We start from the raw sequence: 72,089 nt of genomic DNA on the forward strand, positions 1-72,089 counted from the left end.
AAGCTTGAATATAATCCACCGGAGCAGAAAAGAATGGAGAATGATGAACGAGTAGAGCATCTTCATGAGAAACACCGGGTAAGAACATCAAGCAAAAAGAATGGAGAGACTTCCCATCAATAAAAGGATACTCGATTAAGTGATCTGAGTCCTTGAAGAAAAAGGGGTTGGTGGGTGGGAAAACAAAGACAAATTGGGGGCGGATGAAACGAGCACCGTTGAGAGAACTTATAATTGAACTTGGAGGTGTTTAAATGATCGGATCCACTTGAAGGGAAAACACGCCGGTTGAAACGGATTGACATGACAATCTCGATTATCATGAAGGATTGGTATTCACATAGAAGTATGAGAACAATGCTTAGAAAAGGTATGGAATCAACACTTGACTTTGAAGCAACTTGAATACCACAATCAAAACAAAACAAAGATTGGCTTGCAGAATAAGCCGGAACAAACATATGATAGAGATTTCATCCAAAGTTTTCGTGGTGGGGCCCACACGGGCTCGATCGTACAACACCATCATGTACAAGGCAGTGCACATGACATACGAAGCGTCCCCGAGTCAGCATAGCCAAGGACTCTTTAAGACACAACGAGACCACTATAAAACCAACCGTGGATAGGCGGACCACTAGATGTCGAACCCCAATTTCATATCATACATCTGTCGGAAAGATATCCTAAGAGCTACTTGAATTCCCACTTATACACTCCCCAAACTTTGCAGTTGTGCAATTATGTTTTGGGGATACACGTGAAGCATAATATCTCACCCAAACTAACAATACCTATATCTAGCTGTATCCATCCTTCAACACATAACCAAAAAAACTTCGGAAATCGTGTACCTCAACCTTCGAAAAGCATCCGTTATACGAGTTATGGCAATACTCCCGAACTCGCGCCACAGTACTGGGTGGCCTCGAGGTTATCTCACCAACAACTACATAAAAGAGATTTTCTATGTCGGCCGAACTCAGGTATTCCAAAACTGAAACGATAAAATTGTGATGACAACACCTCAGAGCTCAACTCCCCGACACACTGCCACAACCCCTAAATGTCAGGAGGCACCAAGAACAATGTTCTCATGACAAAACCATCAGAACGATTCCAAGATACCTGCGTAATCCTAATTTTTTTAGTGAAATTTGAGAAGAGAAGAGTCAAAATTGTACGTCAGGAGGCCTCACCAGAGCGACAAAGGGACTGAGAAGTAAAAAGAATCCTACTCTCCGATAAATATAATCCTATAGAACTCAAAACATTTTTCCAGACTCAACAACTGTGACGCCCTCAATGCGGCTATATCTCCCACGTGTCGAAGCATGACTTAGAGGCATAACCGCATTGAAAGCAATGTCGCAAGTGAGGTAATCTTCACACAACCCATGTAATACATAAGGGAAAAAATACATAGTTGGCTTACAATCGTCACTTCACACAATACATGAATAAAGCATTACATCATCCAGATACAAACAAGGTCCGACTACGGAACCAAAATAAAATAAGACTACCCCAATGCTACACAGATCCCCGATCGACCCCAACTGGGCTCCACTACTAATCAACTAGAACGAAACAACACAAGGGACAAGATCTTCATCGAGCTCCTCCTTAAGCTTGGTTGCGTCATCTGCACGGTTCAACGGCACCTGCAAGCTGGTTTTCAAAGTATCTATGAGTCACAGGGACTTAGCAATCTCACACCCTTGCGATCAAGACTATTTAAGCTTATAGGAAGGGTAAAAGGTATGAGGTGGAGCTGCAGTAAGCGACTAGCATATTTGGTGGCTAACATACGCAAATGAGAGCGAGAAGAGAAGGCAAAATTACGATCGAACAACTATGATCAAGAAGTGATCCTAGGACAACCTACATCAAGCATTACTTCAACACCGTGTTCACTTCCCGGACTCCGCCGAGAAGAGACCATCACATTTACACACGCGGTTGATGTATTTTAATTAAGATCAACTTCAGGTTTTCTACAACCGGACATTAACAAATTCCCATCTGCCCATAACCGCGGGCACGACTTTCAAAAGTTCAAAACCCTGCAGGGGTGTCCCAACTTAGCCCATCACAAGCTCTCACGGTCAATGAAGGATATTCCTTCTAGCAGGAAGACCCGATCAGGCTCGGAATCCCAATTACAAGACATCCTCGACAATGGTAAAACAAGTCCATCAAGACCGCCCGATGCGCCGACATCCTGATAGGAGCTGCACATATCTTGTTCTCAGGGCAACACCGGATGAACACTACATACAGCTAAAACCAGCCCTCAAGTTTCCCCGAGGTGGCGCCGCAAGTGGCTCTAGTTCGGACCAACACTTAGACAAGCACTGGCCCGGGGGGGTTAAAATAAAGATGACCCTCGGGATGCGCGAATCCCAAGGGAAAAAGGCTAGGTGGCGAATGATAAAATGAAGGTTGGGCCTTGTTGGAGGAGTTTATTCAAGGCGAACTGTCAAGGGGTTCCCATTATAACCCAACCGCGTAAGGAACGCAAAATCCGGGAACATAACACCGATATGACGGAAACTAGGGCGGCAAGAGTGGAACAAAACACCAGGCATAAGGCCGAGCCTTCCACCCTTTACCAAGTATATAGATGCATTAATTAAATAAGAGATATTGTGATATCCCAACAAGTAAACATGTTCCAACAAGGAACAACATCTCCATGTTCCAAGAGGGAACAAACTTCAATCTTCACCTGCAACTAACAATGCTATAAGAGGGGCTGAGCAAGGCGGTAACATAGCCAAACAACGTTTTGCTAGGACAAGGTGGGTTAGAGGCTTGGGTTAACAATATGGGAGGCATGATAAGCAAGTGGTAGGTATCGCAACATAGGCATAGCAAAAGAGCGAGCAACTAGCAAGCAAAGATAGAAGTTATTTCGAGGGTATGGTCATCTTGCCCGAGATCCCGCAAGGAAGAATAACGAGTCCACAAAGAAGACAAACAGACGTAGTCGAACGGTTCCTCACAAACGCGACGTTATCGGAACGAACCCGAAGAAGCAACACCGGAAAGAAGCACACAACATAGTCAACAACCACTACAACAACATGGCATGATGCACAACAAGTATGATGCATGTCCGGTTTAAAGAAGCATGGCATGGCAAAGTGCACAAACAATCCTACAAATTAAGTGGAGCTCATTATGCAACGGAGTTGCATATTGACGAAACACCACATGACTAATTAGTTCTCTCTCGGTTATGTACCCAACAATATTAAATGTTGTTAAACATGGCAAGAAGGTGAAGCAAAGTAAAACTATCTATCTAGTCAAGTTTAAATGAGGCCGGAAGCAACGAACAACAATTCCGGTAAATCCCCATATGCATAAATTAGGTTTGGTACTGTTCTTCCCTAAACCATATTTTATAGTTATTAAACATGCAAGATGATGCCATCATGTTAAACTAGGCAAAATTCTGCCCCATTTACATATAAAGATTATTTAACACTGAGCTACGGTTAATTAGTTATGAATTTAAACATTTTAGCAAGTTATTTAAGCAAATTTAAACAAACAACATTTTAAACATTTCAAAGATAGATGAAAGTTGCATATTATTAAACTAGACAAAATTCTAAGCAACTTTCATATATAATTTATTTTAAACCGATGCACGGTTCGTGAGATAATAAATGCATGAACATGAGGTTCTTTTCTGCAAAACTGACGTTCTCTGGGAAAAATAGGAAAACATTCTATGTAGAAAAAACAGGATACGGGCCAGATCTGGTTGGCCCATCAGTGCACAGGAGGGGCTGGGAGGGGGTCTCTCACCATGGGCCTCGGCCCAGCTGGATGGAGCAGTGGTCAGCTGGTGCGCTGGGCCTTGGCGCCGAATGCGACCCAGGCACGCAGGAGGCAGGCTGCCTGGAGCTGGGCTCGTCTCGCTCCTCGATCCCGCCTGGATCGAGCGAGGGGGTGCGGGGGCCGCGGTCAACGCGCAGGGCGCGCTCGAGATGAACAGGGGGCAGTCGAGGCAGGGGCCGCGGGCGCAGGAACTTGGTGCTGCCGTGGATGCAGGCGAGGAGGACGACTGAGGGAGTCCTGGATTAGGGGGTGTTCGGGTAGCCGGACTATACCTTCAGCCGGACTCCTGGACTATGAAGATACGAGATTGAAGACTTCGTCCCGCGTCCGGATGGGACTTTCCTTGGCGTGGAAGGCAAGCTTGGCGATGCGGATATTCAAGATCTCCTACCATTGTAACCGACTCTGTGTAACCCTAACCCTATCCGGTGTCTATATAAACCGGAGGGTTGTAGTCCGTAGGACATCAACTCCATATACAACAATCATACCATAGGCTAGCTTCTAGGGTTTAGCCTCCTTGATCTCGTGGTAGATCTACTCTTGTACTACCCATATCATCAATATTAATCAAGCAGGAGTAGGGTATTACCTCCATCGAGAGGGCCCGAACCTGGGTAAAAAGATCGTGTCCCTTGTCTCCTGTTACCATCCGGCCTTGACGCACAGTTCGGGACCCCCTACCCGAGATCCGCCGGTTTTGACACCGACATTGGTGCTTTCATTGAGAGTTCCTCTGTGCCGTCGCAATGAGGAAGGATGCCTCCTCCCGTCTTTAAAGACGGCGCCGTTGCTAAGGGAGCCTTGGCTGTCGGCCAAACTCTCCGGCTAGGTGGTTTCCTCATGACCGCCTGTTCGGCTGTTGCACCGACGGTGACCTCTCGGGTCATCAAAAGCAACCTACATGTCAGCTCGGAGCTCGCCGAGCAGCTAGATCCAATGGAGCTCTCTTCCGTAAACGAGCTCTTGGATCGCATCGCCGCCCTGGGGGTCGCTACGGATTACGACTAGGTTGGTCTTGAACCCGATCTAAGAGAAATTAACTCTCCCCAAGTCACCCACCACGTTGCCGTGGTAGAGGCGTAGTGCGGCGACCCTTCATCTATTTTAAGGATTAGCTACGTCCGAATTCCCGACCCCTCCAAGATGGATACCTGCGGAGAGGAGGATGTAACTCAAGACCTAAGCTTAGGATCAGGCAACGGGCTAGATTCGTTGGACAACATCCAAGAATCCGAACTTCAGAGTTCGGAAACTCTTCGGCCTCCGAATCTTGGATTGGGTGAGGTTTCAGATTCAACGACACCCGCCCACCCGAACATAAGCGATCTCTCCCAAATCAGGCAGAGGCCCGAGGAAACAGTACATCATTACTGGGCCAGATTCCTCCTGGTTATGAACAGGATAAAGGATTGCCGCGAGGGAGACGCGATCTCAATTTTCTGCAGTAATTGCACGGATGAGGGAATCCTTAACGCCATAAGTCATCGTGATATTACACGCTTCGCTGACTTGGCGTCCATAGTACAAAAATACTGTGCGATGGAAAGCGCCTGGAAAACCGAAATAAAATTTTGGGATAATCCGGCCTCGAATAGTAATCCCGTCCGAACTAAGAGGGTGCATCATCATAGGACACCCGGGATAAACACCAAAAAGCCAAAACCCTCTACAGGGCATGGAACCGTACTGGAAAGGTGGCTTGATGGACCCTGTAGAATTCACAGTACAGAGGACACCACACCAACTCACAACCTTAGAGCATGTTGGATACTCCGGCAGGTGGCCAGAATTGGCGAGGACCTCTTAATTTTGGAGGCCGCAGAAAGCCAGCCCGAGGACACCAGTACCGTTCTCACTCACAGTCTTCGAGACTTTCGCATCAAACAATATGCGAAAAAGAACACTCTGCAGCCTCGCCGAAGTCTATCAAGTTGCAACAATAAATCCATGGAGCGACGCTGCTATTACCTTCAACGCAAGTGATGAACCTAGATTCCGAACAGCCCGAGCACCAGCCGCATTGGTCCTCAGTCCCATAGTGGACGGCTTTCGCCTCGCCAAGGTGCTCATGGATGGAGGCAGCGGACTGAACCTCATTTATGAGTTAACCCTTCAATAAATGGAAATAGACTGGAACCGCATCGAGCGAAGCAGCACAACCTTTAGAGGAATAATCCCCAGTCGGGAAGCGCGCTGCACAGGAAAAATCACACTAGATGTGGTGTTCGGCACGCCGGATAATTACAGGTCCGAAGAAGTCATGTTTTAGGTGGCCCAGTTCAAAAGAGGAGATCACGCTTTACTAGGGCGGGAAGCATTCACAATCTTCGAAGCAATACCCTATTACGGGTACATGAAGCTTAAGATGCCCGGGCCGAACGGAATTATCACTCTAGCTAGTGATCCGGACATAGCACTTCGCGCCGAAAACAAGACGGCCGCATTAGCCCTTGAGGCACTATCCGAAGCCTTAGCGGCCGAGGAACTGACTGCGCTGCGCTCCACGGTTAACAGGGATGATGTGATACTCGACAAGAGATCCAAATCCACATCCTTCAAGCCAGCTGACGAAATAGTCAAATTCCAGGTCCACCCAACGGACCCCAATAAAACAGCTTCCATCGGGGCACGACTGAACCATGATGTAGACGCCGCACTGTGAGAGTTCCTACGAGAGAACTGGGACATTTTCGCCTGGCACCCTTCAGACATGCCAGAGATCCCACGCAGGCTGGCCGAACACAGCTTAAATATCCTAAAAGGATTCAAACCTGTCAAACAAGCCCTTCGGCATTTTTCCGAACCCAAGAGACAGGCTATGGGAGAGGAGCTACCCAAGCTATTGGAGGCCAGATTCATTAGAGACATAAAACATCCGGACTGGCTAGCAAACCTGGTGATGGTACCAAAGAAGGACAAATCCTGGCGCCTGTGTGTTGATTTTAAAGACCTTAACAAGGCTTGCCCAAAGGATCCCTTCCCCCTCCCCCGTATCGATCAAATTATTGATGCCACCGCAGGACACGATTCGTTGTGTTTCCTCGACGCATACTCTGGTTACCATCAAATCAAGATGGCAGAATCAGACCAAGCCGCAACAGCATTCATCACACCATACGGCCCATTCTGCTTCAACACAATGCCCTTCGGGCTGAAAAACACTGGCGCAACATATCAGCGCATGATCTAGACATGTCTGGCAAACCAGATCGGCAAAACAGTGGAGGCCTATGTGGATGATGTTGTCGTCAAATCAAGACATGTCGAATCTCTAGTAGACGACTTGAGGCTTACATTCGATAACCTCCGAAAATATGACATCAAGCTCAACCCGGAAAAATGCGTCTTCGGCGTTCCAGCCGGAAAGCTCTTGGGCTTCATTGTATCCGGTAGAGGAATTGAAGCAAATCCAGCCAAGATCCGAGCCCTGTCACAATTGGATATCCCAAAGGACCTCAAACAAATACAAAAATTAACCGGATGTGTGGTGGCTTTAAGCCGCTTCATCTCCCACTTGGGAGAAAAGGCACTACCCCTCTATCACCTCCTTCGGTGCACCGAACACTTCGAGTGGACGGATGCCGCCACGGCCGGACTTGATGAAATAAAAGCCATATTGGCAACAAACCCAGTCCTGGCCGCGCCGAACACCGGCGAACCAATGTTATTGTACATTGCAGCAACACATCAAGTCGTCAGCGCAGTGCTCGTTGTCGAGCGGGAAACAGATGGACACAAATTCCCCCTTCAAAGGCCGGTCTACTACGTGTCCACTGTCCTCACTCCATGCAAATCACGGTACCCGCATTATCAAAAGATTGCATACGCGGTATTCATGGCATCCCGGAAGCCACGACACTACTTTCAAGAGTGTTCCATAAAGTAGCCTCGGAAGTACCACTCAATGATATTATCAACAACCATGATGCAACGGGCCAGATTGCAAAATGGGCCATCGAGCTCCTCCCGTTCGATATAACGTATAAGCCACGGCGAGCTATTAAATCGCAAGTTTTGGCCGACTTCATCGCAGAATGGACGGAGGCCGAGCTCCCTAAAGAGTACGGCACATATTCGAACTAGATTATGCATTTCGACGGCTCCAAAATGTTGGCCGGACTGGGGGCTGGCGTCGTCCTGACGTCCCCCACAGGAGACACAATCCAATATGTGCTCCAGATCATGTACATGGATTCCAACAATGCAGCCGAATATGAGGCCCTCCTACATGGTCTCCGGATAGCAGTATCCATGGGTATCCAACGCCTAGAGGTACGCGGGGATTCAAACCTCGCGATATCCCAAATAAATGGAGACTTCGACGCCAAGGACCCAAAAATGGCAGCTTACCGCAACGCCGTCCTAAAAATGTCAGCTCGGTTCGAAGGGCTGGAGTTTCACCATATAGCCCGAGAAAACAATCAAGCAGCGGACGTCCTGGCACGCATCGGAGCAAAATGTGATGCAGTCCCCCCAACATCTTTTTGGAAAGATTGTTCAAGCCATCCGTAGCATGGGAGGGGGAACCCGCAAATAACAGCCCGGACCCATCCGCACCACTCGACGCCGAACAATCTGACACAATTGGCGGCTCTGCCAATGAAATTACACCTTCAGCCCACGTAATAATGGCGGTTATCGCCCCATGGACAGAACCACTCCTAGCCTACCTTACTAGGCAGGAACTCCCGGAGGACCAAAACGAGGCCCGCTGCATAGTGCTGCGATCTAAAGCCTATAGAGTCCACGAGGGAGAGCTTTATAAGAAAAGCACTACCGGAGTCCTTCAAAGGTGCATCTCCGAAGAGGAAGGGCGGAACCTTCTGGCTGAAATTCATGCTGGACTCGGTGGTCACCACGCCGCTGATCGGTCCCTTGTTAGCAAGGCTTTCCGTACAGGCTTTTATTGGCCGACGGCCCGGGCAGACGCTCAGGGCCTAGTCCAACGATGCGCTGGTTGCCAACTCTTTGCCAACCAAAGCCATATGCCACCCACCGCACTCCAAACTATACCCATCACCTGGCCTTTTGCGGTCTGGGGGCTTGACATGGTCGGACCCCTTAAAGGTGGGACCGATAGGAAAAAATACTTACTGGTCATGGTGGATAAGTTCACCAAATGGATAGAAGCCAAACCTGTTAAAACGGCCGAATCCGGACCTGTGATAGACTTCATATCCGGGGTTGTACACAGTTATGGCGTCCCCCACAGCATCATAACCGATAACGGTACAAAATTTACCGCCGACGAGGTAAAACTCTGGTGCAAAAACATGGGCATCAAGCTCGATTATGCTTCCGTCTATCACCCACAAACCAACGGCCAGGTCGAACGTGCAAATGGTCTTATCATGAGCGGCATTAAACCCAAACTGGTGCGGTCCCTCAAGGAATCTAACACGCACTGGGTAGAGGAGCTCGACTCCGTGCTATGGGGGCTGCGGACCACGCCAAATCGCACCAGCGGATACACACCATTTTTCGTGGTGTACGGCACAGAGGCAGTTCTGCCCTGCGACATAATTCATGACTCACCTAGAGTGCGCATGTACGAAGAAAGAGAAGCTGAGCTCGATCGGCAGGACAACTTGGACGCCTTGGAGGAGGAGCGTGACGTGGCAAAAGCCCATTCTGCATTTTATCAACAGCAGGCCCGAAGATATCAAAGCAGAGAAGTACGGGCCAAAAATTACAATGTTGGCGAACTAGTTCTACGCCTGCCGGATAAGAAAAAGGACAAACTCAAGCCCATGTGGGAAGGTCCATTCATAATCGACCAAGTCCTGACTGGTGGGGCGTACCGCCTGCGAGATGCGTCGCATAACCGACTCGAGCCGAACCCGTGGAACGCCACCCGTCTCCGAAGATTCTATGCCTAGCACCGGATTTTGTGTTCGTCTCCTTCCTCTGTCCATTTTTTGCATTTTTCGGTCTTACATTTCTCTCCTTCCCCCCTTTTCTTTTATAGCCCTTAAAGGCTCATCTAGTGGCGCGCCACTCACGCTCATTAAACCAGGGGCTTCTTTAACAGAAGCTTATTTATACGGGCTTCACGCCCAACACATGCGTCAAACTTCCGCATGTACCTTTTTCTTCACCATTATATGCATCGATATGACTTAAGTTTTGGCCAAGCTGGGTTGCCTGGCTCCTGTGCTTACCCCTACGTTCCCGATTGTTCGGCTAGGCGGTAAAGGGAGCACCTCTGCGATTGTTACTGCCGGGTCAGCCGGATGTGTACCTCAGACTGGGTGAAGCCGAAAGCTAACGTTCTTAAGAGAATATTCGGTCGGTGAAATAAAAGATGATCTTTTTACTCATTTTATGCGCCCCCAGATGCTTTTTTCTGCGTCTTTTCACGCAGTCCGGAGATGCACTTTAGGGCATGCCTCCCAGCGAAAGGAACCCCTAACGGAACTATTCTCTCTAGAAGATGTTTCTTACTAACCATGTAATATAACATAACTAGTTGGGCACTTGTCTGATAAAGCACTAATGACCCCTACGCCTGGTCTCCATGCATACCCCGGTTCTTATATAACCGCTATGGTATTCGGACACACTCCGGACCGTCAGGTCCCGAGGTTGAAGCGAAAAGGTCGGCAACGACAAACGATCTACAATCCGGCTAGAAGGCATTACACATGTCAATTCAAAATTACATAGTCATTCTGACTGATTGTATTCCTCTTCTATACCATCTAACAGGCTGTCTAATTTATAGTCCTGCTGGGAATACTTCGCGGCCAACTCTACTTGGCCATATACTAAGCTTACAGGGATCTCCTTCCCGTCAGGCCCCACTGGTCCGACCTCGGCCATGTGGTTTAGGTCAGACTTCGTAAAACGGGTCTTCGCCATGGCCCAGGCCTCCCTAGCGCCTTGTCGGCATGCCGATATCTTCCACAACTGGAAGCACCGCCGAGCTCCCTTCAGCTTCTCCGCAAGCTCTCCAAGGCCCTCGGGCATGGAGTGGGCAGGCCATAAGGCTTGGGCAACGCTTCGCATCACCTGCCGAATTCGCTCGTGCAGTTGTGAGAGTTCGGGAAGAAGGTCACCCGTAGAACCGGGCATCTCCTCTGCAGGATGACCTGTGAGCATACCTACAGACATTACTCTGTTAGTCAACTTCCTCGCCGAACTCTTTTTTTCAAAGTTCGTTCAAGCACTTACTAAATATGTCGCGTCGAAGCCGCTGATTCTCCTTCGTGGAGTCCGACAGCTGGCCACGAACATCTTTAAGTTCGACGTCCAGCTTGGTGTTGGCATCCTGAAGATCATTCTTCTCTCGCCTCACCTTTGTCAACGTACTCTCACCGGCCTTTAGCCGGGGTAAGAGTTGTTGCTTTTCCGGATCAAGTCCGGCGCCATCTGCAATATGATTTGTCAGATTTGCACCCACACCGCACAATACTAATCTTTCGAAGTGTATCTTACCTGAGGGGGTCTCTTTGGGCTCCCCTGCTATGGCTAGTGCGGCCTCTAGTTGGGCCTTGCACTTTTCCATCTCCTGGGACAGTACGGTATTCTTCTCTGTAAGAACCTGCATTTTAAATGATCCTTAAATCAGTTGCTCTAACTGTTTCAAGTCTCGGGGGCTACTGGTATATATATATTTGACCAAAATTTTCTTACCCGTATGTCTTTTACATACTGCTCCGTGGCTCTGGCTAAACCATTTTGAGCGGCACAGAGGTACGCATCTCCCGAATTAAAGGCATCAAAGCCTCTTGGGAGAAACAAGCGTCGCGTAGAACTGTCCGGCGACGCCTGTGGTTCATGGCACTCTCCACTTCAGAATTTGTGGCAGACAGCCTGTCCGCATCCTCTGTCGGAGGAGCGTCCGGTGCGCGCCTTGTGCTCGCCTCCGCTTCCTGGCCAGACGTTGGAGCCTGGCTGGTGGAGGCGCGATTGGCAACCTCTCCGGATATAGTCCGGCGAGGTCTCTTCGTTCTGAAGATAACACGAACGTTAATACGCCCTGACAGAATAACACCAGGGAAACAGAGGGTGCGCTATACCTTTGCGCCGGCATCCCAGTCCGGACTACATTCCTTTTTTCCCCACGGGGCCCTGCGGCCCCTCGTTGGCTAGCCGCCGCAGGTTTGGCCTCCCGCCTCGGAAATCTCCCCTGCAAAACACGGTTGTCATCAGAAACACCGGAATACGTGAGAATGGAATCTCTCTCAAGGGAATGAGACTCCGGTTTCTGTCACCTGGGAGGCCGGGATTAACCCTGGGTAATCAGCCGTAATGGCTACCAAGGTATTGTCCTTGCTTAGTTGATGGAACACCCCGTCGATAAGCTCCACCGATATATCCGGATCCTCTTTGGAGTCCGGATCGAGGGACCGTTCTGGGTCCTCGGGCTGTGGAGGGCGGCTATTTATATCCTTTACCTCCTGTCGCAGTTCCTGCATTGAGGTCGTTAGACTACATATCTAACCGTGGGAGTATAAAACAAATGGGCAAGCGGAATTGTTCACTTACCCAACTTGGAGGATCGTACATAGTAAATCCGGCCCGCGGGTTGACGCGGAGGAATTCCTCCTTTTCTCCCTTGTACAAAGAGGATAAGATCTTTACTAGGGCAGCGGCAGAGGCCGGCCCCTTACGACCGTAATGGGTGGCGTCATCCTCCCCGTTGAAATCCCACATGGGGTGGCCTCTATATTGAAGCGGCTGCACCCCCGCATAATGCATGCGGCCATGACTCCAATCATGGTTAGTCTGGAATGAGCCAACAGTCTTATCCGGCCCATTAGGTAAAGGACGTCTCTGTCGCTTTCTCTCTGAGAGCTCCGCGAACGCCAGCTCAAGCGTTTCTTCAATGGAGCACTGTTGAACTCAGGGAGACCGACTCGGATAGGGTCCGGTAGCGAGACGTCATCTATGTAAAACCATTCCGAAGGCTAGTCCTCGGACGCCTTCTTTGGGGTTCCGGATAGGTATCCGGTCCCGGCGATGCGCCATACTTCGGCTCCGCGCACTTGGTATATAGACCCCTCTTGAGAACGGGGCACCAGGCAGAATAACCTCTTCCACAGCGCGAAATGAGCCTCAACGCCTAAAAATAGCTCGCAAAGGGCGACGAAACCCGCAATATGTAATACGGAGGCGGGCGTGAGATTGTGCAGCTGGTGGCCGTAGAACTCCAGAAGCCCGCGGAGAAATGGATGAATTGGAAATCCTAGTCCCCTTATTAGATAGGGGACGAGGCACACCCGCTCTCCTCTAGAAGGATTGGGAGTGCTCTCCGCTTGTTTTCCGCCATTGTAGGTGGCGAGACCGGCTCGGACCGGGACCATGTATGCCTGAGGGAGAAATCCCTTGGCCTGAAGCGACACTAACTCGCTATGCGGGATGGTGCAACTCTCCCAGTCCCCGGGTTTGGGACCGGAGGAGCGAGGGGAGGAACTGCGACGGCTGGCCATGTTGGAATGGACCTTTGCTGGAAGCGCTCTGATGATAACTCATGGAGAGGAGAAGATGTGGTTTGGACCTAAATCCCCATCCCGTTAAATAGGCGGATCGTTTATACGGCTAGGGGTGTGGATGTGAAAACGCCCCGGCTTTTCGCATTCGTTTGATGCGTGGAAGACGACCATTATTGGGTGTGGAAGCCGAGGAGCACTACATTACAAAAATCAGACATTATTCCTACAGGTACACAGGATTTGGAGAAGAACCCGCCTTGCAATGCCGAACAATCTACACGCCGGACTCGTCATCATTGAAGCCTAGTTCGAGGGCTACTGAGGGAGTCCTGGATTAGGGGGTGTTCGGGTAGCCGGACTATACCTTCAGCTAAAGATACAAGATTGAATACTTCATCCCGCGTCCGGATGGGACTTTCCTTGGCGTGGAAGGCAAGCTTGGCGATGCGGATATTCAAGATCTCCTACCATTGTAACCGACTCTGTGTAACCCTAACCCTATCTGTGTCTATATAAACCGGAGGGTTGTAGTCCGTAGGACATCAACTCCATATACAACAATCATACCATAGGCTAGCTTCTAGGGTTTAGCCTCCTTGATCTCGTGGTAGATCTACTCTTGTACTACCCATATCATCAATATTAATCAAGCAGGAGTAGGGTATTACCTCCATCGAGAGGGCCCGAACCTAGGTAAAAACATCGTGTCCCTTGTCTCCTGTTACCATCCGGCCTTGACGCATAGTTCGGGACCCCCTACCCGAGATCCGCCGGTTTTGACATCGACAACGACTCCGGCAGGGTCAACAGGGCGAGGACGACGGCGACCGGACGTGGGAGCGGGCGAGGGGATCAGTTGGGTTCGGATCCGGTGGCCGGCGCCTTGTTGTGAAGCAGAGGAAGCCATGGACTTGGTTTCTCTACTGATGCAGCGGCGACGGGGAGGCAGCAGCGGAGGACGACGGGGTCCTGACCAGGACGGAGTTTTCCGGCGACGACGAACTGCAGAAGGCGGACTTGATGCAGGAGAGAGGTGGAGGCGTGGATTCGGTGAGGCGGCGGAGTCCCTTCGACGGCCATGGCGCCTGGCATGCTCCCTGTTGCAGCAGTATAGAGAGAAAGAGAGAGATGTGAGAGGAGGGAGTAGACGGCAGGGAAGGGGAAGAAGGGGCGCATGAGGGGCTCGGGTTGGCCGGCCGATGATACCAAGGTGGGAGGAGGCTGCAGGCTTCGGTGGTTGGCTGGGCGAGGGGATCGAGGGAGATCGGGCGAGGGGATCCCGAGGAAGAGGACTTGGTGGAGAGTGCGGCGGCGGGTGAAGGGACAAGCCTCCTAATTTCTAGGGTTGGACAATATGTATACCCCAGGTGGATTAGGTTAGGGGCTACCTCATCCCTACGATCGTAATCGGACGGTCGCGAATAAAATAGATAGGGAGTCCAAACAAGAAAACGGTGACGTTTTGTAGATGTTTGGGGTTGATCCGGATCCAACGGTGACGACTGCTCGGGTCGGGTCCGGGACAATTTTTGGACGCGCGCGCGAGGAGGGCCGCGGGCTGACGAGAGAGGTTAGGTTGGCCTGGCGGTAGGTAGTGGGCTGTGTAGACAGTCTCGAGCTGAGAGAAGAGAAGAGAGGGAGGCCTGACGACTGTTTTCGGAGACTGAAAACGTCCGACGTTAGACCGGCTATACTGCCGCTATAGTTTAACGGTTGGGCTATGAAATAAACACTGAATGCGATGAAACTTGATAGGCGGTCTATCTACACTATAATAAGACCACACGCCAACTATCATCCCATTCTGAGAACATTCTTCGGCCACTTATAAAATACTATTTCGGACATGCCGTGGGCGCGTGCAAGTGTGTCTGGGCTCAGAACGGACAACGGAGAGAACCGGAAGACCCGGACGGATGCAGGTTTTGAAACATGATGATGCAATGCACATGATGACATGACAAGATGCAACACGCAAGCAAATGACATGGCAACGACGACGAATAACTGGAAGACACCTGGCACATCGATCTCGGGGCGTCACGACAATGCCAGCGATTCGATCAAGCAGGGGCTCCTAAGTCGGGGAAGGCTCTGATACCAACTTGTAACACCCATGATGCGGCTATATCTCCCATGTGTCGGAGCACAACTTAGAGGCATAACCGCATTGTAGGCAATGTCACAAGAGGGGTAATCTTTACACATCCCATGTACTGAATAAGAAAGAGGTACAGAGTTGGCTTACAATCGCCAGTTCACACAATACATAAATATAGCATTACATCATCCATATAGAGACAAGGTCGAACTATGGAACCAAAATAAAGACAACCCCAAATGCAATAGATCCCTGATCGCCCCGACTGGGCTCCACTACTAATCAACTAGAAACGAAAACAACACAACGAACACGATCTTCATCGAGCTCCTCCTTGAGCTCGGTTGCATCACCTGCACGGTATCACCGGCACCTGCAACTGGTTTTGGAAGTAATATGTGAGTCACGGGGACTCAGCAATCTCACACCCTCGCGATCAAGACTTTTAAGCTTATGGGTAGGATAAGGTATGAGGTGGAGCTGCAGCAAGCACTAGCATATATGGTGGCTAAATTACGCAAATGAGAGCGAGAAGAGAAGGCAAAGCACGGTCGTGAAATAGAAGTGATCAAGAAGTGATCCTGAAACTACTTACGTTCAAGCATAACTCCAACACCGTGTTCACTTCCCAGACCCCGCCAAGAAGAGACCATCACGGCTACACACGCGGTTTATGCATTTTAATTAAGTGTCAAGTTCTCTACAACCGGACATTAACAAATTCCCATCTGCCCATAACCGCGAGACGGCTTTCGAAAGTTCATAACCCTGCAGGGGTGTCCCAACTTAGCCCATCACAAGCTCTCATGGTCAACGAAGGATATTCCTTCTCCCAGGGTGACCCGATCAGACTCGGAATCCCGGTTACAAGACATTTCAACAATGGTAAAACAAGACCAGCAAAGCCGCCCGAATAGGAGCTGCACATATCTCGTTCTTAGGGCACACTGGATTGTCCAAGGTTCCGTTAGGCCAGCCCAGAGTTGCCCCTGGTGGCCGTCGGCAGCTGACAGGTTGGACCAACACTTAGAGGCGCACTGGCCCGGGGGGTTAAAATAAAGATGACCCTCGGGCTCCGGAAACCCAAGGGAAAAGAAAAGGGCTAGGTGGCAAGTGGTAAAACCAAGGTTGGGCCTTGCTGGAGGAGTTTTATTCAAGGCGAACTGTCAAGGGGTTCCCATTATAACCCAACTGCGTAAGGAATGCAAAATCAAGGAACATAACACTGGTATGACGGAAACTAGGGCGACAAGAGTGGAACAAAACACCAGGCATAAGGTCGAGCCTTGCACCCTTTACCAAGTGTATAGATGCATTAATTAAATAAGAGATATTGTGATATCCCAATAATAACCATGTTCCAACATGGAACAAACTCCAATCTTCACCTGCAACTAGCAACGCTATAAGAGGGGCTGAGCAAAGCGGTAACATAGCCAAACAATGGTTTGCTAGGACAAGGTGGGTTAGAGGCTTGGCTTAGCAATATGGGAGGCATGATATAACAAGTGTTAGGTATCGCAGCATAGGCATAGCAATAGAGCGAGCAACTAGCAAGCAAAGATAGAAGTGATTTCGAGGGTATGGTCATCTTGCCTGCAAAGTTCTCCGAGAAGACGAAAGCTTGATCCTCGAAAGCGTACTCAATGGGTCCTCGAACACGTACTCGTCTCCCAGCTCTACCCAAGGCAAGAACACAAGCAAAGGAAACCACAATCAACCATGGTGCAATGCGCAAGCAACATGATGCAAAACATGGCATGATATGCGGGATGTGATATGCAATGCATATGCATGCTCCGAAAGGAAAAGATTGAATCAGGCCTCAACTTGGCAAATCAAGTGCGCCGCTGGAAAGATGAGTTGATTTTGGTCGAAATCGATATAAAGATCACCGGAATCGGATGCACGGTTTGCAAATGGCAAGCAAAACAATAATGGCACTATTCTGCGATTAACAGCAGGATGCCATCTAGAATGCAACGAGAAACTAGGCTACTGCACTCCAACAAAGCAACAAAGCACACGGCAGTGATCTACTCAAGAAGCTTGACAAAATATGAACACTGAGCTACGGCTAAATCACACAATAGAAGGTTCAAACAATCATGGCAAAAGCGCAAAAGATAACAACATCTCAGACTTAGTGAAAATAACAACATGTTAGGAATTAACATCAGGAAGCAATGTTTAGAGCAAGATAACAACATGCTATAGGAACATATCATGGCAAAGCAAGGCATGGCATGAAGCTACTCAAAGCATATAAGAAAAGTCCCTTAATGACCATGAGCCAAAAAGGATCAGAAGATATGATGGCACCCATGTAAACATAGCAAGTTTCGTCAACAGATTCAGACTTACAGAAAACCGGGCATGGGATAAACAGAGTTACGTAAGCATGTTCGCGAAGTCGATGCACTCAACAAAAGGAATTGCATGACAATCTAAGCATACACCCGGCAAGAAGACATGATCAAGAAGCTATACATGGCAATAACAATCTCATAGCATGCAAGGATCAACTACAACAACCTTGGAAAAACTGATTAACATGTAAACAATCTGCCAGGAACATTTTATAGCAAAAGTAGAGCAAGCTTGAGTCATGCTAGGGTACTCCATAATTGCAAACAAAGGCATGGATGGATAGAACATAACAATATCTCAAAATCATCCTTACTGAACATCCTCAAAAGAGGCATGGATCACTCTGTAGCAACATGAATACATTGCATAAAAATAACACCAGGGAAATGACTTAGAAGAATTCCAAGTCTCTGAAATCAGCAACATCACGAGAGCTACTTTGCATGCTTGTGCTAGTCACCACATTGATCACAAAAATACATGGCATACACACCTGTACAGATGGCGTGGCATAGCCCAAAACACATGTAGAGGTCATGCTCATATGCAGCACACAATAATCATGGCAAAAATGACAAATGTTCATAAACTGATAAGAAATAGCACCTAACATTTCATAGCACTCTTGCAACAGCATTTAGGGCATCAAGATGGACTCAAACAAACATGGTGCAATGGAATGAAATGGAGAGGGCATCATGATGAACATTTTGATAACTCATGCACGCAAAACGGAGCAGCAAGCACAAAGTTATGGCATGATGAACAGGACAAAAAAATTACTCAGATACTCGGGAGTTGGTCGTTTTTTGGAAAAAACAGCTGGGCGCTGAATAGCGAAAGTGTGCACTGGGTGAAGAATAGAGGGGGGCCGCTCACCAGATGGGCTCGACACAGAGCGGAGGAAGCAGGTGGGCCGGGGAAGTCAGGCTGGGCCGGTCGCATGCGGGGCCCACGAGGCCAGGGGTGGAGCTCCTCGTCCTCCTCGTGCACCCGCACGAGCAGGGCGGTTACGGCTGCGCCAGGAGGAAGTCCGGCGAGGGGAGGTGTTGGCGGCGGGGCCTGGCGGGGATGGCGAGGTTGGAAATGAGTTGTCGGTGGCCAGATCCGGCAGTGGGCGGCCGGATAGGGGCACGGACGGCGCTCCGGCGAGCTAGCAAGCCGGCAAGGTCGAGAGAAAGCTCCGGCGACTGCGCCTGGAGCCGATGTCGCGCCTAGCGTCAGATCCGAGCCTGGGAGGCTCCGGTAGGGCGGCACGGGGTCACTGGCAGTGAGGAGAAAGGCGGCAGGGTCCGCAAGGCGACGGCGGCGCAGGCGGGCACTCTGGCGAGGAGGCGGAGGCCACCGGCGATGGAGGCACAGGCGCGCGAGAGACCGGCCGGGCGGCGGGCGTGGTCGGGCTCTGATGGGCTCGTGCGGGCCGCTTGCGGGCTCGGGCGGGCCGGCACGGTGGGAGGCACAGAGAGACGACGTGGCGTGTTGTGGTTGGCTGCGGAGGTGGAGGCGGACATGTCTGGCGAGGAGAAGTTGTCCGACGGCGCGAAGAGGAAGATGTCTAGGGTTTCATCCGCAAAATTTTCGGGGGTGGGGGCTTATATATAGCTAGAGGGAGCTAGGAGAGTCCAAATGAGGTGCGGTTTTCGGCCACGCAATCATGTTCAAACAACCGAGAGGATGGAGGGGGTTTGGATGGGTTTTAGGCCACTTTGGAGGGGTGTTGGGCTGCAACACACACGAGGCCTTTACGGTTCCCCGGTTAACCGTTGGAGTATCAAACGAAGTCCAAATGGCACGAAACTTGACAGGCGGTCTACCGGTAGTGAACCAAGGCCGCTTGGCAAATCTCGGTCCAATCCGAGAATGTTTAACACCCGCACATGAAAAGAGGCAAAAGGAGGGCGCCGGAGGACATAGGAGTGTCGAATTAAGAAACGGACAACAGGGAAAATGCTCGGATGCATGAGACGAACACGTATGCAAATGAGATGCACATGATGACATGATATGAAATGCATGACACGCAAACAAATGACAAGGCAACAACAATGAATAATTGGAAGACACCTGGCACATCTTTCTCGGGGCGTTACAACTCTCCACCACTACAAGAGGATCTCGTCCCGAGATCTAGAATGGCACCGGAGGGAAAATGGAAGAGAAAGAACAGAGGTAGGTTCTTTGACAAACGAGTGAAACCAAAGAACCTTGCGAGGTTGAAAAACTTCGAGAAAAGAATACAAGGGAGATGAACAAAATTGAAAACACTCTGTTAGAAAATTGGAAACAATGAAGAACAAATTCGGACAACACTCCGTTTTATAAGTGATATGAAACTTTAATGCGAAAAGAACTAGAGCAGATGACACAACACTCTGGTTAAATGGATAAGCATGAAAAGAACATGATCCTCACAATTCGAGATGATGAGAGGAGAGGGAAACAACACAATGCCTCCGGAAGAAATGAAAGAAAGGAATTAAAGGAACGGGGAAGAAAATAACATCTTCTACCTCCAATGAGCTTGCAAAGGCATCTTGAGGAGAAGGGTCGAACAGAGTTGTTGGAAAACCAACACCGAAAAGAGTAAGCTTGTTGTGGGCTTATGGAGAACATCTCAAAACTATGAGGTGGAATAAAAACTGCAACTAACGGAAAACAATGGGTTCGATTGATATGAACAAGGAGACGAGAAACTTATTTCACCAGGAGGATAAACGAAGAACTTGGGTCATTTATGAACACCATAAATAGAAACAACCCTTAGGAAAAAGCTTAAGGTTAAATATAAACCAAGATAACTCGAATGAAGAGATTGGTGGATTTAAAATATCTCATTCCTGACAACTTTTTAATCATGAAACATGAAGGGAAATTGTCAAGAAAGACATAACACCATCTCAAAAGATAAGTTAGAAAGAATTGCACTCCGGATTGCAAGATGAAGAATGCTTGAGCTCCCTTGATAAGAATCTCAATGAACACTTCGAGAAGGAATTAAATCCTTTATGAACCATCATGTAGCGCTTCCATGAAGAACTCCGGTAAACAAAAGGATAACGAAAAGAAAGAGAAGTTCAAAACACAAGGTGAAACCTTGTAATGATTTAGATGGAGCTTCACGATGCGATAATGCAGAAAAACATAGAACTCCGAAAAGAAAGATGAACAAATGAGATCAAGAACTTTGATGAACCTCCGGAATAAGAAATTAATCACTTGGATGGAACAAGAATAAGAATTACATTATGCTTGTTTGACATACTATTTATTCTCGTAGAAAGGATTAAGATAGATATAATGCAAACTTGAGAAGGTCTTCCACGAACCACCGGTAGGATTTTAAACAACGAATACATTGATATGATAAACGAAGGAAGAAGAATCTTGGAAGAACCACCGTAAGAATTGAAAATGAATGAAGAAAAGATAAAGAAACACCGGGAAAATTAGCAAATGAACGAAGATGCTTGCTAGGATTTAGATACATGAGAACGAAGAGATCATGAACTGATTAGAGGATATTTGAATGATGCACCAGTAAGATTTAGAGAAAGAGAGCTGAAAGATGAGAATGAATAATTCTGAGATGATGACCTCCGGATAATCAAACTGAAAAATACTCCTGAATTGCTCCGGATGGGTGAAAATAATATCTCACAATCAAAAATAATTATGAGAGGATGGCATAAGGCTAGCACCATGAATCTTCGAGAGAAAGCACAAGATTTAGAGGAAACACTTCTTTGGTCTTCAACTGCAGAGAATGACGATGAGAAACACCACTTTGAATTGTTGAGGCACTTCGGGATGAAGAATAGAAAGGTTGAGCCAATGGTGATAAGAATTTGACAGATCTTGGAGAAAAACATTTGACTGATGACAGTTCATTCTTACGTCAAACTTTGAAAAATTTAAGAATAACTCTGGTAAAATTAGAAGAGTCAGGTAAGATCCTGGGAAAAGACTTGTGGGTTAGGGCCCACTCAAAATAAACACCATTGAAATGATTACTTGAAAAATATTGCACCGGTTGATTTAAATGGCTTGAATGAGATAACAACCTCGAGATATCTTCAGCACTCCGGAACAATTGAATAGCGAGAAGTGGAATGATAATAAGGTGCACCGGCATGGAAAACATTTGAAACGAGTTAAAGGATATGATCAACACCAAAAGCCTGAATAGAATCCACCGGAGAAGAAAAGAATGGAGAATGATGAACGAGTAGAGCATCTTCATGAGAAACATTGGGTAAGAACATGAAGGAAAAAGAATGGAGAGACTTCCCATCAATAAAAGGATACTCGATTAAGTGATCTGAGTCCTTGAAGAAAAAGGGGTGGGTGGGTGGGAAAACAAAGACAACTTGGGGGCGGATGAAACGAGCACCGTTGAGAGAACTTAGAATTGAACTTGGAGGTGTTTAAATGATCGGATCCACTTGAAGGGAAAACACGCTGGTTGAAAAGGATTGACATGACAATCTCGATTATCATGAAGGATTGGTATTCACATAGAAGTATGAGAACAACGCTTAGAAAAGGTATGGAATCAACACTTGACTTTGAAGCAACTCGAATACCACAATCAAAACAAAACAAGGATTGGCTTGCAGAATAAGCCGGAACAAACATATGATAGAGATTTCATCCGAAGTTTTCGTGGTGGGGCCCACACAGGCTCTATCGTATAGCACCATCGTGTACAAGGCAGTGCACATGACATATGAAGCGTCCCCGAGTCAGCATAGCCAAGGACTCTTTAAGACACAACGAGACCACTGTAAAACCAACCGTGGATAGGCGGACCACTAGATGTCGAACCCCAATTTCATATCATACACCTGTCGGAAAGATATCCTAAGAGCCACTTGAATTCCCACTTATAAACTCCCGAAACTTTCCGGTTATGCAATCAGGTGTTGGGGATACACGGGAAGCATAATATATCACCCAAACTAACAATACCTACATCCAACTGTATCCATCCTTCAACACATAACCAAAAAAAACTTCGGAAATCGTGTACCTGAACCTTCGAAAAGCATCTGTTATACGAGTTATGGCAATACTCCTGAACTCCCGCCCCAGTACTAGGTGGCGTCGAGGTTATCTCACCAACAACTGCATAAAAGAGATTTTCGATGTCGGTGAAACTCAGGTATTCCAGAACTGCAATGATAAAATTGTGACGACAACACCTCGGAGCTCAACTCCCCGGGACACTGCCACAACCCCTAAATGTCAGGAGGCACCAAGAACAATGTTCTCGTCACAAAACCATCGGAACGATTCCAAGATACCCGCGTGATCCTAATTTTTTATTGAAATTTGAGAAGAGAAGAGTCAAAATTCTATGTTAGGAGGCCTCACCAGAGCGACGAAGGGACTAAGAAGTAAAAAGAATCCTACTCTCTGATGAATATAATCCTATATAACTCAAAACATTTTTCTAGACTCAACAACGCCAGCGATTCGATCAAGGAGGGGGCTCCTAAGTCAGGGAAGGCTCTGATACCAACTTGTAACACCCAAAATGCGGCTATATCTCCCACGTGTCGGAGCACGACTTAGAGGCATAACCACATTGTAGGAAATGTCACAAGAGGGGTAATCTTTACACATCCCATGTACTGAATAAGAAAGAGGTACAGAGTTGGCTTACAATCGCCAGTTCACACAATACATAAATATAGCATTACATCATCCAGATACAGACAAGGTCCAACTACGGAAGCAAAATAAAGACAACCCCAAATGCAATAGATCCCCGATCGCCCCGACTGGGCTCCACTACTGATCAACTGGAAACAAAAACAACACAACAAACACGATCTTCATTGAGCTCCTCCTTGAGCTCGGTTGCGTCACCTGCACGATATCATCAGCACCTGCAACTGGTTTTGGAAGTAATCTGTGAGTCACGGGGACTCAGCAATCTCACACCCTCGCGATCAAGACTATTTAAGCTTATGGGTAGGTTAAGGTATGAGGTGAAGCTGCAGTAAGCACTAGCATATATGGTGGCTAACTTACGCAAATGAGAGCGAGAAGAGAAGGCAAAGCACGGTCGTGAAGTAGAAGTGATCCTAAAACTACTTACGTTCAAGCATAACTCCAACACCACGTTCACTTCCCGAACCCCGCCGAGAAGAGACCATCACGACTACACACGAGGTTGATGCATTTTAATTAAGTTAAGTGGCAAGTTCTCTACAACCAGACATTAACAAATTCCCATCTGCCCATAACTGCGGGCACAGCTTTCGAAAGTTCATAACCCTGCAGGGGTGTCCCAACTTAGCCCATCACAAACTCTCACGGTCAACGAAGGATATTCCTTCTCCCGGGGTGACCCGATCAGACTCGGAATCCCGGTTACAAGACATTTCGACAATGGTAAAACAAGACCAGCAAAGCCGCCCGAATGTGCCGACAAATCCCGATAGGAGCTGCACATATCTCGTTCTCAGGGCACAATGGATTGTCCAAGGTTCCGGTAGGCCAGCCCAGAGTTACCCCTGGTGGCCACCAGCAGCTGACAGGTTGAACCAACACTCAAATGAGCATTGGCCCGGGAGGGTTAAAATAAAGATGACCCACGGCTCTGGAAACCCATAGGAAAAGAAAAGGGCTAGGTGGCAAATGGTAAAACCAAGGTTGGGCCTTGCTGGAGGAGTTTTATTCAAGGCGAACTGTCAAGGGGTTCCCATTATAACCCAACCGCGTAAGGAACGGAAAATCAAGGAACATAACACCGGTATGACAGAAACTAGGGCGGCAAGAGTGGAACAAAACACCAGGCATAAGGCCGAGCCTTCCACCCTTTACCAAGTGTATAGATGCATTAACTAAATAAGAGATAATGCGATATCCCAACAATAACCATGTTCCAACATGGAACACACTCCAATCTTCACCTGCAACTAGCAATGCTATAAGAGGGGCTAAGCAAAGCGGTAACATAGCCAAATAACAATTTGTTAGGACAAGGTGGGTTAGAGGCTTGGCTTAGAAATATGTGAGGCATGATATAGCAAGTGTTATGTATCGCAGCATAGGCATAGCAATAGAGCGAGCAACTAGGAAGCAAAGATAGAAGTGATTTCGAGGGTATGGTCATCTTGCCTGCAAAGTTCTCCGAGAAGACGAAAGCTTGATCCTCGAAAGCGTACTCAACGGGTCCTCGAACACGTACTCGTCTCCTGTCTCTACCCAAGGCAAGAACACAAGCAAAGGAAACCACAATCAACCACGGTGCAATGCGCAAGCAACATGATGCAAAACATGGCATGATATGTGGGATGTGATATGCAATGCATATGCATGCTCCGGAAGGAAAAGATTGAATCAGGCCTCAAATTGTCAAACCAAGTGCGCCGCTAGAAATATGAGTTGATTTCGGTCGAAATCGATATAAAGATCACCGGAATCGGATGCACGGTTTGCAAATGGCAAGCAAAACAATAATGGCACTATTCTGCGATTAACAGCACGATGCCATCTAGAATGCAACGAGAAACTAGGCTACTACACTCCAACAAAGCAACAAAGCATATGGCAGTGATCTACTGAAGAATCTTGACAAAAGATGAACACTGAGATACGGCTAAATCACACAATACCAGGTTCAAACAATCATTGTGCACTGGGACATAAAAATTACTCAGATACTCGGGACTTGGTTGTTTTTTTTGGAAAAAACAGTCGGGCGCTGAATAGCTAAAGAGTGCACTGGGCGAAGAATAGAGGGGGGGCGCTCACCAGATGGGCTTGGCCCAAAGAGGAGGAAGCAGGTGGGCCGGGGAAGTTGGGCTGGGCCGGTCGCATGCGGGGCCCACAAGGCCAGGGGTGGAGCTCCTCGTCCTCCTCGTGCACCCGCACAAGCAGGGAGGTTACGTCGGCGCCAGGAGGAAGTCCGGCGAGGGGAGGTGTCGGCGGTGGGGCCTGGCGGAGATGGCGAGGTTGGAAATGGGTTGCCGGCGGCCAGAACCGGCAGTGGGAGGCCGGGTCGGGGCACAGACGGCGCTCCGGCGAGCTAGCAAGCCGGCAAGGTCGGGAGAAAGCTCCGGCGACTGCGCCAGGACCCGATGCCGCGCCTAGCATCAGATCCGAGCCTGGGGGGCTCCGGTAGGGCGGCATGGGGTCACCGGCAATGAGGAGAAAGGCGGCGGGGTCCGCAAGGTGATGGCGGCGCAGGCGGGCACTCCGCGCGAGGAGGCGGAGGCCACCGACGATGGAGGCACGGGCGCGCGGGAGACCGGCTGGGCGGCGGGCGTGGTCGGGCTCTGATGGGCTCGCGCGGGCCGCTTGCGGGCTCAGGCAGGCCGGTGCGGTGGGAGGCGCAAAGAGATGACGTGGCGTGTTGTGGTTGGCTGCGGAGGTGGAGGCGGACATGTCCGGCGAGGAGAAGTTGTCCGGCGGCGCGAAGAGGAAGATGTCTAGGGTTTCATCCGCGAAATTTTCGGGGGTGGGGGCTTATATATAGCTAGAGGGACCTAGGAGAGTCCAAATGAGGTGCGGTTTTCAGCCACGCGATCGTGATCGAATGACCGAGAGGATGGAGGGAATTTGGATGGGTGTTGGGCCACTTTGGAGGGGTATTAGGTTGCAACACACACGAGGCCTTTACGGTTCCCCTGTTAACCGTTGGAGTATCAAACGAAGTCCAAATGGCACGAAACTTGACAGGCGGTCTACCGGTAGTGAACCAAGGCCGCTTGACAAATCTAGGTCCAATCCAAGAACGTTTAACACCCGCACACGAAAAGAGGCAAAAGGAGGGCGCCGGAGGACATAGGAGTGTCGGATTGAGAAACGGACAACGGGGAAAATGCTCGGATGCATGAGACGAACATGTATGCAATTGAGATGCACATGATGACATGATATGAAATGCATGACACGCAAACAAATGAAAAGGCAACCACATCGAATAACTGGAAGACACCTGGCACATCGGTCTCGGGGCGTTACAAAGGTCCAGACTTGGGCTTCTTCACTTGAGAAGCAACTTGCTTGCTGTTCTTCTTGAAGTTCCCCTTCTTCCCTTTGCCCTTCTTGAAATTGGTGGTCTTGTTGAACATCAACACTTGATGCTCCTTCTTGATTTCTCCTCCGCAACCTTTAGCATTGCAAAGAGCTCGGGAATTGTCTTATCCATCCCTGGCATATTATAGTTCATCACAAAGCTTTTGTAGCTTGGTTGCAGTGATTCAAGAACTCTGTCAATGAAACTATCAACCGGAAGATTAACTCCCAGCTGAGTCAAGTGATTGTGGCACCCAGACATTCTAAGTATGTTTTCACTGACAGAACTATTCTCCTCCATTTTGTAGTTGTAGACCTTATTGAAGATTTCATATCTCTCAATCCGGGCATCTGCTTGAAATATTAACTTCAACTCCTGGAACATCTCATATGCTCCATGACGTTCAAAACATCGTTGAAGTACCGGTTCTAAGCCGTAAAGCATGGCACACTGCACTATCGAGTAGTCATCAGCTTTGCTCTGCTTGGTGTTCATAACATCTGGAGTTGCTCCTGCAGCGGGTTTGGCACCTAGCAATGCTTCCAGGACGTAATTCTTCTGCGCGGCAATGAGGATAATCCTCAAGTTACGGACCCAATCCATGTAGTTCCTACCATCATCTTTCAACTTAGCTTTCTCTAGGAACGCATTAAAATTCAACGGAACAACATCACATGCCTTTATCTACAACAACATAGACATGCAAAATACTATCAGGTACTAAGTTCATGATAAATTAAAGTTCAATTAATCATATTACTTAAGAACTCCCACTTAGATAGACATCCCTCTAATCATCTAAGTGATCTCGTGATCCATATCAACTAAACCATGTCTGATCATCACGTGAGATGGAGTAGTTTTCAATGGTGAACATCACTATGTTGATCATATCTACTATATGATTCACGCTCGACCTTTCGGTCTCAGTGTTCTGAGGCCATATCTGCATATGCTAGGCTCGTCAAGTTTAACCTGAGTATTCTTCTTGTGCAAAACTGGCTTGCACCCATTGTATGTGAACGTAGAGCTTATCACACCTAATCATCACGTGGTGTCTCAGCACAACGAACTGTAGCAGCGGTGCATACTCAGGTAGAACACTTATACCTTGAAATTTAGTGAGAGATCATCTTATAATGCTACCACCGTACTAAACTAAATAAGACGCATAAAGGATAAACATCACATGCAATCAATATAAGTGATATGATATGGCCATCATCATCTTGTGCCTTTGATATCCATCTCCAAAGCACCGTCATGATCACCATCTTCACCAGCTTGACACCTTGATCTCCATCGTAGCATCGTTGTCATCTCGCCAACTATTGTGTCTACGACTATCACTACCGCTTAGTGATAAAGTAAAGCAATTACATGGTGATTGCATTTCATACAATAAAGCGACAACCATATGGCTCTTGCCAGTTGCCGATAATTGTGTTACAAAACATGATCATCTCATAAAACAATCTATATAATCTTGTCTTGACCATATCACATCACAACATGCCCTGCAAAAACAAGTTAGACGTCATCTACTTTGTTGTTGCAAGTTTTACGTGGCTGCTACAGGCTTAGCAAGAACCGTTCTTACCTACGCATCAAAAAGCACAACACGGTATAGTGATCGCTTTTTGATCTTCAGAAAGAACCTTGTTCATTGAATCCGATTCAACTAAATTTGGAGAAACTGCCAGCCGCCAGCCACTTGTGTGCAAAGCACGTTAGTAGAACCAGTCTCATGAACGCGGTCATGTAATGTCGATCTGGGCCGCTTCATCCAACAATAGCGCCGAATCAAGAAACAACTGTGATGGTGATGTCTACTACACAACCTTCTTCTTGTAGACGTTGTTGGGCCTCCAACACACCCAATAGAATGGCAAATTGTATAGGTGCACTAGTTCGGTGAAGAGATGGTGATACAAGTGCAATATGGATGGTAGATATAGGTTTTTTAAATCTGAAAATATAAAAACAGCAAGATAGATAATGATAAAAGTGAGCACAAACGGTATTGCAATGCTAGGAAACAAGGCCTAGGGTTCATACTTTCACTAGTGCAAGTTCTCTACAAAGTAATAAAATAATTGGATCATATAACTATCCCTCAACATGCAACAAAGAGTCACTCCAAAGTCACTAATAGCGGAACAAACGAAGAGATTATGGTAGGGTACGAAACCACCTCAAATTTATCCTTTCTGATCGTTCTATTCAAGAGTCCATAGTAAAATAACATGAAGCTATTCTTTCCATTTGATCTATCCTAGAGTTCGTACTAGAATAACACATTAAGACACAAATCAACCAAAACCCTAATTTCACCTAGATACTCCAATGTCACCTCAAGTATCCATGGGTATGATTATATGATATGCATCACATAATCTCAGATTCATCTATTCAACCAACACAAAGAACTTCAAAGAGTGCCCCAAAGTTTCTACCAGAGAGTCAAGACAAAAATGTGTGCCAACCCCTATGCATAAGTTCACGAGGTCATGGAACATGCAAGTTGATCACCAAAACATACATCAAGTGGATCACGTGATATCCCATTGTCACCACAGATAAGCACATGCAAGACATACATCAAGTGTTCTCAAATCCTTAAAGACTCAATCCGATAAGATAACTTCAAGGGGAAAACTCAATCCATTACAAGAGAGTAGAGGGGGAGAAACATCATAAAATCCAACTATAATAGCAAAGCTCGTGATACATCAAGATCGTACCGAATCAAGAACATGAGAGAGAGAGATCAAACACATAGCTAATGGTACATACCCTCAGCCCCGAGGGTGAACTACTCCCTCCTCGTCATGGAGAGCGCCGGGATGATGCAGATGGCCACCGGAGAGGGATTCCCCCCTCCAGCAGGGTGCCGGAACGGGTCTAGATTGGTTTTTGGTGGCTACAGAGGCTTGTGGCGGTAGAATTCCTAATCTAGGTTTCTTTCTGGAAGTTTGGGTATATACAAGAGGTGTTGGAGTCAGGAACAAGTCAGGGGGGTCCCCGAGGCGGCCACGAGGTAGGGGGCGCGCCCCCCACCCTCGTGGGCAGCCCGGGACTCTTCTGGCCCAACTCTTTTACTCCATGGGCTTCTTATGGTCCAAAAATAAGATTCGTGAAGTTTCAGGTCAATAGGACTCCATTTGATTTTCCTTTTCTGTAAAACTCAAAAACAAGGAAAAACAGAAACTGGCACTGGGCTCTAGGTTAATAGGTTAGTCCCAGAAATCATATAAAATAGCATATAAATGCATATAAAACATCCAAGGTTGATAATATAATAGCATGGAACAATCAAAAATTATAAATACGTTGGAGACGTATCAAGCATCCCCAAACTTAATTCCTGCTCGTCCTCAAGTAGGTAAATGATAAAAACAGAATTTTTGATGTGGAATGCTACCTAGCATATGTCTCAATGTAATTTTATTTATTGTGGCATGAATGCTCAGATCCGAAAGATTCAAGACAAAAGTTTAATATTGGCATAAAAATAGTAATACTTCAAGCATACTAACAAAGCAATCATGTCTTCTCAAAATAACATGGCCAAAGAAAGCTATCCCTATAAAATCATATAGTTTGGCTATGCTCTATCATCATCACACAAAATATTTAAATCATGCACAACCCCGATGACAAGCCAAGCAATTGTTTCATACTTTTGATGTTCTCAAACTTTTTCAATCTTCACACAATACATGAGCGTGAGCCATGGATGTAGCACTATAGGTGGAATAGAATGGTGGTTGTGGAGAAGACAAAAAGGAGAAGATAGTCTCACATCAACTAGGCGTATCAACGGGCTATGGAGATGCCCATCAATAGATATCAATGTGAGTAAGTAGGGATTGCCATGCAACGGATGCACTAGAGCTATAAGTGTATGAAAGCTCAACAAAAGAAACTAAGTGGGTGTGCATCCAACTTGCTTGCTCTTGAATACGTAGGGCATTTTGAGGAAGCCCATCATTGGAATATACAAGCCAAGTTCTATAATGAAAGATTCCCACTAGTATATGAAAGTGACAACATAGGAGACTCTCTAACATGAAGATCATGGTGCTACTTCGAAGCACAAGTGTGGTAAAAGGATAGTAGCATTGCCCCTTCTCTCTTTTTCTCTCATTTTGTTTTTGTTTTTGTTTTTGTTTTTTTGGGCCTTCTCTTTTTTTATGGCCTCTTTTTCTGTTTTTTATTTTTTGTCCAGAGTCTCATCCCGACTTGTGGGGGAATCATAATCTCCATCATCCTTTCCTCACATGGGACAATGCTCTAATAATGATGACCATCACACTTTTATTTACATACAACTCAAGAATTACAACTCGATACTTAGAACAAAATATGACTCTATGTGAATGCCTCCGGCGGTGTACCGGGATGTGCATTGAATCAAGAGTGACATGTATGCGAGAATTATGAATGTGGCTTTGCCACAAATACGATGTCAACTACATGATCATGCAAGGAAATATGACAATGACGAAGCGTGTCATAATAAACGGAATGGTGGAAAGTTGCATGGCAATATATCTCAGAATGGCTATGGAAATGCCAGAATAGGTAGGTATGGTGGCTGTTTTGAGGAAGGTAAATGGTGGGTTTATGGTACCGGCGAAAGTTGTGCGGTACTAGAGAGGCTAATAATGGTGGAAGGGTGAGAGTGCGTATAATCCATGGACTCAACATTAGTCATAAAGAACTCACATACTTATTGCAAAAATCTATTAGTTATCGAAACAAAGTACTACATGCATGCTCCTAGGGGGATAGATTGGTTGGAAAAGACCATTGCTCGTCCCCGACCGCCACTTATAAGGAAGACAATCAAAAAATAAATCATGCTCCGACTTCATCACATAACGGTTCATCATACGTGCATGCTACGGGAATCAAAAACTTTAACACAAGTATCTCTCAAATTCACAACTACTCAACTAGCATGACTCTAATATCACCATCTTTATATCTCAAAAGAATCATCAAGTATCAAACTTTTCATAGTATTCAATGCACTTTATATGAAAGTTTTTATTATAGCCATCTTGGATGCCTATCATATTAGGACTAAATTCATAACCAAAGCAAATTACCATGCTATTTAGGAATCTCAAAATAATATCATAGTTCAATAATTTCTATAAAATAAAACCACCGCCGTGCTCTAAAAGGATATAAGTGAAGCACTAGAGCAAATGACAAACTACTTCGAAAGATATAAGTGAAGATCAATGAGTAGTTGAATAATTATGTAACTATGTGAAGACTCTCTAACATTTAAGAATTTCAGATCTTGGTATTTTCTTTAAACAGCAAGCAAAACAGAAGAAAATAAAATGACGCTCCAAGAAAAACACATATTATGTAGTGAATACAAATATAGCTCCAAGTAAAGTTACCGATGAACGAAGACGAAAGAGGGGATGCCATCCGGGGCATCCCCGAGCTTAGGCTCTTGGTTGTCCTTGAATATTACCTTGGGGTGCCTTGGGCATCCCCAATCTTAGGCTCTTGCCAATCCTTATTCCATAGTCCATCGAATCTTTACCCAAAATTTGAAAACTTCACAACACAAAACTTAACAGAAAACTCGTAAGCTCCGTTAGTATAAGAAAATAAATCACCACTTAAGTACTGTTGTGAACTCATTCTAAATTCATATTGGTGTAATATCTACTGTATTCTAACTTCTCTATGGTTTATACCCTCCGATAGTACTCATAGATTCATCAAAATAAGCAAACAACACAATGAAAACAGAATCTGTCAAAAACAGAACAGTCTGTAGCAATCTGGAGGTTTCGAATACTTCTCTCACTCGAAAAATTCTGAAATAAATTGGTGGAGCTGAGTAATTTGTCTATTAATCATCTTCAAAACGAATCAACCTAAACTCATTCTCCAGTAAAAAATGGAAGCTAATCTCGTGAGCGCAAAAGTTTCTGTTTTTTACAGCACGATCGCAAAGACTTCACCCAAGTCTTCCCAAAGGTTCTACTTGGCACATACACTAATTAAAACATAAAACCACATATAAACAGAGGCTAGATGAATTATTTATTGCTAAGAGCAAAAAGCAAATAACAACAATAAAATTGGGTTGCCTACCAACAAGCGCTATCGTTTAACGCCCCTAGCTAGGCATGATGAGTTCAATGATGCTCACATAAAAGATAAGAATTGAAACATAAAGAGAGCATCATGAAGAATTTGACTAGCAAATTTAAGTCTAACCCACTTCCTATGCATAGGGATTTTGTGAGCAAACAACTTGTGGGAACAAGAATCAACTTGCATAGGAAGGTAAAACAAGGATAACTTCAAGATTTTCAACACATAGAGAGGAAATTTGATATTATTGCAACTCCTACAAGCATATATTCCTCCCTCATAATAATTTTCAGTAGCGTCATCAATGAATTCAACAATATAACTATAACATAAAGCATTCTTTTCATGAGCCACAAGCATAGAATTTTTGTTACTCTCCACATAAGCAAAATTCTTCTCATTCGGAATAGTGGGAGCATCATAAGAAACTCGAATACTATAAATTGTTTCCACATTAAAAGAGGAATGTTAAGAAAGAGGGTAATCATAATCATGACAAGTTTTATAAATATAATAATCACTACTTTTTATAGCATAAGTGTCATCACAATAATCATCATAAATAGGAGGCATGCTATCATCATAATAAATTTGCTCATCAAAACTTGGGAGACTAAAATTATCATCATCGTTAAACATAGCATCCCCAAGCTTGGGACAAACATTAATTGCAGCAAATACATTCTCAAACATGTCATTCTCATCAAACATAGCATCCCCAAGCTTGGGCCTTTTCATATCATAAGCATAATCACTCTCATCATTAACAGTATGGATAGCACCAATAGTATAGCAATTATCATCATCACAATGTGTAATCAGAGCAACATCATTTGGGAAGGACGCCTTTTTACCTTTGCTTCTCCGTCTTTTATTTTTATTCTCCACATAATGTGTGGGTTTGATCCTCTTTTTGGAGCTCCTTCTTAATGAGATTGGTTGAATGGAAGGCTCCTCCTCGTTACCTGATTCATCATAATAAATAATAGGAGGATATTGGGAAGTCTCTTCGCTTTCATTAGTATTATCTTCATCTTCTAATTGTTTTCTTGACTTTATGTAATTGGCAATATAAGGATTTTCAATGCAATTCACCGCACAATACATATAAATTTCCTCTAGATCAAAATCAAGAACTTTATCAAGGGCAAATTCTGGAATATCCTTAGTTATACGTTTCATTTCTTCATAACCCAGAAGCAAACTAAGTTCATTATGATGTGAAAGGGGAATCAAGTCATCACAATTTTTGGACACGATTCGATCATGAAACAATTTGCATTGGATATTTAAATGACCACGTTCATTGCAAAGTTCACAAGGATGGCTAAGAAAATTTAAATTTTCAGCACAAACATCTAGCCTTTCTTGCAACCATTTAGTTTCTAAATACTTATGCCTCTTGCAAAATCTATGAGGGAGTCCTGGATTAGGGGGTCTCCGGACAGCCGGACTATATCCTTTAACCGAACTGTTGGACTATGAAGATAGAAGATTGAAGACTCCGTCCCGTGTCCGGATGGGACTTTCCTTGGCGTGGAAGGCAAGCTTGGCAATACAGATATGTAGATCTCCTCCCTTGTAACCGACTTTGTGTAACCCGAGGGTTTAGTCCGTAGGACAACATACAATCATACCATAGGCTAGCTTCTAGGGTTTAGCCTCTATGATCTCGTGGTAGATCAACTCTTGTAATACTCATATCATCAAGAACAATGAAGCAGGACGTAGGGTATTACCTCCATCAAGAGGGCCCGAACCTGGATAAACATCGTGTCCCCTGCCTCCTGTTACCATCCGCCTTAGACGCACAGTTCGGGACCCCCTACCCGAGATCCACCGGTTTTGACACCGACATTGGTGCTTTCATTGAGAGTTCCACTATGCCGTCACCATAAGGCTCGATGGCCCCTTCGATCATCACTAATGATGCGGTCCAGGGTGAGGTTTTCCTCCCCGGACAGATCTTCGTATTCGGCGGCTTCGCACTGCGGGCCAATTCGCTTGGCCATCTGGAGCAGATCGAGAGCTACGCCCCTGGCCATCAGGTCAGGTTCAGAAACTTAAACTACACTGCCGACATCCGCGGAGACTTGATCTTCGACGGATTCGAGCCCATGTCAGGTGCGCCGCACGATCACGACGAGCATGATTTAGCTCTGTCGTCGGACAGTGTTCGGGAAATCACACCTACAACTACTCTGGCCTTCAATCTGGAACAAACTGCGCCATCCGAGGACGGAGGGATAGACCCCGCCACGGAGGTCGCACTCTCAGTGGCGATGGAGCCGGATACTGACTTCACTCCTTACGAGAGCCGTGTTGCCGAACCACTGGATTCGTCTCCGGCCACGGACTCCGAGCCGCCTGCATCCGTACCTATCGAATCCGACTGGGCGCCAATCATGGAGTTCACCTCCACGGATATCTTTCAGCCCTCGACTTTCGACGATTTGCTAAATTCATTAAGGTCTCTCTCCTTGTCAGGAGAACCTTATCAAGAAATTCGCTGCCCACCCACCACCCACTTAATAGCCACTGTCGACGATTTAACTGACATGCTCAACTTCGACTCCGAAGACATCGACGGTATGGACGACGATGCGGGAGACGAACAGGAACCACCACCCACAGGGCGCTGGACTGCCACCTCATCATGTGATATATACATGGTGGACACCCCCAAAGAAGGCAATGGCGACGAGACAGCGGAGGATGACCCCGCCAAGAAGCAACCCAAGCGCCGACGTCAGCGGCGCCACTCTAAGTCCCGCCACAGCAAAAGTAGTGATACCGGCACAAGAGACAATAACACTCCGGATAGTGCCAAAGACAACCACAATCCCCTCCAGCACGATGTAGAGCGGGAGGGTGAACAAGCTAGCCCTCCAGAGCAGGTAGCAGATGAAAAATCGGAGGAGGACAATTACATGCCTCTCTCCAAAGACGAGGTGAGCCTCGGCAACAAAGAATTTATCGTGCCTGAGGATCCCATCGAGCAGGAGCGCTTCAAGTGCCGGCTTATGGCCACAGCAAATAGCCTGAAGAAAAGGCAACAACAGCTTCAAGATGATCAAGACTTGCTAGCAGATAGATGGACCGAAGTCCTTGCGGCCGAGGAATACGAACTCGAGCGCCCCTCCAAGAATTACCCAAAGCGTAGGTTGCTACCTCACCTCGAGGAGGAAGCATGGAAACCTCCATCACCAGTGTATGATGCGGCTGACCGGCCATCGTGTGGCCGAGCCAGAGAGGCATTTCAGCCTGAAGTTCATCCTGCACCCCGCCGCCACTCAATCAAAAATACCAAGGCCCGGGGCAACACACGGGACCTGCGAGACGTATTGGACAGCAGGGCAAAACATGCAAGGTTAATATACAGGTCACGGGGGCGCGCGCCAATGCGGGACGATGACCGTCGCGCCGGATACACTAAAGGTAAATCCGTCCGGGCCGAATACAGCAGACAAGACTCATATGAACTGCGTCGGGATATAGCCCGACACAGAGGCGCCGCACCCCCCCCCCCCTATGCTTCACTGATGAAGTTATGGATCACGAATTCCCGGAGGGTTTTAAACCCATAAATATCGAATCGTATGATGGTAAACAGATCCCGCTGTGTGGATTGAGGATTTCCTCCTTCACATCCACATGGCTTGCGGTGATGATCTACATGCCATCAAGTACCTCCCACTAAAACTCAAAGGACCAGCTCGGCATTGGCTGAATAGCTAGCCAGCAGACTCCGTCGGCATTTGGGAGGATTTGGAAGACGCATTCCTTGACAACTTCCAGGGCACTTATGTGCAACCAACGGATGCTGATGACTTGAGCCATATAACTCAGCAGCCAGGGGAATCGGCTAGACAATTCTGGAAACGATTCCTAACTAAGAAAAACCAAATTGTCGACTATCCGGATGCAGAGGCATTAGCCGCATTCAAGCATAACATCCGTGACGAGTGGCTTTCCCGGCACCTCGGCCAGGAGAAGCCGAAGTCTATGGCAGCCCTCATGACGCTCATGACCCGCTTTTGCACATGCGAGGATAGCTGGCTGGCTCGCAGCAACAACACATCAAGGAATCCGGGTACTCCGGATACCAAAGATGCCAACGGCAGACCACGTCGTAACAGACAAAAGCGCCGCAACAACGGCGATAACACCGATGATACGGCAGTCAATACCGGATTCAGAGGCTCTAGATCCGGTCAGCGTAAAAAGCCATTCAAAAGAAGTACTCCGGGCCCGTCCAGTTTGGATCGCATACTGGATCGCTCGTGTCAAATCCACGGCACCCCCGATAAGCCAGCCAATCACACCAATAGAGAATGCTGGGTGTTCAAGCAGGCCGGCAAGTTAAACGCCGAAAACAAGGACAAGGGGCTGCATAGTGATGACGAGGAGGAACCGCGGCCGCCGAACACGAGAGGACATAAGAGGTTCCCCCACAAGTGAAGACGGTGAACATGATATATGCAACCCACATTCCCAAGAGGGAACGGAAGCATGCACTAAGGGATGTCTATGCGATGGAGCACGTCGCCCCAAAGTTCAACCCATGGTCCGCTTGTCCGATCACCTTTGATCGCAGGGACCACCCCACCAGTATCCGTCATGGCGGATCTGCCGCACTGGTCCTAGACCCCATCATCGACGGATTCCACCTCACTCGAGTCCTTATGGATGGCGGCAGTAGCGTGAACCTTCTCTATCAGGATACAGTGCGCAAAATGGGTATAGATCCCTCAAGGATCAAACCCACCAAAACCACCTTTAAGGGTGTCATCCAGGTGTACAGGCCCATTGCACGGGCTCAATCACACTGGAAGTGGTCTTCGGGTCTCCGGACAACTTCCGAAGCGAGGAGTTAATTTTCGATATCGTCCCGTTCCGCAGCGGCTATCACGCACTGCTCGGGCGAACCGCATTTGCAAAGTTCAATGTGGTACCGCATTACGCATACCTCAAGCTCAAGATGCCAGGACCTAGGGAGGTCATAATAGTCAATGGAAACACAGAATGCTCACTCCGCACGGAAGAGCACACTGCGTCCCTCGCAGCAGAAGCACAAAGCAGCCTTTTAAGGCAAACCATCAATTCGGCGATACAGCCCCCAGGCACCGTCAAGCGAGTCCAGAGTAAACTGCAACAGGATCGCCTGGCACGTTCAGAGCTTGCCTAGCAATTCAGCCCCCGTCCCAGTCCCAGCCAAGCGACGAAATCCGTGCTACGCGTACATAATTACGCACTAAAAATACCATGGGCATAGGTGGGGGCACGATCAGGGCACGTCCCGTAATGCGGCTTAACCGCCCTAGGGGATGTATACCTTTATCATTTTTTCTCTTTCAGGACCTAACTCCCTGGAAGCCCTTTCCGGCAGTACGATTGCCGGACACATTACGGGAAGGAACATCCAAGGAGGCAAGAAGCTAAGACGTACACGGGAACCCACAGGTGGTCTCTAATAAGAATTGATATACCCGCTTTCTACTATTCGTACGCAGCTTGCCCTTGGATAGGACATGTCAAATAGTCCTATTTTCTGCTTATTGCACTACTTGTATCAGTGCGCTTCGACGTATTATTTAAAATAACAATCCATAGCATTAGTCTATTATTTCATTATTCATCCTTTTTTCTTATATGTTCATTTATGACAACTTGCACCCGTACATTCTGCTACGGTCAGTACGCCAGGGGCTTTCGTTTACCCCATAATACGGTGTGAGAAGTCCGAACACTTTCGACAGTGCGGCACCCCAAACTTATAGCATTATATGCATCAGCTCCGAATCATGTCTTGTGTCAATAGTTGGGTTTGCCTGGCTCCCATGCTTTGGTACCTTACGTTCCGCTATATCGGCTAAGGTAGCGCTGGGAGAACTACTGTGATTGTGTACCGGTTCTTCCAGACGAGCACCTCAGTAGAGAAAGCCGCAAACTGACTGTCATGATAGGGCGAGAGCCGGTCGCTGTTCGAGAGGTCTCAAGTCCTTAAAGACTTTTTCCGCTTCGGGCGAGGAGTCGGCCTTGCCCGACTTAGGCGTGTATAGCGCCCCAAATTCGGCCTTCCGAATACTAGGGGCTTCGCCAAAATTTAAAATTGTAGACTTATATGGCTAAGTGAGAGTGATAAAGCCTTATAGTCCAATTGCCTGGTTCGTTGTGCTGAACACCTCCCTCAAAGGACCCAAAATTGGGATAAAGAGTGGTCAGGTTTATCCCGAACATCCCAGTACTAATTACATGGGGGCAGAAGCCGACGACTGGCCAACTCTCAGATTTTATAAACGGCCGCACAGAAGGTAATATTTTAAATTAAAAAAGTGTTGCATAGCGCAAATGAACTTGTTTCACATTACAGGATCACATGAGCATGTTCATTCAAAAAGTACATCTCTGGGCACATTCATCCGCCACGAGGCGGGAACCCTTCAGGACACTCTCATAATACATTTCAGGGCAGCGATGCTCCTTGCCCTCCGACGGCCCCTCCTTCACCAGCTTCACGGCGTCCAGCTTCGCCCAGTGCACCTTCGCCCGGGCAAAAGCCCGGCGCGCACCCTCGATGCAGACGGACCGCTTTATGACTTCAAGCCGTGGGCAGGCATCCACAAGCCGCCTCACCAGACCAAAGTAGCTGTCGGGCAGGGGCTCGCCAGGCCATATCCGGACTATAAGACCCTTCATGGCCTGTCTGGCCACCTTGTGAAGCTCGACCAGTTGCTTCAGCTGGTCGCTCAAGGGCATTGGGTGTTTGGTCCCAGTATACTGAGACCAGAACAACTTTTCCGTAGAGCTCCCCTCCTCAGCTCGGTAAAATTCCGCGGCATCCAGCACACTGCGGGGAAGATCCGTGAACGCTCCTGGAGAGCTTCAAACTCGGGTAAGTAAAAGGAAAGTTTCCTTCACATGCTTGCTTTGCATAATGAATGCCTTACCCACTGCTATCTTCTTCACCGCATCCATCTCCTGGAGGGCCTTGTGGGCTTTAGCCTTGGCGCTCCGTGTGCTTTCGAGTGCCTTCGCAAGCTCAGACTCTCGCGTCTTAGAGTCAATCTCCAAGGACTCATGTTTTTTGGCGAGAGCCTCGAGCTCTTGCTACACCTCGCCTACCCGGGCTTCTTGCTTTTCCCGCTCAAGGCGCTCCGTGGCCACTTTGTCTTCGGCTTCGGACAGTGCCTTCTTCAGGGTCGCCACCTCAGTCGTGGCACCTGGAAAATTCATGATGATCCTATTACTTCACACCCAAACTTCTTTCTAATATATAGACAAGGTATTGCTTACCTTTGCTCTCCTCGAGCTACCTCTTGGTAAGGCCGAGCTCGTTCTCGGACCGCTCTAGGTCCTGCTTCAGTGCAGAGACCTCCGCAGTACGTGCGGCAACGGCCAGCAGTGAAGCCTGCACATACACATAGACATGTTCTTATTAGACTCTTGGGTCATCATTTGATCCTTTATTCGGCCTTTCTTTGCGAACGCCGAACAGAGCATCAGGGGCTACTTTCTATGTGGTGATGTTTTCTTATATTTTGATTGCTTACCTCAAAGCCTGTTAGGAGGCTGGCGCAAGCTTCCACTACAAGAAATATGTCAATTAGTGACCTTCTGTCAGTGACTCTGGAAGAATTGGTCATAGATCTATGACCATTTGAGACCAATTGGTCAAAAGCTGTTTGGGGGGCTCCAAACCCTAAACCATTACGACCATTTTGGTCAGAAAGGTCGTAATTTCCTTACCCGAAATGGTCATAAAGCAAACAACGCTAGTCTGATGCCTTATCTCTAGTTGTTAACGACCAATATAGATGGTCATAGCCTTGTAAATTATGGTGGGTTGCGATGACTAGGCGTCATCTCATCAGTTTTGCCTATGTGTCAATTTTTGCCCTAGGTTGTGAGGCAACCTATATTTCTATTATTCTAAAAATTCCCAAAAAATTCTCATAAATTGTTTGGATTGTATCTTCATAAAATATTTCAAAATACTTCCTTGCCTAGTTCAAAAATAATTAAACAATATTCATTTTCCTATTCTGTTCAAAGCAGCACTTTGTGAAGGAAGTACCACTTTGGCATGTCCAAATAGTATCCATTTTCTACAGTGCTTTCCTATGCCCAAATAACCATCCTACACCAAATGCCAGCTCAATTCATTAATTATTTTGAGCCCAGCTTCAACATTCGTATTTATGTCCAGTGTGGTACTTTGCAAAGCAAGTACCACCTAGGCTCCTCCTTCTGAGCTGAAAATTTGCGAACAAATTCTTCTTAGTAACCGATCATCCTCAGCCAAAACTCACGCCCATTAGCCATGTACATTTCCCGTACCGCCAATCAAACACTTGGCTGCTAATTCATGTTTAAGCATCGACCGGTCTCCTCGTGAGAATCTTATGTTGTAATTTTATTCCTACCACCTACCCGGGGAGTGCCCAACCCACTAGACAGGGCTAGGCCTCCCAGAACGCATGTCAACGCCAAGGTCACGCGGTGACCACACACCAGGCATGCGAGTTTACGCGCTCTAGAGTTGGGGCCCTCGGCCATCGCCCAAACCTCGACGTATCGCCACCAAACCATGTATTTATGATTAAATAGGTACTTATGTAACTAGAAATGATTTTTGGAAAAAATAAATAGCAAACTATGAGGCAGCTGCAGTTCAAATTTGACCCGCTTCCACCTGAATCGGCGAAAATTTGTCTTTTTCACGAGAGGTGGATCAAAACTTTTTACACCCAACCATTTTGTCAATTGTGAATTAAATATGGCCTAGTATTTTAGAAAATTGATTTGGTCCAATTTTGCAACAATTATTTGGGAGGTCCTTCAGAAAAAATCTCCTTTTGGGCACTCGAAAAATGGAAAATGGTTTTTTCGTCCAAAGAAAATGAAAACTTCCTTAGGCAACATTGTTTGCCATTCCAATATGCACCCTTGTGCACAATATGAGATCATTTGAACAAACTATGCCATGAATGTGGCCATAAGATTGATCATTTTTCTTGAAAGCCATTGATCTCCATACATGATAGCTCGTTTCTGAGAACACTTTTTTAAAATAATTGCCGTATTACAAGTTTGTTATTTTTCCTGAAAACTTGGTCACATATAATGACACAATGTGAAGGTTTTCCAATTTTTTGATTTTTTTTGAATTTTTTATGCCCGTTTGAAAATGCGGTCAAAACGGTGGGCTTGACCGTTCCAAGCTAGTGGTTGAATCTTAGAATTTTTTGGTGTTTCTATGATTAAATTGATACTTATGTACCTAGAAATGATTTTTGGAAAAAATAAATAAATAGCAAACTATGAGGCAACTGCAGTTCAAATTTGACTCGCTTCCATCTGAATCGGCGGAAATTTGTCTTTCTCACCAGAGGTGGGTCAAAACTTTTTACACCCAACCATTTTGTCAATTGTGCATTCAAAAATGAAAAATGAATTTTTAATCAACCATGACCAATTTTTTAGTCAACTGCGACCAATTTAAATGGTCATGACATCGTACTCGTGTGCTGCATTTTGATTGGTCTGTGGGCGTTTCACACGGATCGTGGATCGAACACCGTCGGATGCTCGCGGATCCAACGGCAGTCCTCACCCCAAGCCCACCTAAGCCAAAACCCTAGTCCTCGTGGACATTTTCCATCTACCCCCCTCCTTTATTTCTCCCTCCCTCCCGCGACCTCCTCTCCCTCGATCCTTCGGTCGGCCGGCGCGACCTCCGCTCCACATCCTCCGGCCCCGCTAACGACCTCCTACCCCAACGCCGGCGCGCGGCAGATCCAACCCAGCAGCCGCCCCTTCTCCCCTGTCTCCTCCTCCCATCAGACCCATCGCCGCCGTGACCTCCTCATCTCCTCCTCCCTTCAGATCCATCCACCCGATGCCGCCCCTTCTCCCCCGTCTCCTCCTCCCATCAGATCCATCGCCGCCGCCACCTCCTCTTCCCTTCAGATCCATCCACCCGCTGCCACCCCTTAACCCCTTCTAACCCCTTCCCCAGTGGAACCGCATCTCCCCGAGCGCCGCCGCCGCTGTTGATCACCCGCCGCCGGAGGGGTCCACGATGCATCCTGAGCCAATCGCGCTCTACGGCGGAGAGGCGATGGATTTAGCAGGCGCCTCGAAGCCCGATGAGGAGGTGGCTGCCTACCAGAGCAGCGAGGCCAAGCAGGCGAGGCTGCAGTCCATGGTCGCGGCGCTCCTCGACGACCCCATTCTAGCCGACCTCCTGAGGAAGCCCCCGCTGGCGGACGTGGACACGCTCATCAACCTCGAGCTCGGCACCACCATGAGGGTGACCGTCGTCAAGCTGGATAACACCTCGTTTGGTATAATATGGCCCTCTTCGAACCCCATGCACATTTTTGTCCAAATCACTTACCGTGAGTTTATCCCACATCTCAATTCGTGTTCCTCTTGTCGTTGGGGTGACTGATACAGATGTCGCGGTGTTGAACACTGCTACGCTCAAGGATTTGAAGCTGGCTATCAGGAAATGATAGTCAGATTTATTTGTCTGAAACTGTGGAAGGATGAATTCTGACATCCATGTCATCTAATTCATTCATGCTGACATGTGTTGATCTAATTAGTTAACATCCTTCGAAATGCTGCCGATTTGTCTTTGCTATTTAATATATCCTATGATGGGCACTAAGGCACTATTGATCCACCAAACTTTTCTTAGTTTAGATGGGTGTGATTATCTAAATAAGCTAAAGGGTCACGAGATGTATGGTATTAACCTGAATTCTTAGTAGGCTCGAGATGTTGAGAATCCTAGCTGAAGTCGTGTTTTAGTTTGACTTTGCATTGTGTATTGAATAGTTGAATCTGTGTACATAAGGTTATTCAAGCCTGCTTGAATTAGATTCCAAGATGGAGCTTATTCTAATTTTTAGTTTGATTTTGCACTGAACTTGACCTGTCTGGTATTGACTAGCTGAATGTGTGTACACAAGGTTAGTCAAACCCATTCGAAAGAAGGTCCCTATCTTAACTAATCTATTTCAGTTAAGCTAAGGAGAATATAATGTTCAAAGATTGTCCTCTTAAAGAAGTATGAGCTCAACATAGAAAGAATTTTCTCTCTAAGATGTTACACTGGTATCTATATTCTAAACTAGGATCCCATTTCTGTGACTCCATGAAGCTTCGGTCGTGTGGTTATAAGTTTATCTAGGACACTACATCGTTTGCCTATCTAATATAACGAGAGCACTCACTGCAAAGAGTTCTTGGCATCAGTATTTGTTAACGCTGAATTGTCAGAAAGTATTGTACCTATTCATCCAAGAAAGGCTACTATGTAGTATGAGGATTGTAGTGTTGTTAAAATAAATTGTAGATTTGGGAAGGCTCAACTAATTTATTGCTGTGCAGACAGAACATTACTAGATGCTGGGAAAAATAAACTGTAGAAAATTACGAGCCGACATACGTGTTCTGTAATTAAAAAGCTTCAGCTGCATAAGTGTAAAACTAGTTAGAGATCCTACCTTATTGAATGTTAGCTATGCTTAATAATATGGCCTTCTAAGTTCTATCACAATGTTACCTCTTCAGCTGTATAATAGCCGTCAAGCTTGTATTGTATTCCCCAAAAGTGCCAACTTGTAAACCCTACCTGATGGACGTCATATACTGCTGGTCAAAGGTTGAGACAGCGATTCTTATCATGCATAATCTCGACATCTGATGCAATCATACTCTGCATCTGTATTGTTGCTGCAGCTTTTGTAGTTATATTCTATGTAGAGTCCTGAAACATTTTCCTCATAGGGCGCCACCTTCGGAGAGGTGACAGAAATGACTGACATTTTTGAAGGAAGCATCATATGGCTAGTTAGGAGGCTGGATGAATTTCTGAATCAGGTAAACCACCTGTTGGTTCCGGGCACTAGTACTAAAATCACTTGGATAGAGAGTGTATGTCTTTGATTATCCCATTTGACTTAAAGTGCATGTGAATAAATAAAAATTGCCTTCAATTGATCCATTAGATCAATGTGCATGTGAATACAAGTGTGACATGTCCTTCTAGCAAAATGTCCATAAACTGTCAACATTTACTCTCAACTGTGACATGACTGAATATGATGAACAAGTTGGGCTGTAGCTAGATATGTAAGAAATGTTATCTATTTCTGTTTATCTCCATCTATAGAAGTTGTGATTGGCATCGACTTTCTTATTTGCCCTTTTCTGCATTCCCAACACTTTACTTTTCTATTACAAGTTCTGTAAATAGTCAAGAAAATAAGCTTACTTTGTTTTCCTTTGTTGAACCAACTGACTTGATTTGTTTGCCAGCTAAAAGCTGCTGCTGAAGCTGTTGGGGAGGTCAACCTTGAGAGTTTGCCAGCTAAAAGCTGCTGAAGCTTCTTGTTTCCCTTGCATTTGTTAACTTGCACAGGGCATGATTGCTCTATTGTCTATTGTCTAGAAAAACTGATCGCCTACCTGGGTGGCATCTGCATCGTGCTTGCCAGATTATTTGTGTGGTCAAATGAAATGGTGAGTGGTATTAAAATGCTCATGTAGACAGTGTTTAAGCATTAGAATGGTGTAGATAGAGTTGCGCGGCAACTACAGTGTCTGTGATATTCGAGATACAGGGTAAATAAGTGTTCATCAGAATAGAATGTGATTATTTTTATTGTTCTGGATCTATGACCTCGGTTGCATATCTTGTCAAACTCTTTTAGAGTTATCTTGATGAGTGTCCACGTCCCAATATTATGACTATCTCTAATGAGTATAAATATAAATTAATATAGCTGTCAATTTTTAGATAGAGCAAAGTGTCAATGCATTTCACACCTATTGATTCATCAGGCTCGGTCAGTCGGTCTGATCCTGTAGTGTTTAAAACTTATAATTATGATGCATTGGTCCATATGGCCTTGTTTTTTGATGCATATATATATGATGTAGTTGATAGGCCTTGATCTCAACCTCTCAAGTTTATGTTTCCTTGTGTGTAGGTAACTTGTTATTTTTATTGGCAAGCCTGTAATGAATTTATTAGATTTTTTCTCCTATTGCCGTGTACAGTATGTCACAGGCTTGCGGAGCATGTCATTGTTCTTAGTGTGATGTTGTGATTCTTGAACAGTGTCAATGGTCGTGTATAGGTGTCTTTTGTAGTATAAAAAGGGCCACTATCAGCCGTAGGATTTTGATTCATGCTGTGAAGATCATGAATATATATCTCATTTTGCTGCTCTATGCCTCATTTTAATTCTTCTCTGATTCATGTAACAGGATGACAGTGGAAGCCATGTTGTTGTTTTGTTTGTTCCCAGCCTTGACTATGGTCGTCGAGCGAATCCGGCATGTTGTTAATCTAGTAGAGCTTGTTAGGAGTCTGAATCTAAGAACTTGTAGAGCTTGTTAGTATTACAATTGTAGAGCTTGTAAAGCAGTATGGTCTTCTGTATTGGAATGGATAGAGCTTGTATCATGTGATCTGGTTGCTCTTATTTAAGTATCATGTGTGTTTTTGTCTATGAAAATCTAAATAATGCTTGAAATATGAAGAATATGAGTTTGAATTGATGGGACCCACTTACCACAACATGACAATGGGAACCTGTTACTAGAACCTGACAACTGGGACCCATCTGACTAGTGGACCCTTCTTTTGGGAAAAAAAGAAAAACTAAATTCGTTTAGACAAAAGGGCCACAACCCAACAATAAAAAGGCTGCAATATTGGGTTTGGCCCATGAACCCAACCAAAAATTGACAGAGAGAAAAAAACACAAATAGGCTGAATTGTTGGGCTAGGCCCATGTAGAAAATCGAATTGGACCGGGCTGATTCTTGTGCCACATCAGATTGCCACATCGGATGCCTACGTGGCCTGGGGAGGCTGCTAGTGACCAAAACAAAACAATAGGCATATTTTGGTCAGAAACGTCCACGACCTTCTCACAGAGAAGATCGTTAATTTCAGTTTACGACCGCCAGCTTTTGACCTTCTATTTTTGGTCACAAAAAGGTCGCAAATGAAAAACTATGACATTTCAGTGACCAATAGTGGAGGTCACAAGATAGCATATTTCTCGTAGTGTTTGGTCAGTCCGTTTTTGGCGGACTAAACTTTCTCGATCACCGCACTCATGATAGTGTGGTGCTCTTCGTCGATGGAAGCGCCGGGAAGCGCTTCTAGCAAGTTGTCTGGTGCCTCTGGATGGACAGAGGACACCGACATGAGTGGCTTGCCCCCTTAACAGGGGATCACCTGCCGGAGTCCAGAACCACCGAAGGTTCCGGAGTAGTATTCGACTGGGGGCCGAACTTGGAGCCCGTGGGAGTCTTGCTCCCTTTGCGCCTAGGGTCCGGAAGGTCGCCTCGAGGCGCCCCCAGGACTACCTCCCCTCGGCTCGGTGCCTTTCGGGACAACACCTCGACATTGTCCGTAGGGCAAGGGGTGGAGGCGGTCGGAAGTAAATCACTATTCATATCCGACGAGTCCAATGAACCGTCCGACGAATCTACGTCGAGATGAGCTCGGGACGGACTGCATAATCATACGCGGCGTAATGATAAACAATGCAATAAAACATACCATGAATTACCATGATGTCCGAATACTTACGACTTCGCCAGGGGCTTCTCCCTGGGTAAACATTCGTCGCCGCTGTAGGCGGCCGTCGTGGAGCAGTCCGGAAGGAGGGTCTTTCCCTTCCTGGACCCTTCGGCCTCCCCGATTGGGTCGGCCTTCCTTTTCTTCTCTCCCCTGGCTGGGGGGAGAACTTTCCTCCTCCTCCTCGTTTTCGTGGGAGGAGTGCGCGTCGGAGTCATCGGACGATGAGTCCGATACAACCTTGCGCCGGAGACCCTTTTGGGTCCCCGTGCCCTTCTTCTTGGTCTTCTTCACCGGCACCTCGTAAGGTGCCGGAGCCAGCATCTCCGTTAGGAGAGCATCTGCAGGATCTTCAGGCAGGGGGGGCAAGGCAATCGAGCTGCTCCGCTGTCTTTATCCAGTCCTATTAATGGCATGTAAGCTTAGATCTGGCACATGATTTAAATGGGGAAAATAAATACCCTATGAGATATAAAAACTTACCTGATTGGCATGGCGCTTTGCGCTGAGTCCGCGGTCCTCAGTGAGGGAAGGAGGTACCTCGGCGACCTTGAACAGCACCCTCCAGACGTCCTTGTGTGTCGTGTCGTAGAGCTCTCGCAGCGTCTGGTGCTTGGCCGGGTCGAACTCCCACAAATTGAATGCCCGTCGTTGACACGGGAGAATCCGGCGGAAGAGCATGACCTGGACCACGTTGACAAGCTTGATTTTCTTGCTCATCATGTTCTTGATGCAGGTCTGGAGTCCGGTCAGCTCTATCGAAGAACCCCAGGGCAGACCCTTCTCTTTCCAGGAAGTGAGCCGCGTGGGGATTCCGGAATGAAATTTGGGGGCCGCCACCTAGTTGGTGTCGCGCGGTTCGGTGATGTAGAACCACCCCGATTGCCACCCCTTTATGGTATCCACATAGGAGCCTTCGAGCCAGGTGACGTTAGGCATTTTTCCCACCATGGCGCCTCCGCACTCTGCTTGTTGGCCAACCACCACCTTCGGTTTGACATTGAAGGTCTTCAGACACAGGCCGAAATGGGGCCTAATGCGGAGGAAGGCCTCGCACACGACGATAAACGCCGAGATGTTGAGGATGAAATTGGGGGCCAGATCATGAAAATCCAGCCCGTAGTAGAACATGAGCCCGCGGACAAATGGGTGGAGAGGAAATCCCAGTCCACGGACGAAGTGGGTAAGAAAAACTACCCTCTCATGGGGTTCGGGTGTAGGGATGATCTGCCCTGCATCTAGTAGCCGGTGCGCGATGTACGTGGCCAGATATCCAGCTTCCCGTAACTTTGTGATGTTCTCCTCCGTGACGGAGGAGACCATCCACTTGCCTCCCGCTCCGGACATGCTTGGAGTGGTTTGAGAAGAGAGATACGAACTTGGGCGCTGGAGCTCGAGTGTGCGAGAATGGGTAAGCAACGAGGAATAAGGCATGGGTGAAAAGAGTGAATCCTAATCCCTTTATAAGGGAAGAAGAGGCGATGCGCCTCCCCACTTGCCTGGTAAAATCGCTTATTCCCCAAGCACCGTAATTGATGGCACGATTGGGTTACCCACGTCCGTATTGATGAGAATCCCGTAATAAGGGGGACACGATCTCTGCTTTGACAAGACGTGTCAAGAAAACCGCCTCGCGATATGTGCGGTGCTGGTTGAGAAAAATGGTTTGAATAATGACCGGGCCATGACGTGATGTCATGCTGTCAAAACGTGTCAGCAGATTAGATTCATGGAAATATTATTCTCTCTATGGTGGTATGTGGAACTTGTTTTGCAGACCCGGACACTATCCTTGTGTTCGAAATCTTCCATGGAGTATTAGGAGGAGGAACCCGCCTTGCAATGCCGAAGACGAAACCGCGTGTCGGACTCATTGTCATTGAAGCCTGGTTCAGGGGCTACTGAGGGACTCCTGGATTAGGGGGTCTCCGGACAGCCAGACTATATCCTTTAGCCGGACTGTTGGACTATGAAGATACAAGATTGAAGACTTCGTCCCGTGTCTGGATGGGACTTTCCTTGGAGTGGAAGGCATGCTTGGCAATACGGATATGTAGATCTCCTCCCTTGTAACCGACTCTGTGTAACCCTAGCCCCCTCTGGTGTCTATATAAACCGGAGGGTTTAGTCCGTAGGACAACATACAATCATACCATAGGCTAGCTTCTAGGGTTTAGCCTCTAGGATCTCGTGGTAGATCAACTCTCATAATACTCATATCATCAAGAACAATCAAGCAAGACATAGGGTATTACCTCCATCAAGAGGGCCCAAACCTGGATAAACATCATGTCCCCTTCCTCCTGTTACCATCCGCCTTAGACACACAGTTAGGGACACCCTACCCGAGATCCGCCGGTTTTGACACCGACAATCTATATTCCCTATTTGGTGTGTACTTGCAAACTCTATGCACTCCACAAAAATTGACATGCTTATAAGAGACATTTTCATCATGACTAGCGCAATCATCGTTAGTACTATGGGTATTCAAAGAGTTCATACTAACACCTTTGCCATCATGCTCATCATTCAAAGATTTAGTGCCAAACATTTTAATGCATTCTTATTCTAACATTTTGGCACAATTATCAGAATCCTTATTTTCACGAAAGATATTAAAAAGATGAAGCATATGAGGTACCCTCAATTCCATTTTTTGTAGTTTTCTTTTATAAACTAAACTAGTGATAAAACAAGAAACTAAAAGATTCGATTGTAAGATCTAAAGATATACCTTCAAGCGCTAACCTCCTCGGCAACGGCGCTAGAAAAGAGCTTGATGTCTACTCCCTCCGTCCGAAAATACTTGTCATTAAAATGGACAAAAAGAGGTGTATCTAGAACTAAAATACATCTAGATGCATCCCCTTTTATTCATTTTGATGACAAGTATTTCTGGACGGAGGGAGCACTACACAACCTTCTTCTTGTAGACGTTGTTGGGCCTCCAAGTGCAGAGGTTTGTAGGACAGTCGCAAATTTCCCTCAAGTGCATGACCTAAGGTTTATCAATCCGTGGGAGCCGTGGGATGAAGATGGTCTCTCTCAAACAACCCTACAACCAAATAACAAAGAGTCTCTTGTGTCCCCAACACACCCAATACAATGGTAAATTGTGTAGGTGCACTAGTTCGGCGAAGAGATGGTGATACAAGTGCAATATGGATGGTAGATATAGGTTTTTGAAATCTGAAAATATAAAAACAGCAAGATAGATAATGATAAAAGTGAGCACAAACGGTATTGCAATGCTAGGAAACAAGGCCTAGGGTTCGTACTTTCACTAGTGCAAGTTCTCTCCACAGTAATAACATAATTAGATCATATAACTATCCCTCAACATGCAACAAAGACTCACTCCAAAGTCACTAATAGCAGAGAACAAACGAAGAGATTATGGTAGGGTACGAAACCACCTCAAATTTATCCTTTCTGATCGTTCTATTCAAGAGTCTGTAGTAAAATAACATGAAGCTATTCTTTCCATTCGATCTATCCTAGAGTTCGTACTAGAATAACACCTTAAGACACAAATCAACCAAAACCCTAATGTCACCTAGATACTCCAATGTCACCTCAAGTATCCGTGGGTATGATTATACGATATGCATCACACAATCTCAGATTCATCTATTCAGCCAACACAAAGAACTTCAAACAGTGCCCCAAAGTTTCTACCGGAGAGTCAAGACGAAAACGTGTGCCAACCCCTATGCATAAGTTCACGAGGTCACGGAACTCGCAAGTTGATCACCAAAACATACATCAAGTGGATCGCGTGATATCCCATTGTCACCATAGATAAGCACATGCAAGACATACATCAAGTGTTCTGAAATCCTTAAAGACTCAATCCGATAAGATAAATTCAAGGGGAAAACTCAATCCATTACAAGAGAGTAGAGGGGGAGAAACATCATAAGATCCAACTATAATAGCAAAGCTCGCGATACATCAAGATTATGCCGAATCAAGAACACGAGAGAGACAGATCAAACACATAGCTACTAGTACATGTCGTGGTTCTAACTCTGACAGTGAGGTAGGGGGGTATGTATGGAGAGGCTAGATCTCAGCTATGGAGAAGTTGTAAATACACCAGGATGTACGAGTTCAGGCCCTTCGCGGAGGAAGTAACAGCCCTGCGTCTCGTTGCCCGGAGGCGGTCGACTGGATTATGTGTGTATGAATTACAGGGGTGCCAACCCCTGCTACTGAGGAGGGGGTGGCTTATATAGAGTTCGCCAGACCCCTCCGGTCCTCAGTAATGCAGGGTTAAAATACATTAAGACTGGGTGTTACTTGTAACGTCCCTAATAAAGTGCTATGATGACCATAAAGACTATTTAATGGCCGACCGTTTGCTTGCGGAGTGACTTTAGATCTCCTGTCAGTTGAGTGATTGGCTTCGTAGTCGAGTGGTAGCTTCCTGGTCGAGTGTCTTGAATCCGTCGAGTGAGATACCTTCAAGTCGATTGAAAGGTGACTTCTTCCAGGATGTCCTTGGGTATTGCTCTTAGGATAGGTCCATGCCCCTACCCTAGGTACATAGCTTCATCATTAGCCCCCGAATGGATCGAGGTTCGAGTGGGGAAGGAGTTGGGGGTCCTTCCGACTGGTTCTTAGCGTCATACGAATGTCTTGTACTGGATCAATCGTCACGGATGACGTTGTCAACTTCTTTCGGTCACCTTGATCCATTCTTGGTCTCTCGTCGAGTGAATTTCCTTACTTGTGGAATATCGAGTGCCGGCATGAGCGGGCTCTTCAGTTTGATGAGTTGTTCTGCAGCCCGCGGATTTTGCGGGATTTGAATTTCGGGAAGCGAGCGGGACGGGGGCGGCCGAAGTAATCGGATGGGATAGGATGGAAGCTCCTCGATCTCCGCGCCACCTTTTTCGCCACGTACCGCGCGCGCGCCTGTTGCGGGATTTGACGGGATCGTCTGGGCCTACCGGTCAGCCACTCGGAAGCGGCTCCTTATAAGTTGCCGGCTCGGGGCTCCCCAACAGTGTGTTCTCGCCTTTCCTTCTCCCCCCGCAAGGTCCTCTGCCACCTCCGCTCTCACCCTAGCGCCGTAGGTCCATTCGAGCCTCGCCGGCGACGATGGTGAAGGACAAGACATCGGCTTTGGAGCGCACAAAGAAGGCGGCGGTGCTGGGGAAGGGGAAGAAGTCCGCTCGGGGCGGATCTTCCTCGAGGACTGCTCTACCTAGGGATTGGATCCAGGGCGACTGGATGCCCTCGGTGATTCGGCAGGAAGATCTTGACGACATGGTCGAGGGGGGAGTCATTCCCCATGAAGCTGCGCATCTCCTGGGGAGAGAAGTCGAACCCCAACCTCGTGACGGTGAGTGCGTCCTCCTCGCCACCCATATCGATCACGGATTTTCTCTACCTCCTCATCCTTTTTTCCGGAGCTTTTTGAACTTCTTCGGAGCGCAGCTCCACCATTTCACTCCCAATTCCATCGTGTATCTTGCGGCTTTCGTTTCCTTGTGCGTAAGTTTCTTGGGTTGCCGCCCTCATTGGGGACTCTTTAAACACATCTTCACTTGTCGTTCCCAATCGGTAAAGAAAGCCAAGTCGAGTGACGAACGGACGCAAGTGATCCAGCTATGCGGGGGCCTGGCAATCCAGATGAGGGGTAAAAGTTCTTTTCCGTCTATCACTTTTCCCGAGTCGGTCCGTGGTTGGCAGTCGACCTGGTTTTATTGCCAAGACCAGGTGACCCCAGGGCAGTCGACTGGTCTTCCCCCTTTCTCTCTGGATCGAGCTCAAACGCCTGCCTCTCTGAAAGTGCTGCCGGAGGAGAAGGCGCAAGTCAAGGTGCTAGTTGGTCGAGTGGTTCAGCTTGTCCGAGAGGGCGTGACCGGCATGGACTTGCTGGAGGTCTTCCTTCGGAGGCGTATCCAACCGCTTCAGGCTCGTGACCACCCTATGTGGCTGTACTCGGGTCTCGACGACACCACTCGGGTTCACCCAGAGGAGGTCACCGACGAGATGCTGGAAGGGTGGCTGTCGAGCATCACAAGGAACAAAGACAACCCCCGAGGAGCCAGGAGGGTTCCCCCGCTTGACAGTACATACGACGTGGACCAGGTCTGACCTTGTGTTCCCGACTGAGATCTTGCTTTCTTCATTTGCTCTCTTTGAATCGGTCGACTTACTTTCGACTTGTCTGCTATTCTCCAGGAAACTACAGAGATGTACTCGACACCCAACGGAGCACAGGGGCAGGCCGAGGAAGGGGAGGCGAGCGGAGGCGAAAGCGGGGACGAACAGGGGGAGTGGGAGTCTGACGGCGAAGGAGAGGGAGACGACGACGTCCACTCCAGCGAAGAGGAGGAGGAGGAGGAAGCTGAACCTCCCCGCTCGGAAAGGCGATCCAAGCTTACACACGACCCTGCGCGGGAACGTGGTAAGGCGACTGCTCCCGTTGGGCAGTCGTCGAAGCGCCCTCGGACCTCTTCTCCAGCGCTGACTGAAAAAGCTCCCAAGCACCCCCGCGCGGCGCCGTCCAAGCCACCCAAGGCTCTGCCCAAGATGAGGATGACTGTCCCCACCATTTCTGAGTAATGATAGAACTTGTTCTCCTTTGTCGACCGTGGACGGATCCTTGGTCGATCCACTGAGCCGACTGACTGTCTTTCAAAATTTGCAGTGCTGCTACTTCTGAGATCTCCGCCAAGGACGATGATCAAGAGATGGAAGATGCTGTTACTTCCAACCCTGGTATGATTATTGATGTTCTGCCTTGAATCGACTAACGATTTCTTATGACTCTGGTCGATTGAATTTTTCTCGTAGCTCCTCCTCATGTTATTAACCTTCCTGACGACAAAGACGAAGCGCCGCTGAGAGTGAGGCGGAACAGGAAAGCGTCGGCTGGCGAGACTCCACAATCCACTCTGGCGCCTGAGGCCGTAGCTCGAGACGGTGGCGATACCACCCGGGCTTCTGTGACTTTCGCCAATCCTCTGACGAGTGTGCGGCCCTCGACGTCGACCATAAATCCGCCTTCGCTCTTCTCCACACACCACGTCCCTGAGGACCAACTGGGTGCAGCTAAGGAAGCTATACGCCAGGCAGGCATCATGATGGAGCAGGTCAAGGTGGTTCGAGAAGCCAGCCAAGCGGCTTATGACGCGAGTTCAGCTCTTCAGAGTAATGTCCAGGTCAGTCGATTTGCTACTTGTTCTGTTAGGGTATGCTGTCTGAAGAATCTCTTTTCCGAAGATCTTTTAAATCTGTACACCCACTGGGTGTTTCTGTTAAGTTTTTTGGTCGAGTGGGGGAACGCTGAGTGCACCCACTGGGTGTAGTCCCCGAGACTACAGTGGACTGCTGGCAGTCGACTGTAGTCTTTATATTGTGTTGCTGTAGTTTTACTCCTTCACTCGGTCTGGCCAAGCCATGTCGAATGAAACTGTATCCGGTCGACTGCGGGCAGTCGATTTTTTTTTTCAAAACCAGTGGGGGCACGCTGAGTGCACCCACTGGGTGTAGTCCCCAAGACTACTGTTGAATGTTTTTGATTCAGCTGTAGTCTTAGAAACGTCATCATTGTCTCTTGGTTACTCGGAAGCAACTTATCTTGGACCTCTGTCGACTGACTTTTACAGAAATCCTGTGAACTTGTGGCTCTCTACACTGAGTTGGAGAACAAACAGATCCAGCTCGACCTTGACTTGAAGCTCGCTCAACAGAAACTGCAGAAGGCGCGAGACGAAGCAAAAGGTACGGCTGGCGAGGTTTCTCATTCTTGACGAGTGACTTCCCTTTCTTGCCCATTCTTGATGTTGAGTTCACTCGACGTTCTGTAGATAAACTGGAGGAAGCTCTGAAGAAGAAGGATCAAGATCTTGCCGAAGCACAGAAGGAGGCCTCGAGCAAAACAAAGCTTGCAGAAGAGAAACTGGCTTCGGTCGCAACTCTTGAACAGGAGAACTCCAGACTGAAAACTGCTCTCGAGACAGCTAATCGAGAGGTCAGCCGACTGAAGAACGACAAGATGGTTCTGCACGACCAGGCGGGTGAGCTGGCGGGGAAGGTAAACAATCTGGAGGCTTATCTCGGTGGACTCGCCAAGAAGCTGTTCGTCATGCTCGAAGGTAATTATTCCGACCCGGCTGTCTTGCAGCTACCAAGCCCGCGTAAGGCCACTGTCTTATTCTTGAATCGTGTTTGCAGAATTCTGCCAGAGCTTCGAAGAGGAAACCAGCCGAGTGGAGCCAGGCTTGGATCCCAGCAATTCTCTCATGAAGGACGAGGCTGCTATGAACGTGCTCCGATTGGAGTCTCGTGTTACCAGCGTTGTTGACTATCTTGTTCGGCTGAAGGTTGCGATGTCACAGATCGACACATCACTCTGGCTTGGAATGACGCTTCAGAACGACCTCGAGTCCCTGATGGTTCGACTGGATGAAGTCCCGGGTCGAGTGGCGGCATGGAAGAAATCTTCTGCTAGATGTGGTGCTGATGTCGCTCTGTCTCTGGTTTGCGTCCATTGCAAGGAGGCGCGAGAAGAAAAGCTGGCCGCCATCCAAGTTGCCAATACCAGGAAGCATAGCTTGCAAGACTTCATGGATACTTTCATTGCTGCTGCTACTCGTATTGAAGATGGGATCGACTTGGACGAGTTCGTCGCCCCTTCCAGTCCTCCGCTTGAGGAATGAAAAACTTTTATGCTTCACTTTAAATTTGCCTCGGAATGCCGAGTGGATTCTGTAACCGTTAAACTCTGTCGAGCTGAGGGCTCGAGTACTTTGATCTGGGGTCTTGGACCTTTGGGTTTTATCCGAACTTGATTTATCGTTGAATATCTTCGGGAATTATCTGCCGAGTGGAACTTGGCCTTCACTCGAAATAACTTCGTATTTGTGGTGCAGCTCCGAAGGAAAAGGTAACAGTCGATTCGCATCTTGCCGTCCTTGTGGATTGGGACGTGTTCCGAACTTAGGCGAGCACTGGGCTGCAGCTAAGCCCCCGAGTGGGAGGTTTGCTTTCCACTCGGCGGGATTTTTGAACACTTAGGCGAGCACTGGGCTGCAGCTAAGCCTCCGAATGGGAGGTTTGCTCTCCACTCGGTAGGATTTTTGAACACTTAGGCGAGCACTGAGCTGCAGCTAAGCCTCGAGTGGGAGGTTTGCTCTCCACTCGGTAGGATTTTTATATACTTAGGCGAGTACTTGGACTGCAGCTAAGCCCCCGAGTGGGAGGTTTGCTCTCCACTCGCTAGGATTTTCAAACACTTAGGCGAGCACTAGGCTACAGCTAAGCCTCCGAGTGGGAGTCTGGCTCACCACTCGGTAGGATTTTCAAATACTTAGGCGAGTACTTGGACTGTAGCTAAGCCCCCGAGTGGGAGGTTTGCTCTCCACTCGGTGGGATTTTTATATACTTAGGCGAGCACTGGGCTGCAGCTAAGCCCCCGAGTGGGAGTCTGGCTCACTGCTCGGTAGGATTTTAAAACACTTAGGCGAGCACTGGGCTGCAGCTAAGCCTCCGAGTGGGAGTCTGGCTCACCACTCGGTAGGATTTTCAAATACTTAGGCGAGTACTTGGACTGCAGCTAAGCCCCCGAGTGGGAGGTTTGCTCTCCACTCGGTAGGATTTTTATATACTTAGGCGAGCACTGGGCTGCAGCTAAGCCTCCGAGTGGGAGTCTGGCTCACCACTCAGTAGGGTTTTCATATACTTAGGCGAGTACTTGGACTGCAGCTAAGCCCCCGAGTGGGAGGTTTGCTCTCCACTCGGTAGGATTTTCAAACACTTAGGCGAGCACTGGGCTGCAGCTAAGCCCCCGAGAGGGAGTCTGGCTCACCACTCGGTAGGATTTTTTGCAAACTTAGGCGAAACGGATTCGCAGCTAAGCCACCCACTGGGGGATTTCGTACTCAAACAAAAGTGACAGCAATTACAGGAAGAACTGGGACACTCTTGTCTTTGATAAAAATAAACTACAGAAGTTTTTCTTATTACACCTCATCCGAGTGAGAATTCAAGTGTAAAATGGGCGGAGTAGTTCCGCATTCCAAGCTCGTGGCTCGTCGATCCGGCGATCAACGTTGTAGAGATGATATGCTCCATTGTGGAGGACTCTGGTGACGATGAAGGGGCCTTCCCAAGTAGGAGCAAGTTTGTGTGGTTTCTGTTGATCCACTCGGAGGACCAAATCTCCTTCTTGGAAGGCTCGGCTCTTCACATTTCTGGCATGGAATCGACGCAAGTCTTGCTGATAGATGGTCGATCTGATCATAGCCATTTCCCTCTCCTCCTCTAGGAGGTCGACTGCGTCTTGCTGGGCTTGCTCTGCTTCGTCTTCGTTATAAAGCTCGACTCTGGGGGCGTTGTGAAGTAGATCACTCGGCAGGACGGCTTCGGCTCCGTAAACCAGAAAGAATGGCGTTCTTCCAGTCGACCGGTTCGGGGTGGTCCTTAGTCCCCACAAAACTGACGAAAGCTCGTCGACCCGAGCGCCTGCTGCGTGCTTGAGATCATGCATCAGTCGAGGCTTCAATCCTTTGAGAATCAGACCATTTGCTCTTTCAGCTTGTCCATTCGACTAGGGATGCGCGACCGACGCGTAGTCGACTCGTGTGCCTTGAGAGGCGCAAAAAGCTCTGAACTTGTCTGAATCGAAGTTTGACCCATTGTCAGTGATGATGCTATGCGGGACCCCATATCTGAATATCAACTCTTTGATGAAACTGATAGCAGTGCTAGCATCAAGGCTTTTGATAGGCTTGGCTTCAATCCATTTGGTGAACTTGTCGACTGCCACAAGCACATGTGTGAATCTGCTCCTGCCTGTTCTCAGTGGACCAACCATGTCCAGTCCCCAAACAGCGAAGGGCCAGACGAGTGGAATGGTCCTCAGAGCTGATGTTGGCTTGTGCGACATGTTGGAGTAGAACTGGCAGCCTTCACACTTGTCGACTATCTCTTTCGCCATTTCGTTTGCCCTGGGCCAGTAAAAACCCGCTCGGTATGCTTTGGCCACGATGGTCCAAGAGGACGCATGGTGACCATAGGTCCCCAAGTGGATATCATCAAGGATTATCTGACCTTCTTCTGGCGTTATGCACTTCTGACCAATTCCAGTTGCGCTTTCTCTATACAACTATCCTTTTATGACTGTGAAAGCTTTAGATCGACGAACGATCTGTCGAGCCTCTTCTTCATCCTCTGGAAGTTCTTTCCTCAAGATATACGCGATGTATGGTATTGTCCAGTCGGGAGTGATTGCCAAGACCTCCATGACTAGGTCGACCATAGCAGGAATTTCGACTTCAGTCGGATCTGTGGCACTTTTCGGTTGCGGGGCTTCTTCTGTAAAAGGATCCTCCTGGACTGACGGCGAGCGGATGTGCTCCAAAAACACATTGCTAGGAATGGCTTCTCTCTTGGAGCCTATCTTTCCCAGATCATCAGCTGCTTGATTTTTCAGTCGGGGGATGTGATGAAGCTCTAACCCCTCGAATTTCTTTTCTAGCTTTCTTACTGCATTGCAGTAGCCAGTCATAGCTGGGCTTCTGACGTCCCACTCCTTCATCACCTGATTAACCACCAAATCTGAGTCGCCATAGACCATGAGGCGCCGGACGCCGAGTGAAATGGCCATGCGCAACCCATACAAGAGTGCTTCATATTCTGCTTCATTATTGGAGGAATCGAAGTGAATCTGGAGAACATATCTGAGCTTATCTCCTCAGTGGGAGACCAATACTACCCCAGCACCAGAACCATTCAGTATCTTAGATCCATCGAAGAACATGGTCCAGTGCTCCGAGTGAACTTGAGTCGGAAGCTGTTGTTCAATCCACTCGGCGACGAAATCTGCAATTGCTTGGGACTTGATAGCCTTCTTTGCTTCAAACTTGATATCTAGGGGAAGGAGTTCGATCGCCCACTTCGCCACTCGACCAGTTGCATCTCTGTTGTGCAAAATCTCTGACAGTGGAGCGTCGCTGACAACTGTAATGGAATGGTCAGAGAAGTAGTGTGCAACCTTCTTCGTGGTCATGTAAATCCCATATACAAGCTTCTGGTAATGGGGATATCTTTGCTTCGAAGGAGTCAAAACTTCAGACACATAATATACTGGGCGCTGAACTCTGAAGGCCTTTCCTTCTTCTTCCCGCTCGACCGTAAGTACTGTACTGACAACTTGTCCCGTGGCCGCAATGTAAAGCAGCAGAGGCTCTTTACTGATTGGGGCAGCAAGCACCGGCTGGGTGGAGAGCAGAGCTTTGAGCTCTGCAAACGCTGCATTAGCTTCTGGAGTCCACTCGAACTTGTCAGACTTCTTCATCAGTCGGTAAAGAGGCAACGCCTTTTCACCGAGACGAGAAATGAATCGACTTAGAGCGGCCAAGCAACCTGTAAGCTTCTGGACATCATGCACACGCGTAGGGCGCTTCATCCGGAATATGGTGCCAACTTTCTCGGGATTGGCGTCGATTCCTCGTTCGGAAACGAGAAAACCGAGTAACTTTCCACCTGGAACTCCGAATGTGCACTTTGATGGATTGAGCTTGATATCATATCCCCTGAGGTTAGCAAAGGTTTCAGCAAGGTCAGTCAGCAGGTCGGAACCTTTCCGTGACTTAACCACAATATCATCCATGTATGCTTCTACGTTCCGACTGATCTGAGTGAGCAAACACTTCTGAATCATCCTCATGAATGTGGCTCCAGCATTCTTGAGGCCGAAGGGCATGGTGACATAACAGAAGCACCCGAATGGGGTGATAAAAGCCGTTTTGATCTCGTCGGGTCCATACAGATAGATCTGATGGTACCCTGAATAAGCATCTAGAAAAGACAAACGCTCACACCCCGCGGTCGAGTCGACTACCTGGTCGATGCGGGGGAGAGGGAAATGATCTTTCGGGCAGGCCCGATTGATATGTTTAAAGTCAATGCACATGCAAAGTGACTTGTCCTTGTTGGGGACCATGACAACATTGGCGAGCCACTCGGAGTGGTAAATCTCTCGGATGAACTCCGCTGCTAAGAGCCGAGCCACCTCCTCGCCAATAGCTTTCCTCTTCTGGATGGCGGACCGTCGAAGATGTTCTTTCATAGGCTTGAAATTCGGGTCGATTCGTAGACGGTGCTCAGCCAGCCCCCTGGGAACTCCAGGCATGTCAGAAGGCTTCCATGCGAAGATGTCCCAGTTCTCACGGAGGAACTGGATGAGCGCTTCTTCCTATTTGGAGTCGAGCATCGTTGAGATGTGAGTCGGAGCAGCATTGGGGTCGGTCGGGTGAATGTGAACTGGCTTAGTTTCACCGGACGACTGAAAAGCTGATTCTGAAGCTGGCTTCTTGGCTCGCAGCAATTCACTCGGATCAGCAGTCTTCTGGTACTCTTGCAGCTCGACTACTGACATCTGAGCATCAGCGATCTTTGATCCTTTCTGAAAACACTCCTCTGCTTTCTTCCGATTGCCTGTAACGGTGATCACACCTCTGGGGCCGGGCATCTTCAACTTGAGATACACATAGCACGGTCGAGCCATGAAGCGTGCATAAGCTGGCCGGCCCAGAATAGCATGATAAGCACTTTGGAAGTCCACAACCTCAAATGTCAACTTTTCCTTACGGTAATTCTTTGAATCACCGAAAACCACATCGAGAGCAATCTGGCCGAGTGACTCGGCTTTCTTTCCAGGAATGACTCCATGGAAACTCATGTTGCTGGCACTGAGCCTGGACATCGGAATGCCCATCCCTTTCAAGGTTTCTGCATACAGTATGTTCAGGCCGCTTCCACCATCCATCAGGACTTTGGTCAGTCGAGTGCCTTCGACAACTGGATCGACCACCAGAGCTTGCCTCCCAGGGGTGGCAATGTGCGCAGGGTGATCGGACTGGTCGAACGTGATGGCAGTCTGAGACCACTTCAGGTAGCTGGGTGTTGCCGGGGCAACCATATTCACTTCACGGTTAATGACTTTGAGTCGACTTTTGCTTTCGACATCAGCAAAAATCATCAAGGTGGAATTGACTTGGGGGTATCCATCGTCACTATCTTCTTTGTCTTCAACTCTGTCTGACTCTTTTTCCTTGTCTTTGGACTGCTTGCCCTGAAACTGCTGGATCAGGAGTCGGCACTGTCGAGTGGTATGCTTTGGGTAAATAAGATTACCCTCTTCATCTTTCTTGGTGTGGATGTGACATGGCAGATCCAAAATATTATTTCCATCTTGATCCTTGACTGTCTTGGGGTTCCAGGGCCCCTTGGGTTTTCCCTTGAATTTTCCCTGGGTTACGGCCAGGGCCTCCCCAGGAGCGGCTGGCTCGGCCTTCCGCTTCTGCTTCCGACTGGAATTGCCTCCGGTTTCCTGGGCGACTGCTTTCTGCTTGCCACTCCGGAGTCGATCTTCATCTTCTCCGTTAGCGTATTTGGTGGCAATTTCCATCATCCGATTCAGAGACATTTCTCCGGTCCGACCGAACTTCAGGTTCAACTCTCTGTTCTTGACGCCTTCTTTAAAGGCACAAACTGCTTGGTGATCTGGTACATTCTCAACTGTGTGATGCAAAGGGATCCACCTCTGGATGTAATCCCTCAGAGTTTCACTCGGTTTCTGCATGCAAGACCGCAATTCTGTAAGGCCTACCGGTCGCTTGCATGTTCCTTTAAAGGTCGTGACAAACACTCGAGAGAGATCCTCCCAAGTGTAGATGCTGCTGGGTGCTAACTGATTCAGCCACGCTCTGGTTGAGCCCTCTAACAGGAGAGGCAAATGCTTCATAGCCACCTCATCATTGCCGCCACCAATCTGGACAGCCACTCGGTAGTCTTCAAGCCAAGTGTCAGGCTTAGACTTGCTGGTGAACTTGCTGACTCCAGTCGCCAACCGGAAGTTGGGAGGAATCACTGCAGCCCTGATGGCTCGACTGAAACACTCTGGCCCCGAAACACGTACTCTGCTGCTGGCAGGCGCATCTCTGTCGTGGCCTTCTCGGAGAGCTCTGTTCCTGTCAACCAGACCCTGAACGAGGATGGATCTCGCATCAAAGCCTGGGTCCCTGGGGTCGACTGGAACTCTCCGCCCAACACTATGAGGGTGTCTGTCATCCTACTGTCGAGGCGCATATGACCCACTCCTCGGGGGAGGGGTTGGCACTCGACGTCGATCGAACCGGTGATCATACTGCTCATTTCTTCTGTACTGATCGTGCCGGTCTCCGCGTCCCTCACGCCTCGGGGGCGATCTTGGGCTGTGAGCCGACTGGACTGTATCCGTTGCAACGGATCGACTGTGGATCCTATTCCGCGACTGAGAAACAGCGGAGTTCTGGTTTCCCGCTGCCCGGAGCAACGCTCTGATTTGCAACAAGCCCCTGCCAGCCTCCGACTGGGAGGGCTGAATCGATTCTGCTATACGGGCCGCGGCTGCCAAATTCTGAACTGGGGTTCGATATACCTGCGTAGGCGGGAAGAGCTGACGTCGACTGGACTCGGGAGCTCGCTGACGCGCTTGCTCGTCGAGTATTCGCTGGAGATTCTCCAGTCAAGTGCCTCGGCCAAGTTAGCCAAGCGCGCGTCCTCCAAGGCCCGGGCCTCGGGGTTTTCTCCAACGACAGGAGTGTGGAGTGCATCCATGTTCCGGCAGCGAAGCTCCTCTCGCTGCAATGACGTGAGAGGTTCGGGGAGATACTCATCGTGGGGATGCGACGAGTCGCCTCCACCCGCGCCTCCATCGGTGCGAGGGAAACCGGGAGGACTGTGTGTTCCATTGACCGCCAGAACCTCAGCCGCTGCTGTCGCACTCGGATGCGGTCTCCGCGGGGCCAGTCGACAGGTCGAACAGGCCGTAGAGGGATTCATCGGGCTCGATTGTCGCGACTTGTGGGGCTGCCGACTGGCGGGCCACGACATGCCTCACCCACCTCTGAAGTCTCGACCGGCCGGAGCGCTTGCGCCGGTGGGAGATAGGGCGGGAAGATGACACGGGAGCCAACCGATACAGGGTCGACGGCTGCCGCAGGAGGACGCCACGAACACATGCGCGGAAGTGCGTCGCACCGCGGACGGGGAGGGCGTCGACGTCGAGTGGAGCCTCCTGAAGCCAAGCGGAGTTGTCGGCGATGAACGTGAGTGCGCCGAGACGGATCTCGCGTCCCTCCACCAAATCTCCGCATGAAAACATGATCAAAGGGATCGGAAAAATCACAACTTCTCCAACTAGGCCCTAAGACTCCAGCCCCAAGGTGGGCGCCAACTGTCGTGGTTCTAACTCTGACAGTGAGGTAGGGGGGTATGTATGGAGAGGCTAGATCTCAGCTATGGAGAAGTTGTAAATACACCAGGATGTACGAGTTCAGGACCTTCGCGAAGGAAGTAACAGCCCTATGTCTCGGTGCCCGGAGGCGGTCGACTGGATTATGTGTGTATGAATTACAGGGGTGCCAACCCCTGCTACTGAGGAGGGGGGTGGCTTATATAGAGTTCGCCAGACCCCTTCGGTCCTCAGTAATGCAGGGTTAAAATACATTAAGACTGGGCGTTACTGGTAACGTCCCTAATAAAGTGCTATGATGACCATAAAGACTATTTAATGGCCGACCGTTTGCTTGCGGAGTGACTTTAGATTTCCTGTCAGTCGAGTGATTGGCTTCGTAGTCGAGTGGTAGCTTCCTGGTCGAGTGTCTTGAGTCCGTCGAGTGAGATACCTTCGAGTCGATTGAAAGGTGACTTCTTCCAGGGATGTCCTTGGGTAGGGCTCTTAGGACAGGTCCATGCCCCTACCCTAGGTACATAGCTTCATCAGTACATACCCTCAGCCCCGAGGGTGAACTACTCCCTCCTCATCATGGAGAGCGCCGGGATGATGAAGATGGCCACCGGAGAGGGATTCCCCCCTCCGGCAGGGTGCTGGAACGGGTCTAGATTGATTTTCGGTGGCTATAGAGGCTTGCGGCGGCGGAACTCCTGATCTAGGTTTCTTTCTGGAAGTTTGGGTATATATAAGAGGTGTTGGAGTCGGGAACAAGTCAGGGGGTCCCCGACGTGGCCACGAGGTAGGGGGCACCCCCAGGGGGGTGGGCGCGCCCCCCACCCACTTGGGCAGCCCGGGACTCTTCTGGCCCAACTCTTTTACTCCATGGCCTTCTTCTGGTCCAAAAATAAGTTCCATGAAGTTTTAGGTCAAGTGGACTCCGTTTGATTTTCCTTTTCTGTCAAACTCAAAAACAAGGAAAAAACAAAAACTGGCACTGGGCTCTAGGTTAATAGGTTAGTCCCAAAAATCATATAAAATAGCATGTAAATGCATATAAAACATCCAAGGTTGATAATATAATAGCATGGAACAATCAAAAATTATAGATATGTTGGAGACGTATCAGACGGCAAGCAATATGTATATACCCACGCCCACAACTCCTTTGGGTTCTACTCGTGCATATAACATCTACGCATAGACCTGGCTTGGATGCCACTGTTGGGGAACGCAATGTTTCAAAAAAAAACCTACGATCATGCAAGATCTATCTAGGGTTGCATAGCAACGAGAGGGGAGAGTGTGTCTACGTACCCTTGTAGACTGAAAGCGGAAGCATTAAGTAACACAGTTGATGTAGTCGAACGTCTTCGCGATACAACCGATCAAGGACCGAACGCATGGCACCTCCGCGACCTGCACACATTCAGCTCGGTGACGTCCCTCAAACTCTAGATCCAGCTGAGGCCGAGGGAGAGTTTCGTCAGCACGACGATGTGTTGACGATGATGATGAAGTTACCGACGTAGGGCTTCGCCTAAGTACTACTACAATATGACCGAGGTGAAAATTTGTGGAGGGGGCACCACACACGGCTAAGAGATCAACTGGTGTGTCTATGGGGTGCCCCCCTCCCCTGTATATAAAGGAGGGGAGGAGGGGGGCGGCCGGCCTCATGGTGCGCCCCCAAGGGGGGATTCCTACTCCTACTAGGAGTAGGATTCCCTCCTTTCCTAGTCCTACTAGGAGGGGGAAGGAAGGGAAAGAGGAGAAGAAGGAAAGGGGGGCCGGCCCCCTCCCAATTCGGATTGGGCTTGGGGGGGAGCCCCCACCTCTTGGCCACCTCCTCTCTCTTCCAGTAAAGCCCATGTAGGCCCATTAAGCCCCCGGGGGGTTCCGATAACCCCCCGGTACTCCAGTATATGCCCGAACTCATCTGAAACCATTCTGGTGTCCAAACATAACCTTCCAATGTATCAATATTCATGGTACATCAAAACATATAAACTCATAATACTGATCGTCATTGAACGTTAAGCGTGCGGACCCTACGGGTTCGAGAACTATGTAGACATGACCGAGACTCATCTCCGGTCAATAACCAATAGCAGAACCTGGATGCTCATATTGGTCCATACATATTCTACGAAGATCTTTATTGGTCAAACCGCATAACAACATACGTTTGTTCCCTTTGTCATCGATATGTTACTTGCCCGAGATTCGATCATCGGTATCGTCATACCTAGTTCAATCTCGTTACCGGCAAGTCTCTTTACTCGTTCCGTAATGCAACATACCGCAACTAACTCATTAGTCGCATTGCTTGCAAGGCTTATAGTGATGTGCATTACCGAGAGGGCCCAGAGATACCTCTTCAACAATCGGAGTGACAAATCCTAATCTCGATCTATGCCAACTCAACAAACACCATCGGAGACACCTGTAGAGCATCTTTATAATCACCCAGTTACGTTGTGACATTTGATAGCACACTAAGTGTTCTGATAATCCCCAAGTGCAGGGAATCATCGTAGCAATTCCCAAAGGTGGAAGTGATAAGTATGGAGTGTCGAACCCACAAGGAGCTAAAGGTAAGATCAATATTCTCTCAAGCCCTATCTGCCACTGATACGACTCTACGTACACCGAACATTTGCTTCCAACTAGAAATGAGAAATAAAACTATGTTGTGGGTATGAAGAGGATAACTTTGCATGATATCGGAGAGCTAAAATATAAAAGTAGGTGTTGTTATCATGAAGTTAGAATATATTACTAAATATTATAAATAGCGAGTTTGGAATAATGATGGGTAGGTGTGTAGAATTGTCCTAGGCAATTGTTAACAAGACTGATAGTCGTCATTGCAATTTCATATGAGGGAGAGGCATAAGCTAACATACTTTCTCTTCTTGGATCATATGCACTTATGATTGGAACTCTAGCAAGCATCCGCAACTACTAAAGATCATTAAGGTAAAACCCAACCATAGCATTAAAGCATCAAGTCCCCTTTATCCCATACGCAACAACCCCCTTACTCGGGTTTATGCTTATGTCACTCAAGCCACCCACTATAAGCGAATCATGAACGTATTGCAACACCCTATAGTGGGAATCCCTCACGCTTGCACGACACAGAGGGCACAATAGGACAGCACCAAAATAAAACATACAACTCGTACCAATCTAGATCATCAATCAACCCAAAGACAAAGGATATCTACTCAAAACATCATAGGATGGCAACACATCATTGGATCATAATATGTGGCATAAAGCACCATGTTCAAGTAGGGATTACAGCGGGGTGCGGGAGAGTGGACCGCATAAAAGAGATGAGGATGGTGATGTTGATGAAGACGATCACCGCGGCGATGATTCCCCTCCCGATGGCACTCCGGCGCCACCGAGAGAGAGGAGGAGAGGTTCTCCCCCTTGTGCTTCATCCTCCATGGCCTCCTCCCTGGATGGGGAGAGGTTCTCCCTCTGGTCCTTGTCCTTCATGGTGATGATGGCCCCTCCGGGATCATCCTCCATAGCCTCCGGTGATGATGACCCCCTCCGGTAGAGCGCTAGAGAGGGCCTAGATTGATTTCTCATGGCTACAGAGGCTTGCGGCGGCGGAACTTCTGATCTAGGTTATTTGCTGGGGGTTTCTATATTTATAGGAATTTTTGGCGTCGGTTTCACATCAGGGGGGGTCTCCAAATCGTCCACAAGATAGGGGCCCACGCCCAGGGGGTAGGGCGCGCCCCCACCTTTGTGGACAGCCCGGGACTCTGCTGGCCCAACTCTTTTACTCCGGGGGCTTCTTTTGGTCCATAAAAAATCGTCAAAAATTGGCCCGTCAATTGGACTCCGTTTGGTATTCCTTTTCTGTAAAACTCAAAAACAAGGAAAAACAGAAACTGGCACGGGCTCTAGGTTAATAGGTTAGTCCCAAAAATCATATAAAATAGCATATAAATGCATATAAAACATCTAAGATGGATAATATAATAGAATGAATACTTCATAAATTATAGATACGTTGGAGACGTATCAGCATCCCCAATCTTAATTCCTGCTCGTCCTCGAGTAGGTAAATGATAAAAGAAATAATTTATGAAGTGTGAATGCTAGCAGGTGCACAAGTTTGATCAATGATAATTTTCAATCACCTTTTCTAGCATCATTATATGTCATAACAGTAGCCCATCTCATAAAACTTTTCATGATCAAGTAACAAGCTATTCACATGTTAAAGTATAGATCATAAACTTTCTTGAAAACTAACAAATTGTGCTCTTAGTCATCAAACAATTGCAATTCATATTATTTTCGGGAAGGGTCTATGTAAGAGCTTTGATTCAGCAAACTCCACATACTCAACTATCATTTAATCTTTCACACTTGCTAACACTCACATGATATTTATGGGTTCAAAGTTTTAATCGGACATAGAGAAAGATAGGGGCTTATAGTTTCGCCTCCCAATGTTTTACCTCAAGGGTAATGTCAACAATACTAATTTATGAAAACCTACATCCAAGTGGATATATATATATCCGGATCGCTCCAACACAAAGTGCTTACCAAAGGAAAAAGTGTAAAAAGGGAAAGGTGATGATCACCAAGACTCTTGTATAAGGGTAGAAGATAAAAGTAAAAGATAGGCCCTTCGCAGAGGGAAGCAGAGGTTGTCATGCGCTTCTATGGTTGGATGCACAAAATCTTAATGCAAAGGAATGTCACTTTATATTGCCACTTGTGATATGGATCTTTATTATGCAGTCCGTCGCTTTTATTTCTTCCACATCACAAGATCGTATAAAGCTTATTTTCTCCACACTAATAAATCATACATATTTAGAGAGCAATTTTTATTGCTTGCAACAATGACGACTTACTTGAAGGATCTTACGCAATCCATAGGTAGATATGGTGGACTCTCATGGCAAAACTGGGTTTGAGGATATTTGGAAGCACAAGTAGTATCTCTACATGGTGCAAAGAATTTGGCTAGCATGAGAGGGAAAGGCAAGCTCGACATGTTGGATGATCCAAGACAATATAACGTTTCAGATATAGGAAAACATAACCCATTAAGTCGTCTTCCTTGTCCAACATCAACCTTTTAGAATTTCATATTTTAATGAGTGCTCACAATTGCAAAAGATGTCCAAGATAGTATATTTATATGTGAAATCTCTCTTCCTTCAATATTCTTTCATGAATTGTTCAAGTGATCAATTGTGTGTTTGCTAACTTCCCATAAGTTTACTACCTATACTTATTATGTGTGAAGTCATTACTCCCCATGTTGTAAGCATACAAAACATATATAAATTCAGATTTATGATATTCAATTCATTCAACCATTTACTCATAGGATATATGTGAAGCACATGAGTAAATGACAAACTACTCCAAAAAGATATAAGTGAAGAATAATGAGTAGCCAAATAATTAAATAGACATGGGAGGATTCTTTTTCATTCAAGATTTCATATCCAATGATTTTATTCAAACAGAAAGTAAAATTGAAAATATCTCCAAGCAAAACACATATCATGTGACGAATAAAAATATAGCTCCGAGTAAGGTATACCGACAGTTTCGAAGACGAAAGAGGGGATGCCTTTTGGGGCATCCCCAAGCTTAGGCGCTTGAGTCTTCCTTCAATATTACCTTGGGGTTCCTTGGGCATCCCCAAGCTTAGGGTCTTTCCACTCCTCATATCGATATCTCACCCAAAGCTTGAAAACTTCAATCACACAAAACTTAACGGAACTTCGTGAGATAGGTTAGTATGATAGAGAGTAAACCATTCACTTTGGTACTATCAAAGACAAGGTTCATAATTTTTATCACACAATGCCTACTGTACCATATCATTTCTACAATTTATATTGAGAAATATAAGCCATAGAAACTAGAAAACAAGCAAACTATGCAATTAAAACAGAATCTGTCAGAAACAGAACAGTCTGTAATGATCTAAACACCAACCATACTTCTGATACTCCAAGAATTATGAAATAAATTGGTGGACGTGAGGAATTTTTCTATTAATATTCTGAAAAAAGAATCAACTCAATCGCACTCTTCTGTAAAAAATGACAGCTAATCTCATGAGCGCAAAGTTTCTGTTTTTTACAGCAAGATCACATTACCTTTCACCCAAGTCTTCCCAAAAGTCTTACTTGGCACTTCATTGAAGCAAAAGCTATAATACATTATTACTACAGTATCTTAATCATGAGAACACACAAAAACAGTAATGGTAAATATTGGGTTATCTCCCAACAAGCGTTTTTCTTCAATGCCTTTTAGCTAGGCATGATGATTTCAATGATGCTCACATAAAAAATAAGAATTGAAACATAAAGAGAGCACATTTAAACCTAACCCACTTCCTATGCCTAGGGATTTTGTGAGCACACAATTTATGGGAACAAGAATCAACTAGCATAGGAAGGCAAAACAAGTATAACTTCAGAACTTTAAGCACATAGAGAGGAATGATATTATTGCAACTCCTACAAGCATGTATTCCTCCCTCATAATAATTTTCAGTAGCATCATGAATGACTTCAACAATATAACCAGCACATAAAGCATTATGTTCATGATCCACAAGCATAGAAATTTCACTAGTCTCCACATAAGCAAAATTCTCCTCATTCAGAATAGTGGGAGCAAACTTCTTCTAAATCCACTTTAGATGATAGTATTATTCATACTCCAAAAGATATACGTGAAGTTCATGGAGCATTCTACAATTAATATAGACTAACCAATATCCAAGCTCAAAATATATAAGTGAAGCACACAAGCATTCTATAAAACCATACTCAAAAGATTTAAGTGAAGCACAAAGAGAAATTCTATAAGATCATAATTAAAAGATATAAGTGAAGCACATGAAGTATTCTATAAATCAATAAAGGGCTATCTCATACTAGCATAGTTCTTAAATGAAAAAGAAAAACACAAAGGACACAAATTATGTGAACAAAACAAAACCCGCGGTATACCGATAATTGTTGAAGAAGAAAGATGGGATGCCAACCGGGGCATCCCCAAGCTTAGATGATTGAGTATCCTTGAAATATTTACTTGGGGTGCCTTGGGAATCCCCAAGCTTGAGATCTTGCCTCCCTTTATTCTTCTCATATCGATAACTCCTCAATCTTCGACTTCATCCACACAAAACTTTAACAAAAACTTTGTGAGATCCATTAGTGTAATAAAGCAAATCACTACCTTTAGGTACTGTTTCAAACTTATTCCAATTTCATATTAGAACCATTTCTCTGTATTCCAACTTCACCGTGGTTCATACCTCCCGACACTACCCATAGATTCATCAAAATAAGCGAACAACTCATAGAAAACAGAATCTGTCAAAAACAGGACAGTCTGTAGTAATCTGGAAGTTTAGTAAACTTCTGTAAATCCAAAAAATTCTAAAAACATATGAAAATTTAAACAATTTGTACAAAAGTAATGTGAAAAAAGTTTCAGACCCATTTGACTTTCCAGTAAAAAATGTAAAATCACGCACTACAGACAAAGTTTCTGTTTTTGTACTGCACAAAGTAAACAAGCAATCTAATCATCCTAAAACCAAGGCTTGGCACATTATTTTTATAATACAATGGATATATACAAGGGGATAATTATTTTCAGAGAAGCTTCCATGAAATTTTTTATATTGTTTTCATGAGCATGAACACATGTGTTCAAGGTCGACCCTCACTTCTCCAATGCATAACCTTCCAATCACTTCTCTTATTGAAAAACTTTTTAGGTGTGAGAGGCAAGTAATTTTTTTTGTATTTTCATTATTTTTTAAACAAAATTGTATGTTTCACCCACAACTAAACAGAAACAAAAAAGGAAAAACAAAATCTACTTAGTAAAGAAAGCAAACAAGCATACAGAAGAATATCGACCCCACGCTATTGCTCCCCGGCAATGGCGCCAGAAAAGAGCTTGATAATCCCCAAGTGCAGGGAATCATCATAGAAATTCCCAAAGGTGAAAGTGATAAGTATGGAGTGTCGAACCCACAAGGAGCTAAAGGTAAGATCAATATTCTCTCAAGCCCTATCTGCCACTGATACGACTCTACGTACACCGAACGTTTGCTTCCAACTAGAAACGAGAAATGAAACTATGTTGTGGGTATGAAGAGGATAACTTTGCATGAGATCCGAGAGATAAAATATAAAAGTAGGTGCTGTTATCATAAAGTTAGAATATATTACTAAATATTATAAATAGCAAGTGTGGAATAATGATGGGTC

At 47.0% G+C, this 72,089-nt stretch overlaps 1 protein-coding gene and 1 long non-coding RNA gene across 2 annotated transcripts; both read left to right on the top strand.

Annotated features, from left to right (window-relative positions):
- The first annotated feature begins 42,990 nt into the window (after nt 1-42,990).
- LOC119359484 lies at nt 42,991-43,520 on the top strand. The gene has a single exon (XM_037625656.1). It carries the CDS (start codon nt 43,017-43,019, stop codon nt 43,386-43,388), a length of 372 nt encoding a protein of 123 aa, XP_037481553.1. The 5' UTR covers nt 42,991-43,016; the 3' UTR covers nt 43,389-43,520.
- A 732-nt stretch (nt 43,521-44,252) lies between these two features.
- Nucleotides 44,253-45,526, top strand: LOC119359485. Its single transcript, XR_005172556.1, has 3 exons — nt 44,253-44,609; nt 44,735-44,827; nt 45,266-45,526. It is a non-coding gene; the product is annotated as an uncharacterized LOC119359485 (long non-coding RNA).
- The last annotated feature ends 26,563 nt before the right edge of the window (nt 45,527-72,089 follow it).

This window comes from Triticum dicoccoides, chromosome 2A, assembly GCF_002162155.2.
Source record: "Triticum dicoccoides isolate Atlit2015 ecotype Zavitan chromosome 2A, WEW_v2.0, whole genome shotgun sequence".
NCBI classification, from domain to species: Eukaryota; Viridiplantae; Streptophyta; class Magnoliopsida; order Poales; family Poaceae; genus Triticum; species Triticum dicoccoides.

Excerpts from the sequence above, each read along its gene's own strand:
- LOC119359484 (XM_037625656.1), top strand. The coding sequence starts at position 43,017 with ATGCATCCTGAGCCAATCGCGCTCTACGGCGGAGAGGCGATGGATTTA.